The following is a 72,089-nucleotide window of genomic DNA, read 5'->3' on the forward strand; positions in this document are numbered from 1 at the left end:
CTTGGCCACGTGCACGTAAGTAACCTTTGATTTCTTACAGACCACTAAAATGAGTGAGACCGAATATAGTGACGCGAGTAAAAAGGCATTAGGCGACCTTAAGAGACAGCGGGGCTCCGTAAAGGGCCGCCTTACTTTATTTGAAAAATATGTCTTAGGTAGATTGCAAAATGTTCCTTTGTCTGAAACTCAGCTTAAAGAATTATGGTTACGAATAGAATCAAGTGCGGTTTTGCTTAATACATTTAATTGCATTCAAGACCGCATAGAACAAATGTTAGATGAAACCGAAATAACTAACGAAATCGACTATAGAGATACGTTTGAAAATCAATATTTTAACATTATGTCCATTGCGAAGTGTTTATTAGACAGTGCAAAAGGTGATCGTAATGATTCCCAGTGTTCGCGTACGCAAAACAAACCTATTTCGATTAAACTACCCGAAATAAAATTAACTACTTTCGAAGGTTCTTACGATAAGTGGCTCGAGTATAAGAACTCGTATGTATCAATGATCCATAAACGTTGTGATTTAGATGCGATTCAAAAGTTCCACTATTTAAAATCATTACTTAGCGGTCTAGCTCTTCAAGTTATAAGCGCGTAAGAATTTACAGCACCTAATTATGCCCACGCTTGGGATTTGCTACAGAATAGGTTTCATAACAACCGTCTATTGATTCATAATCACGTTAAATCTTTGTTTACTGCACAAAATCTTACGAAAGAATCGCCAGTGCAAATAAGAAATTTGATAGACGTTGTGTTACGTAATTTACGCGCGCTGAAGTAGATGAGCCTACAGACTCATGGGACACGCTTATCGTTTATATAGTTGTCTCAAAACTAGATTCAGCCACGGAACGTGAGTGGGAGAATCACAAAGGTTCGATACCGTCTGATACACAACAAAAAATTAAGTTAGAAGATTTGTTAACATTTCTACGTCACCGCGCTGACATGTTAGACATGATACAGAATAATAATAATTCCCGTGTAAGTCATACTAAACACGACGTTAAGATTCATAAGCCCACTTCACACTCAACTCCTAAGTCACATAGTTATGTATCAATGCGTAAGGGTGACAATTTTATTCGTAAATGTGTCATGTGTAATGATAATCACTTTATGTATATGTGTCCCCGTTTTTTAAATTTAAATGTATCGGACAGAATCAAACTACCTAAGCGACGATAATAAGTTATGTAGGAACTGTTTACGCGCAGGACATTCATTATCAGAGTGTAAGTTTGGTGTCTGCAATCAGTGCCATAAGAAACATAATACGTTATTACATAGCGATCATTATAATAATACGTCAAATCAGGGTTCAACGCCCCGCGTGCAGTCAGCTGATGCACCGGTGTCAGTTGTATCGCACTCATTAGATTCCGTAAGTAATGCGAATATTGTACCGATAGGGGTCGCGTCGGCGTCATCCACGGTGCAATCACAAGTGTTATTATCCACTGCGCTTGTCGACGTCATGGATAGCAATAACAAATATTATGCCGATAACGAGGCTGAACTGAGATATGTCGTAGCCGCAATTATCTCCATTTCTGTTTTCATAGTAGCAAAGTTTGAGTTGGTTTGGTTAACAAATTGATTGATCATGTTGAACTGACGTTGAATGTTAATCTCGCTTTGTTTCAATACTTGATTCTCAAGTTCCACAATTGTTGTTTGGTTTTTTATTAATTGTAATAGATAGTTGTCGTTATTTTGAAGCGATTGAATGTCATTTTGATACTTGTCTGCAAAGTCCTGATCCAAAATACCAAAAAGACTGTTTGCTATGGAACCAATCCCGTTCACTAATCCTCGCTTCTTTCGAGAACTGAGATGTTTATGTGGCTTTATCAATACTGAATTGTAATAACTGAGAATATCCATTTCATGTTCAAGTTGAGTCATTGTAGTTTTGCAGTGTTGCAGTTTCGTTTGTAGACAAATGTTATCTAGTTGTTTTATATATAAATCTAGACGATGAGTATTTTCCCAGTAATTAGTTAAATCATATTACATTAATAAAATCCATTCATCATGCATTGTTTGTATTTTGCCGATGGTGTCGTAGTATATGGGCCGCTCATGTTCCAGACATGTAATCTGAACGCCGGACAGAGTAATGTTATCTTTACTATAGCCACCCGATATACATGTAAACAATGTAAGTATCAGTAGTAAATATGACTTTAATATGAGTATATTGTATAGTTTCCTTTCTTTTTATGATGTTTAGTTTTAGTTTCCGTAACTTGTTCTTCACCATTCTCGATCTCAGATGATAATGGCAACGGAGATAGTTTTACTACCGGTCGCTTGATAATACCGCCTTGAGTTTTGATAGTAGTCACTCGCACGAGTCCGTCAGACCCGGGGTGTGTCTCCAGCACCCGTCCCATGGGCCATTTTCCGGGTGGTATGTTGTTGTCCTTCACCAACACAATGTCACCTTGCTTAATGTTATTTGTTTGTTTGTTCCACTTGCTACGAGTCTGTAGTGTCGTGAGATATTCGTTGGACCAGGTCTTCCAGTATCGGTGAAACATATGTCAGTCAATTGCCATCTGTTGCGTAAGTCAATGTTTCTTGCGTTTTCGTAGTCGGAGAACGGTAACGACAGTATGGGGCTACCCGTTAGAAAATGGCCAGGACTAAGACAGTTATAGAACTCTTCTGGATCCTCCGTGAGAGGACACAACGGTCTTGAGTTAAGGCAGGCCTCTTTCTTCACTAACAGTGTACTAAACTCCTCGTATGTCAGTTTTTGGTCACCCAATACTCGCTTCAAGTGGTGTTTCATTGACTTCACGGCGGCTTCCCAAAGGCCGCCCGCATTAGGCCAAGCTGGGGCGTTAAAATGCCACTCAACTTGCAGTTCTGCTAACTCTCGATGGAATGCCGGGGCCATCAATTGCTTGAACTCTTCAAATTCTTGTTTGAGTACTTTTGACGCGCCGACAAAGTTTGTTCCGCAGTCTGAGTACATATAAATATGTAACAGCCCGCGCGTTGTTAGATAGCGGTAGTCAAAATAGTTTCGTAACCGACAAACTATATATGCGTTTAAATATACCTATAATACAGTCCACTATACGAATATCGGGTGTGGGACAATCCGTTGCACATTCGAACAAATTATGCGATATCAAAATGCGTTCTAAATTTAATAATTTTAGCACACAGATAAAATGCTTCGTTTTGCCGTGTATTACGTCAATACTACCTTCGATGCGTTTCGATGCGAAATTACTTTCTGTACCTGAGCATGTACAACTAGCTGACCCTAATTTTAATTTGCCGTCAAAGATAGATCTTTTAATAGGCGCTGATTTATTTTGGGATTTGTTAGGAGAAGGCTCAATGCGATTACCTAACGGACCATACGGCATACCTACGAAAATCGAAGGTTGGTTGGTTAATTTCTGGTCCTCTACGCAGTAATAACAATAACTCACACGCGTATAATATTTTTCAGTGTAACGTGGCGCATGTTTCTCATTTAAACGTTGACAAACAGCTTCGTTCGTTCTGGGAGTTAGAGGAATTACCAGGTTTGGAGTGCGTTCTTACTAAGGAGGAACGTATTTGCGAGGAATCGTTCATTATCAGTTTATAAATAAATACAAGTTGAAAATAAATAAGCGTGTTTCATTATTTACCTGGGTATCAATAGTCGGGCGACAGTCGTATATATGCTGAAGAAAACTATTCATCGCCGAAAAGGCAAACCAATTTGTCTGGTATACGTCGTCGGCGCCAGCTCCTGACTTAATAGATTTCTTAATTTTATTGAGATGGGCTCTGTAGTATGCCATCAATGAATCTTTTTTCTTCTTCATTTCTTCTACTGTGGTAGGCCAACTGAGCATATTTTTAATTCGAATCCACGCATCATGTACCATGTGTTTCTTTTTATGGTCGGGGTTACTAGGATTCCATATAATACTCTCAGTTTCATAAAATTGAATGAATTCTAACACTTTTTCGTTACTCCACTCCATAGTGTAAAAAATTAAATGCACGTCCGTCTCGCTTCAAAGTCTGGACGACACTGAATTGACGTAGATGTAGCCACCTAAGCGAATATTAGCGCGACAAATCCCTTTGATTCGCGCCAGTTTACCGACAGCTCCTCGATACTACATCGTCTTCGCCCGAATACTACGCGATGACACGATGAACCCGGCCACATTCATCGCGTTAACACGAATATTCGCCATAGCCCGCTAATGTAGCCCCAGCAATAGACTGAAACTTGCATATGATATTTTCTCTGTGTTAAAACGTAAGTATTTAGTATAGTAATAACAAAAAAACATTTTATTCAGTGAAAAAATGTTGGGCAAACTGATCCCTGACCTGTGTTGGTAAAAGAGCGCCCCGTCTAGCTACCGCCGGAAGAGAGCGCAAAGCAGTATCTTCTTGTTGCTCATTTCTCCATGTACCTGCAACTACTTGTCCATCTATAATAGTGTCTGCAAAACCTTGTGGTATATATGTTACTGTAAAAGCCCGAACTGTGGTAAATCCTAAGATTTTCCGGTAAAACCTAAGATTTACCAACTCTCAATGGTAAAAGTCCGAACAAGCCAGAGTTTAAAAACTATGTTACGATGTATAAAAAAATCCTCCTTCATAATTATGTTTATAACTATTTCACAGTGTAATTATATACTGTGACATTGTTATAAAGAAGGAGTTTTGGGCATAGCGACATGGGTAGGTTAGGTTAGAAGGCTAAGGTGGGAGCGAGCGAAGCGAAGCTCCCACCTTAGCCTTCGTGGTTATTTTTTTTTAACCACCCAGAAGGAGGAGCCCCGCGAAGCGGGGCTCCGGCGACATCTCGATATCATCAAGTGAATATAGGTAAAAGTTCGAAATAAAATAATTATTCGGACTTTTACCATTGCCAGTTGGTAAATCTTAGGTTATACCGGAAAATCTTAGGATTTACCACCGTTCGGGCTTTTACAGTAACATATATATATTATTTGATGATGTGCTGTTTCTTAAGAAGTTGTGTAGTAATATACAAGACATTACAACATTAGAGGCGCGATCTGGTTGAAGTGCTATCGGCTTTCTGAGTACCCGAAATACGGAAGACATAATTCCAAATACATTTTCAACTACTATACGGGCTTTTGACAGTTGCGTGTTAAATTTTCTTTTAATACTTCCTTGTGGATGATCTCCTGGGTATGGTTTCATTATATTTGTATGTAATGGAAACGCGTTATCCGCCACAAATACATAAGGTACGATGATATCAGAACCAGGAAGAGCAGAAAGACCTGGTATATGAAGAGCACCTCTCTCTAGTTTCTCGAATAATGAGCTGTTTCTGAATACTCCACCGTCACTAATTCGTCCTTGGCAACCAACATCTACATACATGATGCGATAATTCTTATCCACTAAAACCATGAGGACAATGCTAAATGTATGTTTGTAATTGTAAAATTCAGTTCCACTATGATTTGGTGATAAAATAACAACATGTTTGCCATCAATGCTTCCAATACAATGTGGAAAGATATCATGAAAGTCAGCTTCTTTTTGCAGCCATTCTTGTTCATTAGCAGGCAGCTGAAACAATATTTTTGTTTTATTTCAGAATGTAAGTTTACGGGAAGAGCATGCTGAGTGTGACGATGAAGTAAATGCAGTTATTCGCAATAGTGAAATCTTGACTCCAACTCCTCCGCCTAGTTTAAAAACTACAAATAAGCGAGCAAGAATTGATGTGCCTTCAGAAATATTACATGCGAAAAGGCAGATGCAAGAGGCATTTGAGCACGTCAAAGGCACCGTAAATGACGAATATGAAATGTTTGGGAAATTGATTGCTAGCAAATAAGAAAAATAAAAAACCCAAATACAAGAGATATTCTTATGAATGATATGCATAATATGGTTTTCCGAGTGTGCATGATAGATCGGGTTACCCAACAAAACGTGCAGCTGCCTCAATCTCATGCACAAGCACATCAATCTCTGCTGAATTCATCGCCATCTCCGTCACCACAGCACCAAACATACCAATCTCCGATCCATGCATCACCATCTCCGTCACCACAGCACCAAACATACCAATCTCCAATCCATGCAGCACCATCTCCGTCACCACAGCACCAAACATACCAGTCTCCAATCCATGCAGCACCATCTCCGTCACCACAGCACCAAACATACCAGTCTCCGATCTATGCATCACCTTCTCCGTCACCACAGCACCAATCATACCAATCTCCGATCCATGCATCACCTTCTCCGTCATCACAGCACCAAACATACCAGTCTCCAATCCATGCAGCACCATCCCCGTCATCACAGCACCAAACATACCAGTCTCCAATCCATGCAGCACCATCTCCGTCACCACAGCACCAAACATACCAGTCTCCGATCTATGCATCACCTTCTCCGTCACCACAGCACCAATCATACCAATCTCCGATCCATGCATCACCATCTCCGTCACCACAGCACCAATCATACCAATCTCCGATCCATGCATCACCATCTCCGTCACTCACTCAGGGTACTCAGCGACGCACAGCCTCACAAATTATTATATCGGAGAATGGTGAAATATCATTTACATAAAGAAGTTTTTTAATTATTGAAGATTCTTTTTTTTTTATTCTATTCTTGATTCTTAACATTGTATTTTACCTATTGAAATAAAACTAAACTATGAGTACAATATTGGATTTTTCTTACCTTAACCTCGTCTTTCAAAACGATCAAGAGACTTGCACAAACTTCATGTACTATTTTGGAAATGAGTTGATGAGATATTTTGAAAAGATAATGAAGACTTCGAAAATTATCTCCTGTCGCCAGATAACGTAGTGTTATTGCCAATCGCACTTTAGCTGGAATGGCTTTTCTGAATTAATGTTTTTAAACTCTCGCGACTAGTACACATAATATTATAATGCAACGGGTCTTATACGCGATTGAAAATTTAAAGGTTTGGATACCTTATTTGCTGCCCGACGTTTCGATCGCATTACAACGACCGTGGTCACGAGCTGACTGATGTGGCTGCTAAGCGTCGTCTTCTTGCGGCGCGAGTTTCGACGCCTACCCTCACTTGGTTTTCACTGAGTGTACATTGTTCGGAATTGTCGGTACTTCGACACACAACACTAACGACGTCTTTACACTGGCGCGTTACGTCATGCCGGCGACGGCTGCACTTGCTGATGACAGGATTCCACGTAGATGATAAACGGTATCCCTCTTCACGGTTGAAATTGGGATGTTTTTTGATTTCAACCGCTTCTCGTACTATCCTGGAGTAATAGTGACGATCTGTGGAGAGGACCCGGGGTTGATGTAGCTCGATCCAGTGATTGGTTCCTGCTTCCAACAAGTGCTCAGCTATCGCGGATTTGTTGACTTGCCGGTTCTTGACAGCTGCGATATGTTCCTTGACCCTTTCAGCTATTGTTCTTTTGGTCTGTCCGATGTATGAACTACCGCAGCTACAATCCACCTTGTAAACGCCAGGTGTCTGAAGAGGAATTACATCCTTTGGCGTGCGCAAATGGTTAGCTACTTTGGAGAACGGACTATATACAGTCTTTATGGAGTATTTCTTCAGTACTGTTCCAACTTTATCCGTTACTCCTTTTATGTAGGGCATAAAAGCTGGTACTCTGCTAACACCAGTCTGACATTCTTGCCTCTTCAGACGTCGTTCGGTTCTCCTGTATCCGTTTCGCTTAAGTACCTCCTGAACGTGTGAGAGTTCACCGTCTAGGTGTTCAGGGTCACAAAGGTCGTATGCTCTAGTTGTCAGCGAAGCCACCACGGATTGCAGGTGTCGCGGCTGATGATGCGAATTCGCGTGGAGATACCTATCGGTGTGTGTCGGTTTTCGGTAAACAGTGTGGCCCAAGGTACCATCTGTTCTCACCTTTACTTCGACATCGAGAAAGGCCAACGATCTGTCTGTCTCCATTTCATATGTGAAGTTGATGTTAGTATGAATGGAGTTCAGGGTGTTCAACAGCCGTTCTACGTCCTGTTTATCTCCTCTCATGATACAATACACATCGTCGACATATCTTTTCCATAGCTTCACATTTGATGCCTGCATATCTATGGATTGCTCAAAATGTTCCATCCAGATGTTGGCCATAACCGGTGCCACTGGGCTACCCATGGCCACTTCGTCGATCTGGAGGTAGTATTGTCCACGATAGAGAAAGTAGTTACCTTCTAAACAGTTCTTCAGTAAAACGACGTACTCACTAGACAGACCGTTTTCCCTCAACTTCATCTCGACGACATCAAGACAGTCCTGTATGGGAACGTTGGTGAACAGTGACTCCACATCAAAACTCACCATAACCTCATCCGGTTCCACTCTCATGGTCTTGATGATATCGACAAAGTGACGAGAGTCCTTCACGAAGGATGCAGTCTTACCTGTTAACGGTTGCAGCACTGACGCGATGTGTTTCGCCAAATCATAGGTGGGAGAATCGATTTGACTCACTATAGGGCGCAGCGGTACACTCTCCTTATGTACTTTAGGCAAACCGTATAACTTAGGCGGCTGAACGCACTTGGGTCTTGCGAGACGTTGAAACACATCCTCCGCGAAAAGGTCTTCATGGTCCTTGATCAGTGAACGTATACGTTTCGTCACTCTGGCAGTAGGGTTATACGACACTGGTTTGTAAACCGAAGTGTCACTCAACAGATTCCGTATTCTTCTGTCATAGTCTTCTGAGTCCATTACTACGGTGGCGTTTCCTTTATCAGCCTTAAGCACTAAGATATTACTTAAGCGAAACGGATACAGGAGAACCGAACGACGTCTGAAGAGGCAAGAATGTCAGACTGGTGTTAGCAGAGTACCAGCTTTTATGCCCTACATAAAAGGAGTAACGGATAAAGTTGGAACAGTACTGAAGAAATACTCCATAAAGACTGTATATAGTCCGTTCTCCAAAGTAGCTAACCATTTGCGCACGCCAAAGGATGTAATTCCTCTTCAGACACCTGGCGTTTACAAGGTGGATTGTAGCTGCGGTAGTTCATACATCGGACAGACCAAAAGAACAATAGCTGAAAGGGTCAAGGAACATATCGCAGCTGTCAAGAACCGGCAAGTCAACAAATCCGCGATAGCTGAGCACTTGTTGGAAGCAGGAACCAATCACTGGATCGAGCTACATCAACCCCGGGTCCTCTCCACAGATCGTCACTATTACTCCAGGATAGTACGAGAAGCGGTTGAAATCAAAAAACATCCCAATTTCAACCGTGAAGAGGGATACCGTTTATCATCTACGTGGAATCCTGTCATCAGCAAGTGCAGCCGTCGCCGGCATGACGTAACACGCCAGTGTAAAGACGTCGTTAGTGTTGTGTGTCGAAGTACCGACAATTCCGAACAATGTACACTCAGTGAAAACCAAGTGAGGGTAGGCGTCGAAACTCGCGCCGCAAGAAGACGACGCTTAGCAGCCACATCAGTCAGCTCGTGACCACGGTCGTTGTAATGCGATCGAAACGTCGGGCTTTTCTGAATTTCGTATCTTTTTTTGTAATTATTGGTGCGAGCTTTTGTAGTAGTATTTCAAAGTCAGATGTTGACATACGTAAAAATCCAGGGAACTCCATGCCGGACTCTGCGGTTAAGTCAGATAACATACTTTCCATGCCTGTGCTGAAAAATAAAGTGAAATTATTATATGCACTCACGCCTATCTCCCTGCGGTAAGTAGAGATCACTTTCTAGCATACTTACATCGTTCGGTTTCTATGAATACTAGTCATCCACCATCTCCTCTTTCTTCTCTTTTTCATATTATTTCGTAAATGATACTCGTACAATTGTAATAAATAATAATTTACTGACATATAATGCAAAGCCACTATTTCCTCCATTTTTAATTTACCGCTCACGTCTCCGCACAACAAACTGAACAGCACAAGGCACGATGCATCGCGTCAACTCGACACGAATCTTCGCCCGCCTTAATGTAGACAAGAAAATCGCCCATACCCGAACACGATGTTTTTGTCGCGCCAACACCATACGAATCTTCGCTCGCTAATGTAATGTAGCCCCAGCATAAGCATGCGTTGTTTACGTCAGCTCGCGATCGAGACGGACGACAAAGATGTAGCTAGGGTTGTCAACAACGACTTCTTCGTCGATGATTTATTACTGGCTCAGATAGTTTAGACGATTTATTGAAATTATGCGAACGAACGTCAGACATTTTAAAGTCTGCCTGCTTTCATTTGCGAAAGTGGACATTTAGTTATGACGTCAATGAAGATATTTGTAAAGAATTTCCAATTGGTGAAAATGTTCAAAACAAAACACTCGGCTTGGGTTGGCAAGTTTCAAGTGATACATTACATTTTACAACTCAATTAAAACAAACTTCGTCAATTACTAAGCGTACTATAATGTCAGTTATATCTAAAATGACCTATTATGACCCTTTGGGCATCTTATCTCCTATTATTATAACAGCCAAAATTACACTCCAAAAATTATGGTTAGCCAAACTTGATTGGGATAGCCAAGTGGTATAAGTTGACACCTCCCACACAAGTGGTCGCAGGTTCGAACCCGAGGCAACACACCTATGACTTTTCGAAGTATGTGTGTATTAGAAATAATTATCACATGCTCCAACGGTGAAGGAAAACATCGTGAGGAAACCTTGCATGCCTAATATTTGTTTAATACATTTATTGAGGGCATGCAAAGTCCCCAACCCGCACTTGGCCAGCGTGGTGGACTCAAGGCCTAACCCTTCCCTCATTACGGGAGGAGACCCTTGCCCAGCAGTGGGACAGTAATGGGTTAAATTTATTATTTAACTTGATTGGGATGACGCGATTCCTTCTGAACTAGAATTAATTTGGAGTCGATTATTTCGAGATTTGTCATCGTTGAATAATATACGTGTACCTCGTTTTGTCAGGAGTGAATATAATGATAACCGCGAACTTCACATTTTCACTGACGCATCTCAAGACACGTACGGAGCTTGTGCCTACGTACGTACCTATAATTCAAATTCTTGTGTTGTTACTAATTTGTTATGTGCCAAAAGTAAGGTCGCACCCGTTAAAACTGTGTGTACCATCCCTAGACTCGAGTTATGCGGAGTTCTATTAGGCGCGCGATTATATGACAAAATTATAAAGTCACTTAGATTAACATTTACTAAGGTATATCTTTGGACCGACTCAACAATTGTTCTTGGATGGTTGAAAATGTCACCACATCGTCTTAAAACATTTGTACAAAATCGAGTGTCTCAGATAAATGAGTTGACTGGTGACAAATTATGGTTACACGTAAGTGGTTCGGACAACCCTGCAGATATTGTGTCAAGAGGTGTTACGACATCCGAACTTATAGACAGCGATAAATGGTGGCACGGGCCATCTTTTTTACAGTCTCCATCATTCACTCATTCTAGCGATACCGAATTAGTTATTGATCAAATACAATTACCAGAATTAAAATCAGAGAACGTAGTCATGATGGCTAATAATACAAATTATATAAATGATTTCATTAATTTCAACAAATTTTCTTCCTTTAATCGTATACGTCGTTCGATTGCTTACATATTGCGTTTTGTAAATAATACACGCCTAAGTAAACAACATCATCGCGCAACCGGTGCGTTATTGACAGACGAGTTAGACGCATCCCTAACATTGTTGGCCCGATGCGCGCAGCTAGAATCGTTTAGCAACGAATATAATCTTTTATCAAAAAAATTACCTGTTAAGTCAAAGCGTATACTTCACCTTAATGTTTTCCTTGATAATAATAAATGCCATCAAAAACATTCTGTAAAAACCTCAAGTCTCGCCGTAAAAAGTTGCGAGATCTATATAATACCAAGTCGATTAATCTATTTAGTCTCTACTTAAAGGACCTTCTGTCTTAAGTTATTACGTATGTTATTATCATGCCAATTTAAAAAAAATACCTCTTAAACAAATAGACCGACCTGGCCATCGCATGATTTGATTATTAGTATGTATCACACTACACAGCACGACGAGAAGTTAATGCTCCTGAAATGTTAATGGCGAATTTGTGTTTTCTTGTTGTTAGGTGCGAGTTTGATTCCCTCGGCGCCCCAATGCGTCGCCACTGGACTGGTCACTGGCGGCTAGCGCAAGGTCAGCGCATCCCCCCTTAGCGAACCTAAGGGGCCACACCCTCGATTGTGTGCAACTAACAAGCCATCGTCTAGGTAAGAGGTCCTCTAGACTGTTGCTGTTGGGTTATTATGTCCGACTCATCGGCATGTGGAACAATATTTTGTGCTTCGGGCACCATTTTTGATGAGGGCCCTTGTTATGACGACACATGTTGCGGTTTAGTGGGTATGCCCGCGCTTCTAACGGAATTTGCACATAGCCCCGCAATTCACCCTGGGTGCTGGTGTATGCTTAATGCTCATACGCACCACTCCCATCGTCGTGAGCCGGGGCGATCACATAACGATTCCGATAAGTGTGTTACGGTAGGGAATTACATACAAATAATACTGATGAGCTCGAGTTGATACGGTGACGACCCGTTTCCGAGATGATACGTGTGCTTACACCTTAAATCAACTTCAGAGTGGTCGCTTCACAATGAAAATTGCTTTAGATAGTTAATTCTAGCAAAATCAATCATTATTTTATGTTTCACAGCACTTTCAGAAATGAATAAATGTTTGAGTATTATCAATCTTCAAACCTATATAACTCGGTTCATAGCGATCCTACCGGTTTCGTGCCATACTAACTATTGCTTCAAATGGCTTGGCTTTTTGGCTCTATCGATACATGCCACTTTTTTTTGTTGGCCGGTTTCTTTGTTTTGTTCGAAATAAGGCCCAAAAATGTATGGAGCCTGGATGATCTCTTTTCAAATAATGTCCGCAATCAAAGAGAGCCGACAAACCGCACCGCGCAGGCGCACGCGCCGCCTCGTGTCCCCGTCGCCGCCGCCGCCACCCCGCGCAGGCGCCCGCGCTTCGATCGATCGAGCGATCTTTGTTACGTACGGCCTTGGTCAAAAGTATTAGGCACCCTATAAATTACTGCATATTTCAAGATTGCATAGAAATAAAACTAATTGTATATTACCATTAGAATACTATAAAAACATCAATATTTTGTTTGGCCACCCTTTGATTTTATCACAGCAGCAACTTTGTCGGCGTATTACGTACAAGTTCCTTAAATTACTCTGGAGAAAATGCATTCCTTTCTTGCATTAACGCGTTTTTTAAAGCAGTTTTTGATGTTATCGCGATATTTGATGTTATCACAAAACCACTAATGTTCTAGCTTTATGGTAAGACTTCCAAATGCAGAATGACAAAACATGAAAAACAAAGATTTAAGAAATTATAATATTTTGATATTGTTGCATCAGATGTAACGTATGCCACTAAAATGTACCGCTCATTGTTTTGAATAGTGATTTAAGACACCAGGATCACTTTTCAATAGACGATTAATTTATTCACTGTTGAAATAGCACAGGCAGGCCACCGTCACTCGGCCGTACCTACAGCGATAAGTGCCTACAAATTCGCGTGGCGTCGGCGCCACTCCGAGAGTCGAGTGTCGACGCTCACGCGTAGCGCTCGTGCGTGCATTTATTAGAAGTTTTGTGAGTGATATTAAAAAACGTAAAACGTTTAAAATAGAATGGCAGGTTTAAAGCATTGCTCATTTGATGGATGTTTGTCGAAAAAGAAGGATGAGGGATTGTCATTTTTTTCATTACCTACAGATTCATTAAAAAACTATAAAACTTTACATTACCTACCTACCACAAAATAATAGTACTAACTAGGTATAATCAGTTGCTTTGTTGATGCTAACAATATGGACTCATGTCTGAATTATTAAGGAATTTGATACTTTATAATTACGAGAGCAACTTGCAAATGTGACTTTTTGTTTATTGAGATATTTCAACGATTTTGGTATCAAATGAAAGGTCTAAGACTAAAACTATTTTATCCGTTTGAATGATATAAATCGGTTCACAGGTTTAGGACATATGAAGAATATAAAATAGTAAAAATGTAAACAAACCAAAACAGGTAGCAACGATGCGGCGAGCCGACGACCCTAGCGTCATAGGTAACGCGTCACTCTACGCCAGACAGTGACAGAGTTACGCGTTAAAAGAGAGCGGGAATACTTAGGTGAATATGTCGGTAGGTACGGAGCGCTTATACGAGCTGAATTGAACTTTATTGCTTAGTAGCAAGAGTCGTTATTTCTATAAATTGTTTCGGGGAGTGCGTGTTCTGTACTATAGTACTTATTATTCTGTGGCACAGGTGTGTAGTAACTTTATTGGGGCTGCCTAAGGTACGATTCAGACCAACCGGCTCGCGTCGGGCCGGGCCGGGCGGCATTTTACAATGCGGTAAAGAACATTGAAATGTATCAACAGTAATTACAGTTCATATTTGCAAGCAACTTACGCATAGCTATCTCCGTCGGCATCCCGCGACGCGTCGCGACCTGTCGCAGAATGCATTCGGCTGTCGCGACGGCCGACCGGCCCCGACCGGCTGAGAACGGCGCCCTCGGCATCCTATCGGCTGCCGTCGGGTCCGTTCGGAGCCGGTCAGCTGTGCGTCGTGAAATACGAACGGAGATTACGGTGCAGCAACTAGCGAATCATTGAAGTTGTGTTCTTCAAGCGACAGTTAACATATTAAAATCAAAAATGGATACGGAAGAAAAACTAATTTCTTTAGTCCAGACATATGATTGTCTTTATGACGTTAATTCTCGTAAATACAGTGACAAGTTGTGTAAACAAAACGCTGAACAGTGCGCTTGTTGGAGTGCGTACAGATTCCAGCGGACGCTGTCGGCTGCCGCGGCACGCGTGCGGCTACTGCGGTAGCCGTACGCATACCGCAGTAGCGGTACAGCTCCGACGGACGCGTTCGGCTGCCGCGGCACACGTCCGGCTGCCGCGGCACGCGTACGGCTCCGTTCCGAGGCGGCGCGACGCTAGCCGGTTGGTCTGAATCGTACCTAATACTTTTGGCCAAGGCTGTAGGTATGCGCGCGCGGGGCGCGGCGGCGTCAGTACTGCTGTGTTGTGCCATACTTTAGCATCATTGTTAAATTGTTTATTTGAGATTTTTTACTGCGCGAAAGTATGTTAATAGGATTTATTGTCGTTCTGTACGTATTTGTACGTGTTATAATTAGATATCACACATTTTAAATCTTATGAATGTACCTTATATCGGAGAGCGCGGAGCGGGATAATTATGTTATTTTCATTTTTAACAGAACAAATACTACTCTATTTTGAGTAAATACTTATTTGGCGAATTAAAGCCATAGTATGAAGTCAAGTATTTACTTCATTGAGTCCGAAGTACGCAAATTCGAAAGACTGCCTTGTTTTGAATAGTATCAATTAAAATGTAAGTATAACCTAATAAATAATGAAAGACAAAACCTAATATGTGCTTACGCAACGCCCACCACCACTGCGTGCTGACGCTGTGTGCGTAATCGTGTCTGTGTAGCGCGCGTCGGTACTTGCGGCGTGACGTCGACCGTGGCGGCCGGCTGCCGCCGCCGCACACTGTGAAATTTTCCTTCAATTGCGGTCACCTATATTTTATCCCTTCATCTTATAGATCCAGCGAAGAACTAAAACTTCTGGAAAGGAACCATGATTTTTTTATGTTTAGTTTAGAAGTTATTTTAAAACTCGAGAAAACTTCATATAAACCATAGAAATGCATTATTTCGTCTCAAATGTATGATTTTTCAATTGTTATAAATGAGGTCTTAAAAAGGACTGATATATCTACTAGTTAAGTAGAAAAAAAAATCAAATAGTCGCAATCGTAAATAGAAGGAAAAATCAAGTTTTTATGTAAAATTTAAATAATTTTTTATTTGATTAGTCTGTATCCGCATTTTTTTTCAGCATGAATAGTTTCATATTATAATATACTATATTGTAAAAAAAATCCAGGTGTGGATAGTGCGGGACTTCCGAGTTATTGAATTTTTATTTTTGAGGTTAGGGCTGTCACCTAACTATACTAAAAATATTCTTGGAAAACTTTGACTGCCAATTTACTATCTTTCTTGATGTAAAATGAAATGTAATCGTTTTTTTGGTGTAAAATTAAGCATTTTGAGTTAGACTCCTGTCACGTAACAGTTGAATAGTAGAAAAGGAAAAATCTATTACTCGACAATTTTTTTTTTAATTAACGTTACACACTATCATCGATGTTTTAATCATATTTTGTGTACTTTCTCGATGAAGGACATCATGTGATATTGGGAAGGGGTCCGCCCTCGTCAAGCGCATGCTAAAACCTAATGTCTTTACATGATGTCTGGAGAAACGGGGGTGAGGCGTCATGGAGCCGGTAAAGACCCATGGCGACACATTGTCACCGCAGGACCTGACCCATTCTGCGGGGGGATGTCCTTCCGGGCCTCGACCGGGGGACTTAATGCTAGGGGGGCATGAGGGCGCCAACCCTCATGTTGGTCAGCGAGTGGCAGGTTATCATTCTACCGAGAATGAAAATACTAGCACAGCAATGCGTCCCACATATACGACGAATATACCATTGACGTTGACTCGTCTTGAGGTCTTAAAAATATTGGAATCCAATGCTCGGTCGCAAGGCCCGAAAATTCGACCACTAGATTTGGATGTTACTCAACGAACTGAAATAGTCATGAACGCAATTTACCCGAAAGGCATTCCTGCTATTATCAAGAATAGCTTAAAAATGTTCAAAATACACTGACAAAATTCATAAGCAAATGTGAAAAGAAATACAAGGATTGTCACAGAAAGCAGTCAGTTTTTATAAAGAAAAACAATATTTGGCTATCGACTAACTTTGATCTCGGAGTGTTGGTAAAAGAAACTGTCGTTAGCTCTGATGATCAGATATCGCCAGACATAGAACAACGAGAAACAACTTCCGAATCCACACAAATCATCGCAGAAGTGGAAGAAACTAACATTGGACAAGTAGATGCTCCCTCTACATCCAGAGACACTTTCCGTGCCTCGGAGAGCACGTAAAGCCGTCGGTCCTGCGCCTGACCTCTCACTGGTCGTGTCGGTTATCCATCCCACCAAACTATGAGAGTGATGGAATAGAGAGTGTACCTGTGTATTGTGCACACACTTGGACACTATAAACAAAGTTCTGCACAGATGGCCAGTTTCAATGAAACTGACAGCCGTAGCCGTATATCGGCTAGGAGGACATTATTATTATTATTATTATCCAGAGAGATGGAATGCATCACAGAACCACCAAACCCTACTCCTGTTTCATTGGATCCTTCCACTTCTAAGCAATACGAAAGTCTGAGCAATCGTCAGCTGCGCCGCATATCGAAACGTCTTGCAGAAGAGTTAAAAGATCAGCCTGCAGCAAAATATTAAAAGTTTTCTCTAAAATTGTAACAGACGAAGACGGAAATAAACTTAGTAGCAAATCTGCCGTTGATTTTGAGTTTGTCATTAAAGAATGCCTAAAAGCCCCTACTGCAGCAACAACAATCGCAAAAATTATAAAATCAAAGCGAGAAAGTGCACATCAACAACAGTATAGCCCTGATGAAGCTCTTTATTTAATAGTAGACAGAAAACTTACTGTTGAGGTCTATATAACCCTCTATAAGGCCGGGACTCCACCAAAGCAGAGATGTGTGCGGTGTGCTGTGTGCTGTGCGAGAAGAGATGTTTTTCAGCTCGCGGGACTCCACCAAAGCGGAGATGTGTGATCTCTCGTCTCCACTGCGCGTCGTCCGCGCACAGCTCACATCTCCGCTTCCATCGCGACATACAAATATTACACATCTCCGCACAGCGATCTCCACTGAAGCTGAGCGGAGAGGAGACGTGTCAATAACTCAATTCTATTGGTTGTTTAAAAAACATCTTCTCTCCGCTCGTCTCGTCTCCGCTTTGGTGGAGTCCCGGCCTAATGGTGCAAAATCACGAGGACACAATATGGACCCAGTTTATTATAAAGTGCAATCAACGAAAAAAAAATGTTATCCCGACAGCGAAGTTCTAGTAACAGAAAGAGAAACAACAGTGTCTCTCTTCAGCCTGATTATGCACTCATTTCGTCGACTCGTTGAATCATTAGAAAAAAGTATTAACGAGTACTGCAACCAAAAACAAATCGATACAATTTATTGCGTTTTTCAGGGTTCTTGGGGGTTTGACGGCAGTAAGGGACAATCGACGTATAAGCAAAGTTTTGCCAGGCCAGATGGCGATAATGACGAACATAGTATATTTACAACAACTTACATACCTTTAAGAATAAAAACTAACGTCGGTTTCGTACTGTGGTCAAACCCAAACCCTCAATTTTACAGGTTTTGTCGCCCAATCAAGATTCAGTATCGATCTGAATCTAAAGAATTGACTTTGCAAGAAAAAAACCGGGTTGAGGAGGAACGAAAGATCTCGCATCTATTTATGCCGAAACTAGCGCCGGGATTAATGTCATTGGAGATCCCAAATTATATTTGACCTTAATTGACGGCAAAGTATTTAACGCGATTACAGATACTAAATCTCAATTACGATGCGCGTGTTGCGATGCCACATGTACAGAATTTAATAAACTGGATAAGATTTCTGAGAGGCCAGTTAATTCGGAAGCGCTAAAATATGGTCTAAGCCCGTTGCACGCATGGATTAGAATTTTTGAGTTTCTTCTTCATTTAGGATACAAAAATTACCCAGCAATGCGAAAATGGAGAGTCTCAAAAAAATCGATTAAAGCCAAGAAAATTTTCAACGGCGTAAGCATTGAAAATTTTCATCGGTTTTTCTCGATTTTTCCGATTTTTTATGCGTTTTTTTTTATTTTTCTGGTATTATTTCGTTAATACTACACGATGCAACATGAATATGAAAAAAAACCCTCATATTACTGTTTTTCACAATTTTTTTTTTGTATTATGCATTGCAATGGAATAAAACAACGTATAAATTCGCTATCAGCTGTTCGCGCGCGGCCAACGACACCGCACCGGCGGCGGCCGGCCGCGACGGTCGACGTCACGCCGCAAGTACAGACCTACGCGCGCTACACAGTCACGATTACGCACACAGCGACGCACTCACTAGTGTGCATCGTTGTGGTGGCGGGCGTGGCGTAGGCACATTTTAGGTTTTGTCTTTCATTATTTATTAGGTTATACTTACATTTTAATTGATACTATTCAAAACAAGGCAGTCTTTCGAATTTGCGTACTTCGGACTCAATGAAGTAAATACTTGACTTCATACTATGGCTTTAATTCGCCAAATAAGTATTTACTCAAAATAGATAGTAGTATTTGTTCTGTTAAAAATGAAAATGACATAATTATCCCGCTCCGCGCTCTCCGATAAAAGGTACATTCATAAGATTTAAAATGTGTGATATCTAATTATTACACGTACAAATACGTACAGAACGACAATCAATCCTATTAACATATACTTTAGCGCAGTAAAAAATCTCAAATAAACAATTTAACATGTATGCTGAAGTATGGCACAACACGGCCGTACTGACGCCGCCGTGCCGCGCGTGCGCATACCTACAGCCTTGGCCAAAAGTATTAGGCACCCCCAATAAAGTTACTACACACCTGTGCTATTTGAACAATGAATAAATTAATCGTCTGTTAAAAAGTGATCCTGGTGTCTTAAATCACTATTCAAAACAATGAGCGGTACATTTTTGTGGCATACGTTACATCTGATGCAACAATATCAAAATATTATAATTTCTTAAATCTTTGTTTTTAATGTTTTGTCATTCTGCTTTGGAAGTCTTACCGTAAAACTAGAACATTCGTGGTTTTGTGATAACATCAAATATCGCGATAACATCAAAAACTGCTTTAAAAAACGCGTTAATGCAAGAAAGGAATGCATTTTCTCCAGAGTAATTTAAGAAACTTGTACGTAATACGCCGACAAAGTTGCTGCTGTGATAAAATCAAAGGGTGGCCAAACAAAATATTGATGTTTTTATAGTATTCTAATGGAAATAAAGTACTTTAATTTTCATTACAAGTACAATTAGTTTTATTTCTCTGCAATCTTGAAATAGGCAGTAATGTATAGGGTGCCTAATACTTTTGGCCAAGGCTGTACGTAACAAAAATGGGATAGGGCAATATGGATGCTTCGTTCTTTTTTCCGTGGATTATGATAGTTATGACTTATGATGAGCTAGTTTATCTGATAAGAATATTGATGGATATTGATTGTTATCACTATGTACATTTTTTTTATGGATAAGGTATAAAAAATGTTTCGTGTTTATTTTATTAGCTTTAATTTGGTTTTATGTACTAAATATCAAATATGTATATGTGAAACAGTTACTGCAAAGTAATTCAAACATACATCAATATTTTTTGTAATGTTATTCGGTATTTGAATAAAACTACAATACAAAGAGTAACAACTGTCACAAGTAAAACTAGTAACTCGTCGCAGTCATAGGTCAAAGTTTGTCATATCATTTTATTGCATCTACGTAAATCGTAATGCACTCGCTTGGTAGGTACCTACCTAAAGGTCTGTCCCCACACATCAGTGTCGAGACAGGGACGGGGCAGGAACGTGTCTCGTCAGGAGTCTAAAAAAATATCAGTACATACATTGTCTATGAACTCGTTCACTCATGTCCGTGCCCGTGCCGGCAACGGAGTCTCAGTGTCAGGGCCGACGCCGTAACGTGTGCAAGTGTTCCGACTCCATTCCGTGGCGTGCACGTGTTGATATTTTTTCCTTTCAAATTGTTAACTTTTTGTTTGTCAATATGAATGATGAGTTATTAATCGAAACTGTACGAGTGTATAGCGTATTATACGACTTATCTAACCCGAAATATATGGATTGCAAGTACAAAAACCGAATATGGAATGAGATTGGACTAAAATTAAAATGCGAAGGTATGTCAATATATTTATATAACTTTTTAAATTCGATGTGTCTGCCATGGTACAACGCCTACAGTATTAAAATATGTTTTGTACAATTCTCTTACACGGAAAGCATCTGTTGTAGCATTTCCATTCTGACTGGGCAGGTCTTCGAGCACATTATTTGTCAATGGTATGGTAGGGTACACAGCAGGCGATTCATTATTATATTTTTTTATAAAATTATGAAGAATACAGGTGGCTAAAATAATGTTGTCAACATTTTTTGGGAGGGCGTGTATTCGTCGGTTGTAAATTCTAAACTTTTGCGTTAATTGTCCAAAAGTATTTTCTACTACTCTTCTAGCACGACTTAAGCGATAGTTAAAAATTCTCTGAGATGTATCTAAATTCTGACCAGGAAATGGCCGCATCAAGTAACTTTTGAGTGGAAAAGCTTCATCACCAACAATGACAGGAGCTTTGTTTGTTGTGCGTGGTAATTCTGTATCTTCAGGGATACGTAAACGATTCGTTTGTAACTGTCTTCCAAGGTTAGAATTAGCGAAAATTCCGCCGTCACTATTTTTTCCATACGCACCAACGTCAACAACTAAGAAGTTATAATTAGCATCTACTAAAGCTAGTAAAACTATGGAAAATGTTTTTTTATAGTTATAGTATAAAGATCCACTACTTGGCGGTGCTTGGATTACAAAGTGTTTCCCATCAAGGGCACCCAAACAATTTGGGAAGTTCCAAAGTGTGTTGTATTCTTCAGCTATAGACTGCCATTTTTCTTCAGTTGGGACTGGCAACATTTCTGTCATTAAATTTTCAGTTATTACTTTACATGTTTCCATCACAATATCTTGAATTGTACTAACCCCCATGCGGTAGTTAAAAGCCAGAGTTTTGAATGAATCGCCAGTAGTCAAATATCTGTAAGAATTGAAAAAACTGTACGAAGCCCAAATATGAATTCAAAAATCAAAATATCCTAAATAATATTATCCTAATAAATTTAAATATTATTTTATTTGTTTCACAGCATCAACGTGCAAATCCCGCTGGTGTAATATTCGAGACCAATATCGAAAAAGTCTTAGTAAAATGAAAACGAAGAGTGGACAAAGTTCAAAAAAAGTCAAGTTATACAAATATCACGACTTAATGTCTTTTTTGAATCCCTATTTTAATGAACGTGAAACGAAAACCAACTTATCTACCACAAATTACAGTATAGACTCCAATACTCAAGGTTCCGTGTCAGCCGAATCAACGGCAGAGCCAGAATTAAACATAGATATATCTTCCGCTGCCGTTACTTCCTCCGAATCTTCCTTAAATATCTCAAACGCTGAATCTCCCTCACCATTGCTGTCATCGCCGTGCTCATCTCCAATTTCCACAAGAGCAGCGTCAATCACTTCAGCTCAAGGAAGAAATGATAACATTCGGGCTACAAGTTCCGCAGCATCACTAATGGAATTTGTTTTAAAAAAAAACCAAGCGAAGACTGAACACCCAATTGATAAATTTTTAGAAGGCATTAATGTATAATAGAATACGGGAATTAACGCGAACACGCATTTTACCTTAAAATGCCTAACGTTTCGGCGCAGGTTGCACTCGCCGTGGTCCCAGGCAGACTGGAGCAGCGATGACAGGACTTCGTGTATATGAGGCGGACGAATGTCCATCCACCCTCATATTTTGATTTTTCCAACCGCCAACACACACTACACTAACCGTGTCCCTATTCTGTGAGCTAACCGATTGCGAAACATAGCGAGGTTTTGTAACAGTAATCACTGGATTCCACGTCGCGGATAATTTGAAGCCGTCTTCCCGATTGAAATTTGGATGTTTCTTGATTTCGATCGCTTCACGAACAATCCTCGAGTAGAAATGTCGTTCAGTGGAGAGGACTTGAGGGCGATGGAATTCAATCCAGTGATTAGTTCCTGCTTCGAGTAGATGTTCCGCAATGGCTGACTTGCTGATTTGACGGTTCTTAACAGCGGCGATATGTTCCTTGACCCTTTCAGCTATCGACCGCTTAGTCTGGCCTATGTAGGAACTACCGCAGCTGCAGTTGATCTTGTAGACACCTGGTGTTTGAAACGGTAGTACATCCTTCGGTGTGCCCACCATGCTGCTGACTTTTGCCCCCGGCGTGAACACTGTGCTGATGCTGTATTGTTTCAATACATTCCCGATCTTATCAGTCACTCCTCTGACGTAGGGCAAGTAGGCGGGCTGTCTGTTGACCTCCGGATGTTTACTCCGTTTCGTGATCCTGTTCCTTCGTCGACTTACGTGGTATCCGTTCATTCGTAGTACCTCCTGAACATGTTCCAGCTCCTTCCCAACATGTTCAGGGTCACAGAGGTCATGAGCTCTGTTCTTCAGTGACGTCATAACGGACTGCAAGTGACGGGGATGGTGATGTGATGTAGCGTGCAGGTATCTATCTGTGTGTGTCGGTTTCCGGTAAACACAGTGTGATAAGGATCCATCGGGTTTCGCGGCAACCCTCACATCTAGGAATGACAACGACCTGTCCGTCTCCATTTCGTAGGTGAACCTCATCTTAGGGTGAATGGAGTTTAGGTGTTCTAGATATTGATCTACTTCCTGTTGACCTCCTTGGATAATGCAGAAGATGTCGTCCACATATCTTTTCCAAAGCCGTATGGTTTTTGGTCCGAGTGCCAATGCTTTCTCCTCAAAGTGCTCCATCCAGAGATTAGCCAGTGCAGGGGCAACGGGGCTGCCCATTGCGACGCCATCAATCTGAAGGTAATGTTGGCCTTGGAAAAGGAAGTAGTTGCCGTCCAAACAGTTTTTAAGAAGATCAATATAGTTAAACGGCATCTCGTTGTCCTCTAGCTTGGTCTTTACCACGTCCAAACACTCCTTAATTGGAACATTGGTGAAGAGCGACTCGACGTCAAAACTCACCATGACATCGCCCGGTTCCAATCTAAGGTCCTTAATAATTTGGACGAAGTGCCGCGAATCTTTCACAAAAGACGGTGTATTTCCCACAAGTGGCTGCAATACTGACGCAACGTACTTTGCAAGGTCGTAAGTAGGAGAGGCGATTTGACTCACGATAGGCCGCAGTGGTACGTTGGACTTGTGTATTTTGGGCAGGCCATATAATTTCGGTGGTTGGTGCGACTTCGGTTTATACAGTCTTTCGTACTCGTCTTCCGTGAAAAGGTCCTTGTTGTCCTGTATCAGCGTCCGTATTCGTCGTGTTACTCTAGCCGTAGGGTTATATGATACCGGTTTATATACCTTGTTATCACATAACAAATCCCGAACTTTCTGTTGGTAATCAGTTGTATTCATCACTACAGTGGCGTTTCCCTTGTCGGCCTTAAGCACTAATATATCCCGGTTATCCCGAATAAGTTTCAGTGCTTGACGCTCTTCTGCAGTGGTATTACTCGCTGGAACCTTCGATTTTCGTAAAATAACCGCAACGTCCTGTCGCAGGGTATCGGCGTCGCCGGGCGGTATTTTATTACGAGCAATCGTTTCCTCGACGCTACTGATTACACTTTCGAACGGAATTCGCTTAGGCGTTAGTGCGAAGTTCATGCCTTTGGCCAAGATGTTAATCGTAGGTTGGTCTAAACTCACATTTGAAAGGTTCACGACGGTTTTAGTCAGTGGATCGGGTACAGCCGGTGACGTATTTTTCTCGACATACCTTCGGTTGTACTCCTTCGAGAACTTACGCTCATGGGTTTCACTACACAACTCGAAGGTCCGAGAAGCCTGAAGATACGTTACCCGATCACACAAGTCGTAATCTTCGCGTGATAAACTAACACTACACTTCACATGTAACACGTATAACTCGCAATGAATACGGTTAAGCTCACTGTGTTTGTTCCGTATTAATTGTCTCAGAAGCCGTTCACTCGCGTTATTTAGAATATTACGGGAATGCGCAATGCACTGGCTAATCTCTGGATGGAGCACTTTGAGGAGAAAGCATTGGCACTCGGACCAAAAACCATACGGCTTTGGAAAAGATATGTGGACGACATCTTCTGCATTATCCAAGGAGGTCAACAGGAAGTAGATCAATATCTAGAACACCTAAACTCCATTCACCCTAAGATGAGGTTCACCTACGAAATGGAGACGGACAGGTCGTTGTCATTCCTAGATGTGAGGGTTGCCGCGAAACCCGATGGATCCTTATCACACTGTGTTTACCGGAAACCGACACACACAGATAGATACCTGCACGCTACATCACATCACCATCCCCGTCACTTGCAGTCCGTTATGACGTCACTGAAGAACAGAGCTCATGACCTCTGTGACCCTGAACATGTTGGGAAGGAGCTGGAACATGTTCAGGAGGTACTACGAATGAACGGATACCACGTAAGTCGACGAAGGAACAGGATCACGAAACGGAGTAAACATCCGGAGGTCAACAGACAGCCCGCCTACTTGCCCTACGTCAGAGGAGTGACTGATAAGATCGGGAATGTATTGAAACAATACAGCATCAGCACAGTGTTCACGCCGGGGGCAAAAGTCAGCAGCATGGTGGGCACACCGAAGGATGTACTACCGTTTCAAACACCAGGTGTCTACAAGATCAACTGCAGCTGCGGTAGTTCCTACATAGGCCAGACTAAGCGGTCGATAGCTGAAAGGGTCAAGGAACATATCGCCGCTGTTAAGAACCGTCAAATCAGCAAGTCAGCCATTGCGGAACATCTACTCGAAGCAGGAACTAATCACTGGATTGAATTCCATCGCCCTCAAGTCCTCTCCACTGAACGACATTTCTACTCGAGGATTGTTCGTGAAGCGATCGAAATCAAGAAACATCCAAATTTCAATCGGGAAGACGGCTTCAAATTATCCGCGACGTGGAATCCAGTGATTACTGTTACAAAACCTCGCTATGTTTCGCAATCGGTTAGCTCACAGAATAGGGACACGGTTAGTGTAGTGTGTGTTGGCGGTTGGAAAAATCAAAATATGAGGGTGGATGGACATTCGTCCGCCTCATATACACGAAGTCCTGTCATCGCTGCTCCAGTCTGCCTGGGACCACGGCGAGTGCAACCTGCGCCGAAACGTTAGGCATTTTAAGGTAAAATGCGTGTTCGCGTTAATTCCCGTATTCTATTATACATTAAACATGCAACGCGAGAGTTTAAAAGTTATGATTTAGAAGGCATTGCTCCTACATTGAAATCTTTGACGCCATATTATCAGAATCTAGCGAAAACCGATATATTCAGAATTGTGCAGAACTATGAAATGACAATGTTCACAGAAAATCAACAATTATTATCCGAACCCATAATGGATGAGGTTAATACTGCACATTGCGAATCTGTTGACACAGCAAACTCTCTACCGACAGTTGTGCTGCCCAATGATAATGCGACTTCTAATGGTGTGCCACTTATTGGTCAAAATACTATTAGCGAACTTCTTAGCGTTCCAGACGAAGAAGGGGCACAAGATGAAGAGTTGTCTGGGCTAAATAATCTAAGGAACTATGTCACAAATTATAACTTTTAAACTCTATTTTAAGGTAAAATGCGTGTTCGCGTTAATTCCCGTATTCTATTATACATATGTCACAAATTTTTCAGAAACGTAAATAGAAATAAAATTGGTACTTATTAGTGAAGTAAATGATTGATTACATATCTATGTGTATTATTTACTATAGCTTACCTCAAACAGACTACTAGTCTTTCCATTGGTGAAATGGCCTTTCTCCAATTCGTGTCTTTTTTTTGCAAGTCACTCTGTAATTTTTGTAGTAGTAAATGAAAACAGGATTCAGACATTTTAAAATAATCATAGTAAGCTTTAGCATTATTCACAAGTTTTCTGTAAATTGTATGATATTCGCCCTCTGATTCTCTATCTTGCCACAATTCAGACACCCAAAATCTTCTTGTGTTCCTAACAGTTACATCTTGACTGCCTTGTTCTTCTTCCATGACCTCTTCATCTAGAGCTATTGCAATAGCAATTAACTCCTCTGTACTAAATAAAGCCATAATGTGTACCACTTTTCAGTTATCTCTTTTACCATACTACACTAACGGTAGACTCGGACAATGAAATAAAATGAAGTAAAAGGCCGATATAGGTGGAAAGGAAGGCCTCGTCTATTCACGACTCTGTCACTGATGTGTGACACGGATGCTCGGTCATGCCACGGCTACGTTCCTGCCCCGTCACTGACACGGCACTGATGTGTGGGGACAGACCTTTACTCGTTACCGAGTCGGTAGCACAGGCGCCTGCGCGAGGTGGCGGCGCGGCGGCGGCGGCGGCGGCGGCGGCGGCGGCGGCGGCGGCGAGGACACGAGGTGGCGCGTGCGCCTGCGCGTCGCGGTTTGTCGGCTCTCTTTGATTCGGGACATTATTTGAAATTTGTATGATTGATGCAATGAGTCACACCAATGATTTTTGTTATGAGCATATTTAAAAACTAGGTACTTCAAGGACAAAAAATCTGTTTTTATTTTTTTCGTATCTTCAAAAATGACCGAGATATTAAACGTCAAAGAATGGCCTTCACACCAAACTCCGGCGAAGCGGCCGCACGGACGTGTGACCTCATCTCGCGACACTGCTTATTTCAGTATTTGCCGATACCTACATAGGCTCGTCGCGCTCTCGCGGTTTCGCTTTAAATAATTTGTTTTGCTTATAGTGGACAAACAAAATGGTTAGAAAATATTGTATTGTTCCTGTGTGTACTAACTCCAGTGAAAAAACACCCCAAAAATTGTTTTTTTCTGCACCATGTAAACTGTTTTATATTTTTGCAAATGACACCTAATCTAAAACTTAAAGCCCGGTTCAGATACTGTCAAGCGCAAATTTTAAATAGAAGTTTATTGCCTTTTGAACACTTCCTCAAGATCAAGATGCTATATCATGTTCATACCTACCTAGCAATGAACTTCTACTAAACAGTTGATACTATTTAATGAGCAGTTCAATGACCTCACAGGTGGCGGCGAGCCGAGCGCGGCGGTTCAGTTAGCGTTGGTTTTTTGTTTTGAAAAAAGAACCCATGTTTATTAAATCTAATAATATCAAAATTAAAATGTTGGTTTAATTAAAAGTTCTCATTACACACCCAATCATATTATAAGACTACTTACAGAGTAGAGTCATGCGTTCATATGATAGCCATCAACCTGACTAAAGTCAGAGGCAGGGGTGACATTTTTTTTAATAATATTATTTTAAAACTATGTTTTCCAAATTTACACTTGGTAGGTACCTACGTAACACTCATTATTTGTAATGCCAGTTGTAACAAACTTTCAATTTTATTGTTAACTACACAAAAATATTATTAGTAGTATACGAGTTCAACTTTCTTTACCTGGGTCTAGTTGATGATTGTGTGCGTGGCGATCGAGATCGAGGATATATTAGTGGAGGCTTATTTTACAAAAAACACGATGATTAAATTTATAACACATACACATACACAGACTCTTTAAATATTAAATGCAAATCACTTTTCAAATCAAAACTCCGCATCACCCGCAGTCGAACAAGCGTGTCTGTCGCGACGTGACGTCAGTGCATAGCGCGCGAAGCAACGCAAATTTAAAAAAGCAGTGAAACTTTATAACGCTGTAACTTCGGTAATTTTGACCCGATTTTGATAAAACAAAAACTATTATTATCAGCATAAGTACACAAATTAAATGCAGTATATTTAATAGGCATATTTTGATGTGCTGGTGTGACTCATTCCTCGCTCGCGGAAGACGGATGTTATCCAAATCTCGGTTTCGTGTTAGTCGTGTCGTGTGTGAACTGTTGTCAGTTGTTAATTGTTATTGTTTAAGTTTTGTGTTGTTAGTGTTTTTATTGTTATTTTTTTGTTGTTATTATTATTATTGTTGTTGTTATTATTGTTATTTTGTGGCAAAATGCAGTTCAGTGCGCGTGAGTACGTAGAAATGCTGATGTGCTACGGCGAAACACGTGGTACGGTAATGCACAGCGTGCTCTGAACCTGTACGTTCAGACTTTCAGAGACACCCAAACGCTCGCCATCCCACGGACAGTCGCGTGATTAACCGGGCGTACCAACGCGTGTTGGATAGTCAGCCAATGGAGAATGTTAACAAATTTAGATTTTTAGCACTCCTTGTTCTTAGTTAAAAATAAAAAATATTAGTGAAAGAATTACTTCGTTTTGTCAATTAGTTTCCGATTTATAAGTAAAACAAGTTGTAACCGCACGCTCTCGGGGACGGTGTGACGTCACTATACACTACGCTCAGTCTGGTTCACACAGTCCGCTTGCGGTCGCGCGAGTTAGGCCGGGACTCCACCAAAGCGGAGACGAGACGAGCGGAGAGGAGATGTTTTTTAAACAACCAATAGAATTGAGTTATTGACACGTCTCCTCTCCGCTCAGCTTCAGTGGAGATCGCTGTGCGGAGATGTGTAATATTTGTATGTCGCGATGGAAGCGGAGATGTGAGCTGTGCGCGGACGACGCGCAGTGGAGACGAGAGATCACACATCTCCGCTTTGGTGGAGTCCCGCGAGCTGAAAAACATCTCTTCTCGCACAGCACACAGCACACCGCACACATCTCTGCTTTGGTGGAGTCCCGGCCTTAAGGATGCTACTCCCATAGACATATGCATACTCAGCCCTAAATAACCTATTTACCATATAAAGGTGCTGACATACAATTTAACATTAACACGTGTAAGGCCGGGACTCCACCAAAGCGGAGACGAGACGAGCGGAGAGGAGATGTTTTTTAAACAACCAATAGAATTGAGTTATTGACACGTCTCCTCTCCGCTCAGCTTCAGTGGAGATCGCTGTGCGGAGATGTGTAATATTTGTATGTCGCGATGGAAGCGGAGATGTGAGCTGTGCGCGGACGACGCGCAGTGGAGACGAGAGATGTGAGCGGCGTGCAGTGAGCGATGTCAGGCCGGGACTCCACCAAAGCGGAGACGAGACGAGCGGAGAGGAGATGTTTTTTAAACAACCAATAGAATTGAGTTATTGACACGTCTCCTCTCCGCTCAGCTTCAGTGGAGATCGCTGTGCGGAGATGTGTAATATTTGTATGTCGCGATGGGAGCGGAGATGTGAGTTGTGCGCGGACGACGCGCAGTGGAGACGAGAGATGTGAGCGGCGTGCAGTGAGCGATGTCACCCTCCCCCCTCTCGCCCGCTAGCAACCCGCAGAACCCCGCGCGCGCGCCGGCCGGCCATCTTGCTAGTACCGTGCGCGCGAGCACACGCTTTTATCGCACAGCACACAGCACACCGCACACATCTCCGCTTTGGTGGAGTCCCGCGAGCTGAAAAACATCTCTTCTCGCACAGCACACAGCACACCGCACACATCTCTGCTTTGGTGGAGTCCCGGCCTCACCCTCCCCCCTCTCGCCCGCTAGCAACCTGCAGAACCCCGCGCGCGCGCCGGCCGGCCATCTTGCTAGTACCGTGCGCGCGAGCACACGCTTTTATCGCACAGCACACAGCACACCGCACACATCTCCGCTTTGGTGGAGTCCCGCGAGCTGAAAAACATCTCTTCTCGCACAGCACACAGCACACCGCACACATCTCTGCTTTGGTGGAGTCCCGGCCTAAGGCAGCGTGAGAAACTTAATGGAAAGTTCTAGAACAAATTATGCTGACTCCCAACTTTATAATACTTGTTACTGGAAACTCACATGTAAGCATCGAACGTTCTAGAACAAATAATGCTGATGCTACTTTGCTTCCCAGATATATGAAACCTGTGGAACCCAAATTTTATGTACCTAGTTTAAGTTAGCTTATAACTTTAGAATTATAATTAATTCATTTTGTTCTCGCCATCGACTCTGTAAACACCTTGCTTTCCAAATAAATATACCTATTTTTTGGAAATTCGGTTTCATTAAACCTTGACTGGCGCAGCCGGTAAGCGACCTTGTCGTTGGGTCCTCTGTGCCTTCGCAAATTGATATTTTCGGGAGCTAAGAAGAAGCCAACGTTCGTTTCTACGATTCAACGGGTCGACGAACCAAATAAATTCGTCAAGGACAGCCACGACGCAGGGCCAGCAGCGGTGCAGAATCAACGATCACAGAAGGCGAGCGGGAAAGCTGCGGGTTATGTGAGTAAATCTTTTCACTATCCTGTCAATTTCCCTGTGTATTCATTCTCCTGGTGATTATTATATTATGTGATTCGTGTTTTATAAGGGATTAGAAAACGCCAGTTAGCACGTAGCATATTTCAGTATAGTGATAAAATTTTCACGTTAGTTTATAGCTATTATTCTATTGTGTGTTAAATAACTAAACTTTTTATTATAAAATGGAAGGACAAGTAGGTATTGTCGCCGTACCACCCGGTGTATTAAAGATTATACCTTTATTTAGTGGTGAGTCAAGGCTCCTATCGTTATTCATTCGTAATACAGAATATATTATTAATTTATACCGTGGAAATGAAATACAAAATGAATATTTGTTCCACGCGATATCGAGCAGATTAAGCGGGGAAGCTGCCAACTTAATTGGGGAACGAGACTCTATACAGAGCTGGGCAGCATTAAAAAGTGTTTTACAGGAGCATTTTGGGGACCCAAGGACAGAAGATTGTCTGGTCCTAGAATTAGAAAGCGCGAAAATAAATAGAGGCGAAAGTTATCTAGATTTTTGCCACCGAATTCAACAATTAGGAAGTATTTTAATTGCGAAGGTCAACGAGTCTGTTTTGGCTATTGAAGACAGGATAGCCAAGCAAAGTATTTATACAAACCTTTCTTTAAAAGTATTTCTTTTTAATTTACCACAATATTTAGTTAGGTTGGTACGATTAAAAGAGTGCAGAAGAGAGAACACTGGAAGATGCACTTAAAACTGTCTTGGAAGAACAAAATTTTCAAGATGTTTACGAGCAGAAAAATCTAAGGTCAAATAAATTTAATCAAAACTTCCAGGGTCGTAATACCTTTAATAACTTTAATTCACAAGCGAGCACTAGCACACCAAATACGCAACGCTACAATAACAATCCAGTTCCGAATCGTAATTTAAATAAGGGGAATTATAAAACGATCGAATAAAAAAAAACTTAACGACTGATGATGACATACTGTTTTAATAACTTGAGCAGTATGAATTTGAGTAAGCAAAAAATTAACCAAAGTAACTACAAATATTGATTAATAATAAATTCTAGAAAGAGATTACAAAAAGTGGGTTGTGATTAATATAATATAATAATAATATAATAATATAAACTCTTTATTGTCCACAATAAAAATACATTAAATAAAAATAGAGAAACCTTAAATATAAATAAGATACTGATGAACAATCGGCGGCCTTATCGCACAAGGCAATCTCTTCCAGGCAACCATGGGATGGAGAGAGAAGTGTAGATGTAGAAAAGGGTAGAATTGTGTACAAGTAACATAAACTAAATACATGAATAACATAAATAAAGGCAGGTCATAATAACATACACTGATTATTACATAAATAGAGAATTTATAGAAATTGTATAAATAAAATAGACATAATATATAAATAAATACATATATATATATATAAATATATATTTATATTCATACAGAGATAGCAAGAGGAGTTTAGACAGACATTGGAAAAGAAAAAAGTTAGAAGGAGATATTCAAGGCAAGGTGTTTTGCAGTGATAGATAGTGCTCCTTAACCCGATTTTTGAAAATTGGCAAGCTTTGCACTTGCCTAATGGATAGCGGCAGCGCATTCCATAACCGCACAGCTTGCACAGTAAACGAGTGGTCTAAAAACTTACTGGAGTGCACAGGCATCTTAAGTCTCAAGTTTTCTGATGATCGTAAAAACCTTGAATGCGTGTCATGTAGAAAAACAAAACGTTGTTTGAGATAGAAGGGAGTCGAGGGATTAAACAAGATATTGTACAGAAGATAGAGAATGTGAGCATTCCGGCGTGAACGTATAGGTAACCACTTGAGCTTGTTTCGATACTCGGAGACATGGTCATATTTGCGTAATCCAAATATGAACCTGATAAAGAAGTTTTGAAGGCGCTCAAGCTTATTAAGTTGGTTCTCGGTTAAATCGGGATAGCTGACATCGGCATAATCAAGAATGGGGAAGAGAAGGGATTGTACAAGCGCAATTTTAGTGTTGATGGGGAGAAAATTGCGTAGCCTGCGCAAGGACCCCGCCGAAGAAAATGTTTTACGGCTGAGTTCCTGGAGTTGAGGACTCCAGGACAAAGTCTTATCAAACCATAGCCCCAGGTTTTTGATTTTGTCACCAAAAGGGATGGCAGTGCCATCAAAGATCACATTGGGTACTAGTGACCAATCCACTCTCGAGATCATCCTGGGGCTACCGATGGTAATGGCTTGAGTTTTGTTAGGATTGACGTCAAGTCCATACATTCTACTCCATTCACAAATGCGAACCAGATCGCTATTAATTGTTTCCACAGCTTCCGTCAACCTGTCCGGGGGAGCACAATAATAAATTTGTAAGTCATCTGCATAGAGGTGGTAGGAAGAAGTTATGTTATTGGAAATTGTATTGATAAAAACAGCGAAAAGTAAAGGAGATAAAACGCCGCCCTGCGGTACGCCAGCGGATAATGCACTCCATTCAGAGACATTGTTTTCAATGTTAATACGTTGCCGGCGCCCATACAGGTAACTACGAAACCAGTCAACCACCGATGGAGATATGTTAAGAGAACACAATATACCCAGTAGAACATCGAAATCTACACAATTAAAAGCATTGCTGAAGTCTAGCAATACTAGGGTCGTAAGCTGGCCATCTTCCATACCTGATCTGATGTCCTCCGTAATATGAACCAGGCTCGTAGTAGTACTATGACCAGGACGGAAACCCGATTGGAAAGGATTTAGGAGTAGGTTAGAGGAAAGATAGGTGCTAAGTTGCATATGGACCAGGCGTTCAAGTACTTTCGATAGGAACGGGAGAATGGATATGGGACGATATTCTGAAAAGGAAGATGGGTTACGCTTTTTTGGTATAGGGACAATCTGGGCATCCTTCCATGTGGACGGAAAGATGCCGCTAGTGATGGAAAAATTAAGGATATGACATAGGATAGGGAGTATTACATCCAGGACAGGGAGGATCATATTACGGCTGACACAATCAGTACCCTGCGCATTCGATGTGATCGACAATATGCTCCTCTTAACATCACAAGCAGTGAATTGACTAAAGACAAATGGGGAACAGTCAGGAGTCGAACAAGATGAGAGATAACTAAGTGTATTACATTTCGTGGTATTATCTAACTTTGATGATGCAGAGAAGTGTTGGTTTAGGAGGTTAATATTAATACTATTGGGGACAGGGTTGTGTTGTGGTTTGCCGACCCCCAGCGACTTGAGAAATGTCCAGACCTTGGCTGGATCTCCATTTTCAACGGATTCATGAATGTGTCGGCGTTGTGCATTCCTACACACCTTGCTGCAGTGATTACGTATGGCTACATATTTTTCTCTATTAGCCTCTGAGGGACGACATCTGTACTTCGATTTGGCTGTAGCTTTTTTGTGGAGCAGAGATTTGATGTCGTCAGTAAGCCAAGGCGACGGAAGCTGTTTCACTTTAATTTGACGGAAGGGTGCGTGAGTGTGATTAATCCATTTCAGAAATTAAAATTCTGTTCTTGCGACTACATTACTAAGTGAGCGACTAGAAATACAGAGAAGGCAACTTCAATATTAAGATAGATTCGATTTTTCCAATTAAAAGGAGTTTTTGGCAAACCGACATGGGTAGGTTAGGTCAGCCTTCGTGGTTATTTTTTTTTAAACCACCCAGAAGGAGGAGCCCCGCGAAGCGGGGCTCCGGCGACCTGATGTAATATCAAAAGAGGCGAATTTATAAATAGCTTATCATACTCTGCTCATTATAGTATTTTTCAAAGTGGTTTTTGTATTCGAAACACTTCATTTAAGATGAAATACCGCTCAGTATAAAAAAACAATTGCCAAATATTGAAAAAAAATTAGGACGTAACGTTGACACTCAAAAAAATATTAGGTCGCTCAAATATTATGAAGCTTCTCATTTTGAATTTTAAGTACCTAACTCAAATTTATGTTTGTAAGTTGCTGTTCTGCTAATATCTCGTCGCTCGCAGTTAGTCGCTCACTTAGTAATACTATACCGTAATTTAATTATTTTTAACATTTAAAACTTTAATTTACAGTCACTCGTTTAAATACTACCCTTTAAATAATAACTCTTTTAACAATGCGTTACCAGTGCGTAATAGAAATAATTCATATAATAATAATTTCTCGAATAGTTCGTTCCAATTTAGAAACACTAATAGGCATCAGAACTATAGTTCTTACAATAATAATCCATTCCATAACAATTATAACAACTCATTCGAGCAATCAAGGCCGCAGTTGCATCATCGGGAATTCACTGATAACGCGCCGCGCAGGTTGCAACAGGCACAGCTGCTACCAAATGGATCAGGTTGCAATACTGACGGTAGAAAATGTTTGTATAAGGGCCTCCACACATCAGAGCGAATGAACTTAAATTATAATATTGTGTTAAATGCTCTGCCGCACATACGTATTCCGGAATTTAATGCAATTTTTATGCTGGAGACAGGCAGTCAACGTTCATTTTTAAGTCCGAAGCTAGCAAATCAATATTTTTGCAACTTTTAGAAGTTTCAAGTATTTGAAGTCGTAAGCACCCATGCTAGCAGCAGACACAACGAGGTTGCGTATATACCTTTACCTAGAATATTTAAAAGTCAGAAATGGCATAAGTTTTATATTTATAGCGTAGATAATAGGTACGATGGTTTAATAGATAGTGATTTATTAACACAACTCCATGCGAACATCGATATGAAAAACCAAAAGTTAATTACGAAGGACACATGTATACCTATCATTTATAGCCCACCCATACATGAACTTTATGTAATACCACCGCGAAGCGAATTAAGGGTCCAACTCCCAGTTAATTTGCTGAACGGTAAAGGAATTTTAAATTTTGTAGAATTTTGTGATGGAGTTAGGATGCCAACGGCCTTAGTTACATGAATAAATGGATTTGCTACAACTGTTATTCAAAATTATACAGATGTACAAATGGAATTAACAGTAACCAGTCCGTTCAAGGTTGAACAGTATATCGAAGATAGTTCATTAAATAATAAATTAAGTTTGAATTTTAACTATAACGATAGCACTAGACTGGATCAGCTTTTAACGGATAACCTTGCCAAGTTAAAAGTAGATCACATGAATGAGGAGGAAAGACAATCGCTTTTCAATATTTGTAATGAGTATAAGGATATATTTTATTGTGAAGACGTGCCATTGTCATTTACAAATGAGGTTAAACATAAAATCAGAACTAGAAATGAAGACCCTATTCACATTAAAGCACATAGGTTACCTCCAATACAAATAGAAGAAATCAGGAACCAAGTGAAAAAAATGTTAAGAGATAACGTTATAGAAAAATCCTTTTCACCTTGGAGTGCACCGGTACACTTAGTACCTAAAAAAATTGATAGTTCAGGCAAACAAAAATGGAGAATGGTAATTGACTAAAGACGCCTCAATGACATTACCATTGACGATAAATACCCTTTACCTAATATCAATGACCTTTTTGATATGTTAGGAAAGAGTATATATTTCACCACATTAGATTTAGCTAGCGAAGCAGAGGATAGAGCAAAAACAGCTTTTAGTACACCGTTCGGACATTATCAGTTTAATAGGATGCCATTTGGGCTAAAAACCGCACCCGCAACGTTTCAACGTGCTATTGATAATGTACTGAGAGGCCTGCAGGGTATACACTGCTTAGTATACATCGATGACGTCATAATTTTCGCAAAAAGTATCCAAGAGCACAACGAAAAACTTAAGGCAGTATTTGATAGATTTCGGCAAACTAACTTAAAAATACAACTAGATAAGTCTCATTTCTTTCGTAAGGAAGTACTTTACTTAGGCCATACGATAACGCGAAGGGCTAAAGCCCAACAATGACAAGATAGACGCGGTACTAAAATATCCAATCCCCAAAACTACTACCGAAATCAAAAGTTTTCTTGGTCTTATAGGATATTATAGGAAATTTATGAAAGATTACGCAAAGATCACTAGACCACTTACAGTATATTTGAAAAAAGGTAGCAAAATAGAATTAAATGAGGCATATATAGAAAGCTTTGAAACATGTAAAAAACTTTTAACCAATGCTCCATTACTACAATTTCCAGACTTTAGTAAACCCTTCACTCTGACCACGGATGCATCAAACTTTGCAATCGAGGCAGTACTTTCTCAGGGTTCTATAGGTTCAGATAGACCAGTCGCGTATGCTAGCAGAACTCTAAGTGATACAGAGTCTAGATACAGCACGATAGAGAAGGAGTTTTTAGCAGTTATATGGGCGGTCAAACATTTTAGACCATACTTATGGGGTAAGAAGTTTTACATATACACAGACCATAGACCTCTGGCCTGGTTGTATTCACTAAAGGAATCAAATAGTAAACTTACGCGTTGGCGCCTAAGACAAAAGGAATACGATTTTGAAATCAACTATAAGAAAGGGTCACAAAACTCCAATGCCGATGCATTATCACGTATCAAAATTAATAGCATTAACACTGAAAATAATAGTATTATAGTGAACATGAATGGCCTGAAAGCTAGAGAAATTAAAGTTAACGCGTTAGATAACAATAACGAATCAATGCAAGTTAATATTGATAAGAGTAGTAACCACAACGACGAAATAATCACCTTGTCAGATTCAGATTCAGAAGCTGTAAAACTAATAGTCCGTAAGCCAGGCGCTAATTTTCGTCAGTCATTTCCTCTCAGTCGATAATTCGTAAAATGCCTCAGAGAGTCGCATTATGACGCGTTGTAAACGTCAGCTGCGGCTCCGAGGGTGGGTTGAGCAGTGGCAGCCGCCCAAACACGTAAAAAAAAAAAAATTTTAGTCATTTCCTCCCGATTAAAAACTTGATCAAATTAAAGTTAAACCAATATTTCGAAGAAATAAAATCGTCAGCTGGTTATACAGTGGTGGATTATACGTCAGCTGGTCACGCAAAGATGTAAAAAAAAAAAAAAAGTTTGGTGATTTCCTCTCAAACGAAAATTTATCAGATGATAGTTTATGTATTGTTTTTAATAAATAAATTAGTCAGCTGGCTGTATGTAGGTGGAATGTTTGTCAGCTGATGACCTTAAGGTGTAACGTAGGAGCAAAGTAAATGTATCAGCTGACGTGTTTTCCCCCAACATACTGCCAGCTGATTGTTTTAATTACTTACAGGATCATGTCAACAATTAGTACAACTATTTTTTTTCGGGAGGAAATGACGTACTTAAAGTTATTCAACATTATAGTCGGTAAGCCAGGCGCTAATTTTCGTCAGTTCTTTCCTCTCAGTCGATCATTCGTAAAATGCCAGAGAGTCGCATTATGACGCGTTGTAAACGTCAGCTGCGGCTCCGAGTGTAGATTGAGCAGTGGCAGCCGCCCACGCACGTAATAAAAAAAAATATTTTTAGTCATTTCTTCCCGATTAAAAACTTGACCAAATTAAAGTTAAACCAATATTTCGAAGAAATAAAATCGTCAGCTGGTTATACAGTGGTGGATTATACGTCAGCTGGTCACGCAAAGGTGAAAAAAAAAAGTTTTGTGATTTCCTCTCAAAATAAAATTTATCAGATGATAGTTTTTGTATTGTTTTTAATAAATAAATAAGTCAGCTGGCTGTATGTAGGTGGAATGTTTGTCAGCTGATGACCTTAAGGTGTAACGTAGGAGCAAAGTAAATGTATCAGCTGACGTGTTTTCCCCCAACATACTGCCAGCTGATTGTTTTAATTACTTACAGGATCATGTCAACAATTAGTACAACTATTTTTTTTGGGGAGAAAATGACGCACATAAAGTTATTCAACATTATATTTAATGTGCAAACTAAAATGTAAGATTTTCTGGCAATGTTTCGATTAAATATTTTTTACTACTGTACTAGCACGTATAATACTTCAAAACCCAGAACTATACCTAGCCTTGGGTGAGGATAGATATGCCCGAACTGGTACAACTAGAATAATATACGAGTTACCACCGTAAGGGGCGATGGAGGGATATTTGGGGACAGACAATAAATCTAAAAGACACGAGAGAAGTGTGGCCACATTGTGGGATATTTTTACCTCACTTTTTGACACACTCTCATCTAAGTACACTAAAAACGGCAAAGTGGAGGGAATAATATCCCACGATCTGGCCACACTGCATGCAAGTAACATGGGCTAAAGCGAGAACGAAAAATATGAATTACCGAAATAAAATTTGAGGATTTATCCATAACTTCACATATAACATACAGTTCAACACATTTGTTTCTTTTTTAAAGTCCTTCGTGAGTGGCTGTATTATTTTATGATCTGACGATCAGAAAATATTTTATCATAGATTTTTTTTGTTAATGCTTATTTGTTTGATTGTGTTATTTTCTTAAAGTTTCCGTTTACGCCATGAGTAAGACTAAGATAAGTGTCACTTACTTACGTGAGAGAGAAAATAAAAACAATATCAGATACAATATACCATACACGTCTAAACGCAGCTTAATAACTTAATATCCAATCGAAACATTGCCAGAAAATCTTACATTTTAGTTTGCACATTAAATATAATGTTGAATGACTTTATGTACGTCATTTCCTCCCCAAAAAAAATAGTTGTACTAATTGTTGACATGATCCTGTAAGTAATTAAAACAATCAGCTGGCAGTATGTTGGGGGAAAACACGTCAGCTGATACATTTACTTTGCTCCTACGTTACACCTTAAGGTCATCAGCTGACAAACATTCCACCTACATACAGCCAGCTGACTAATTTATTTATTAAAAACAATACATAAACTATCATCTGATAAATTTTCGTTTGAGAGGAAATCACTAAACTTTTTTTTTTACATCTTTGCGTGACCAGCTGACGTATAATCCACCACTGTAACCAGCTGACGATTTTATTTCTTCGAAATATTGGTTTAACTTTAATTTGATCAAGTTTTTAATAGGGAGGAAATGACTAAAATTTTTTTTTTTTACGTGTTTGGGCGGCTGCCACTGCTCAACCCACCCTCGGAGCCGCAGCTGACGTCTACAACGCGTCATAATGCGACTCTCTGGCATTTTACGAATGATCGACTGAGAGGAAATAACTGACGAAAATTAGCGCCTGGCTTACCGACTATAATGTTGAATAACTTTAAGTACGTCATTTCCTCCCGAAAAAAAATAGTAGTACTAATTGTTGACATGATCCTGTAAGTAATTAAAACAATCAGCTGGCAGTATGTTGGGGGAAAACACGTCAGCTGATACATTTACTTTGCTCCTACGTTACACCTTAAGGTCATCAGCTGACAAACATTCCACCTACATACAGCCAGCTGACTTATTTATTTATTAAAAACAATACAAAAACTATCATCTGATAAATTTTATTTTGAGAGGAAATCACAAAACTTTTTTTTTCACCTTTGCGTGACCAGCTGACGTATAATCCACCACTGTATAACCAGCTGACGATTTTATTTCTTCGAAATATTGGTTTAACTTTAATTTGATCAAGTTTTTAATCGGGAAGAAATGACTAAAAATATTTTTTTTTATTACGTGCGTGGGCGGCTGCCACTGCTCAATCTACACTCGGAGCCGCAGCTGACGTTTACAACGCGTCATAATGCGACTCTCTGAGGCATTTTACGAATTATCGACTGAGAGGAAATTGGTCGTGAAAATCTGTCACTGGCTTACGGACTATAAGCGTAAAGCGCAAAGAGGAACCAGTTTATGATATATCAGATTCAAATGATGGAGCTACGGCCCATTCAATAACAAATAGAGAACATGAGGGAATACCTATACTAAACGAAGCAGTAGATTCTAAGCCTAGACAAATACACGTACGTACTTGGTATAAAGACGATATTTGTGTGAAGGATTTATCAAATAACAATCAACGAATAATAGAAATACATATACCAGTTGCTAATAATGAACATTTAGTTAAGAACTTTCTTAAAAAATACGTAGATTTTAAGCATAAATATTATATTTATTTCGAAACGGAAGATTTTAGAAAAACATTTTGTAAAGTAGTAATAGAATTATACAAGAAAGGTACCCAAAATTTGATTGAGTGTACAGATAGAGTAGTTAATGTTATAGATGAGAATGAACAAAGGGATATTACATTAAAGTATCATGAAGGTAAAACTATCCACAGAGGAATTAAAGAAACACTAACCAAACTTAAAAGACATTACTGGTGGAATAATATGAAACAAACAATATCAGCTATCATTAACGCTTGTGAACAATGTCGGAAAATGAAATACGACAGAAAACCTATCAAACCAACCATACAACTTACCCAAACACAATGCATGCCGTTTGAGGAAGTTTTTATGGATTTGTTATACATAGAAAATAATTACTACCTAACTATTATAGATGCTTTCAGTAAGTTAGCCCAAGCTTTTAACATACCAAATAGAAGTACACCTGAAATAGTGAAGGCATTAATTTAATATTTTAGCATGTACGGGGTGCCGAAAAAAATAAGTAGCGACCCAGGTACAGAATTCAACAATAAACTGGTACAAGAAATGTTAAATTTATATAAAATCGAAATGCATGTAGGGACTCCAAACAATCCCAGTTCAATGGCTATTGTAGAGCGATTCCACTCGACAATCATATAAATTTACCGACTAGCAAAGTATGAAAAAACAGATCAAGATGCAGCATCGGTAATGACGTACGCTATCATGGCCTATAATAACACTATTCACAGTACAACCAATTTTACACCTTTTGAAATGGTATTTGGCCATACTGATTCAGGCAATGCGTTTGATGTAGATAGGGAGAAAAATCTGTTACAGAAACTTGTGCTAGACCACAGAAAACGGTTAAAAGTCCTATACGAATATATTACTGATAAAATAAAAGATAATAAAGTTAAAGTCCTAGAAAAGAAAGGCGGTGATGAACCACCTAACCTGAAAGAAGGCGAAACTGTATTTATGAAAACGACGAGGACACGAAAAGCTAAGGAAGAACCACGTTACGAAAAAGCAAAAGTAATAGGAAAAGTAGATAGGAACATTGTGCCTGTAAAACTTAAAAACAGAAATACTAAAGTAGCAGTAAAGAATATAAAACGTCCTCCGCAGGTGGCGCCAAGCAGTCCTGGTGACCCTGGCCCTAGTGGGATTAGCAAACAGCGTAAACATAGAGGATATGAATCAGAATCCTGGAATAGCGCCGATACGGATAAGTGCAGCAGTGATTCAGAATAATCATTGGACTACTTTTAAGACGTTAGACTTAGAAAAGTTAGATAAGTATTTAGATATTAATATTCGTCAATATTTTAGGCTAAAAGATATAATTCACGCACAAAAGGAGTCACGGAATGAGCTTATAGGCTTTATTTTGCAGACAGAATCATTTATGGAAATTACAAAAGATAGACTAAAACAAATAATTCCTAGTAAAAGGTTTAAAAGAGGATTATTAAATCCCTTAGGTTCTATAATCAAATTAATTTCAGGCAACCTCGATAACGAAGATGCTATTAAATATAACTTAGAAATTAATCAACTAAAGAATAAAGAACATTCAGTAGAAAGAAAGGTATCACTGATGCAAAAACCATTTGATAAATTAGTTAATATATCAGATGATATGAAGTTTAATTTACTGCAGTTATACTTAAAAACTCCGCAATTACAAACACTTCAGTACAATCAAACAAAAATACATAATATCGTTAGTCAAATGAATACTTTATATCAGATTTTAAATAACTTTCGTTCTATTTATAACGTTATACAAGAAATTGAAACAGCAATAGCGTTTAGTAGATTGCATATTTTACACCAATCAATTATTAACTCTACAGAACTTTTTAGTATTCTAGTAGAAATAGAGAAATACCATAGGTTAGTTTATAAAGTTGATAAAGATAAGCTTACTAAGTTAGAAGAAACTATTATTTTAAAAGCATATTCAGATAGTAATAAGTTAGTTTTTGTATTAGAAGTACCCATATTAGACACGATCACATATAATTATTACAAAATAATCCCTATACCCATATACAATCCCAGAACACTTAAAACCTCTATCAAAATTCCAAGATACCCTTACCTCTTAGTGAATGGATTGAAATATAAACCTGTAGTAAGCCCGTGTGAGCAGATAGATGATGAACGAGTCCTATGTAAAGAAGAAAACATCATACAGTACGCTGCATTGAACAAATTATACTGCTGACAAACTATTCTGCATATCATCGCCACTATATACAGATTGAAGATAGACGGAGCCACATGGTAGCTGACGGAATATGGTTACTCTTCGCTAAAGAAAACGTAATACTCACCGAAAACTGCAACAATGAAATCAGGAGATACAATCGGCAAGGAACATTTTTGGTAATCACCACTCAAAACTGTGAGACACAAATAGGAGAGAAAACTATCAACCAAATGTACGAAACAAGGACACCAGATGTCAGCCTGCGATTAAGACCAGTCAACATGCCGGAGCTACAAGACGAAATCAAAGTGGAAGATAACCAAGTCGACCTTCGAGAAGTGGACCTCAACGATATCAAGGACATTTTAAATAGTGCAAAATACAGTAGTGAAAGTGCTAACGAAAGTGATATCATAGTGACCAAGGACATCAGTGTATGGACTATAAGTGTCATAGTTATAATATTAGTATTCTTAATCGTATTTTCTGTCAAATTTAAAGTTTTTAATAAAATTTGTGTTTTGAAACGAAATCATCTGGCGCCTACTAACCCAACTCCAGCTGATTTCTCTCTTGGGGGGGAGGAGTTAAGGATGCTACTCCGATAGACATATGCATACTCAGCCCTAAATAACCTATTTACCATATAAAGGTGCTGACATACAATTTAACATTAACACGTGTAAGGCAGCGAGCGTGAGAAACTTAATGGAAAGTTCTAGAACAAATTATGCTGAATCCCAACTTTATAATACTTGTTACTGGAAACTCACATGTAAGCATCGAACGTTCTAGAACAAATAATGCTGATGCTACTTTGCTTCCCAGATATATGAAACCTGTGGAACCCAAATTGTATGTACCTAGTTTAAGTTAGCTTATAACTTTAGAATTATAATTGATTCATTTTGTTCTCGCCATCGACTCTGTAAACACCTTGCTTTCCAAATAAATATATTTTTTGGAAATTCGGTTTCATTAAACCTTTACTCGCGCTCGGTGCGTTGAAATTATACCTAAATACTTTTAAAAATGTTCAATTCAAATACTAGGAAATCATATGTTGTGCCTAAATGTAATTAAATTTTATGTAGATAAGTATATAAGTAATAACTGTGGTGCGGTCGGTAGTATATGCGACTGCGGTGCGAGAGGTCTCGGGTTCGAATCCTGGGTCGGGCCAAAAAGACTTTTCTGAGATTTTCTGTTAAGAATTTCTTAGAGATTGCCCGGAGTTAGGAAGTTGAGGTCGAAGACCTCCGTGCCTCGGAGAGCACGTAAAGCCGTCGGTCCTGCGCCTGACCTCTCACTGGTCGTGTCGGTTATCCGTCCCACCAAACTATGAGGGTGATGGAATAGAGAGTGTACCTGTGTATTGTGCACACACTTGGACACTATAAACAAAGTCCTGCACAGATGGCCAGTTTCAATGAAACTGACCGCCGTAGCCGTATATCGGCTAGGAGGACATTAATAATAATTAACTTTATCTTATAATGAAACAATTTCTAACTGGATTGATCGCGAGTTTATTAATTTTACAGTGGCAGGAAGAACGTAAAATCAATAAGTACGCGATTATTTCGATCAAAAATTGTTTCTTTATAATATGCGTGATCGTGAATATCTAACACTAGTTGACTCGCGCAACTTTGCTTGCGTCACATAAGAATGGGTCAAAATTCTCCCCGTTTTTATAACATTTTTTATTGGTACTCTGCTCCTATTGGTTGTAGCATGATGATATATAGCCTATAGCCTCCTCGATAAATGGACTATCTAACTGTGAAAGTTTTTTTTTTATTGGACCAATAGTTCCTGAGATTAGCGCGTTCATACAAACAAACTCTTCAGCTTTCTAATATTATAGTATAGATACTACAAATACCTATGAATAATATACCCAGGATAGAGGCCGCCCGCGACTTCGTCTCCATGGAAACCCTTCCCGTGGAAATCCCGATCCCTCGGGAACTCTGGGATAAAAAGTAGCCTATGTGTTATTCTGGGCCTTCAGCTACCTATATACCAAATGGCATTGCAATCGGTTCAGTCACATTTGCGTGAAAGAGTAACAAACATCCAGACATACATACAAACATCCATACATACGTACATACATACATATATACATACATACCTATATACATACATTAAATATTTAATTAAATATTAAATATTGGTGGACAACTCACACACGGTCATTTGATTCCAAACTAAGCTGAGCTTGTACAATGGTAACCAAATAACTGATAAACATACTCATATACTTCTCAATATATAGATAAATTGACAACCAGAACAAATACTCGTGCTAATCACACAAAGATTTGTCCCGGATGAGATTCAAACCCACCATACGCGGCGCTACGGTTATTACGGCGAGGTGACCGCTTAAACCACTGCGCCAAACGTACGGAGTAAATAGTACAAATAAATAAATAGTACATACATATGTAGCGGCTCGCTACATACAGCGACATCTACTAGGACCAGCGCGCAACCAACCACCACGCGCAGTGTGACTGACGTCACAAGTCCTAGATCGCGCTATCGAAGTTTGCACGGCAACTGACTATATATACAAGTTCCCGACTACAACAGTCGGGCAGCCTAGGCCCACCAGGCATGATCACCTCGCCTGGTCGGAGGATCCTCCCTTTGTGTTGGAGGAACACGATCACCTCGTTCCTCCACAGTGGTGACCCCGACGTGATTGGAAGCAGCCTTCACGGAGATCAGACCAGCAGCAGCAAACCTTCGCACCCTCATCACTCCTCACTCCTACAGCAGCAGTCGTACAACTCCAGCCAGCATCTTCGGCCACACCAGGGCACTCCACGAACATGTCGCTCACGCACATGACTGGCATACCCTACGGCCTCAGCGGCATTCAACCTGGGCATCATCGTCACGCTACTCTGACGCACCCAGGGCACCGCAACGCTTCGTCTCGACTCACCGCAGACAACAAGCACCTCGCCCCGACTCACTGGGGACACTTCACCGCACACCGCACACCGCAAACCGCACCTCTCCGACTCACTGGAGTTAGCGGCATACAGTTCCGACTCACTGGGACTTGCGGCATACAGTTCCGACTCACTGGGACTAGCGGCATACAGTTCCGACTCACTGGGACTAGCGGAATTCGAGTTCCGACTCACTGGAACTCATCAATGCATGGCACTGGAGAGACTGACTGACATGAAGAGAAGATCGACCTACGGTCTGAGGGGGAGTGATGTAGCGGCTCGCTACATACAGCGACATCTACTAGTACCAGCGCGCAACCAACCACCACGCGCAGTGTGACTGACGTCACAAGTCCTAGATCGCGCTATCGAAGTTTGCACGGCAACTGACTATATATACAAGTCCCCGACTACAACAGTCGGGCAGCCTAGGCCCACCAGGCATGATCACCTCGCCTGGTCGGAGGATCCTCCCTTTGTGTTGGAGGAACACGATCACCTCGTTCCTCCACACATACATGCATACATTCTCACAAACTTTCGCATTTATAATAATAAATAGGATTTCGGAGTTCGGAAAATCTCTATTTGTTGATAAATAATGCGCAACCATTAATTTCATCTATTTTAGGTAGATTATCCGATTGCCCTTTTTCAAATCCTTCATCCATTTTATTAATTGAATTATATTTACTATTACTACACTATAAATGTAATAAGCGGACGCAAACACAACAAAATACTGAGCAAGTTATTACACCTACAACAATAGCTGGCAACTTAATACTAAGCGGGACGCGGCCCGCGCGGCGCAAGTGTAATATGACGTCACTACCACTTACGCGGCCGTTAGCGGGTCTAGATTTTTTTTTCGAAACTTTGAATGCTTATAAAATCAAAACTATTCGGTACTTTTGACTGAAACAACTAGTTTATATGTATACACACATGCTATACTGTGTCAAAATTTAAAGCGATTTGGCATACCTAGAAACAACATTCTCCATTGTCCCGCAGCAGGAAGGTGCCCGAAGAATGTTGTGTCCACGTGCGGTGGAAAATGTTTTGGAAGCCGGTCAAAATTTTCCCCGTTTTTGTAACATTTTTCACTGTTACGTACTCTGTTCCTATTGGTAGTAGCGTGATGATATATATCCTATAACCTTCCTCGATAAATGGACTATCTAACACTGAAAGAATTTTTCAAATCGGACCAGTAGTTCCTGAGATTAGCGCGTTCAAACAAACAAACAAACTCTTCAGCTTTATAATATTAGTATAGACTAGCTGACCCGCGCAACTTCGCTTGCGTCACTTAAGAGAATGAGTCAAAATTTTCCACGTTTTTGTAACATTTTTCGTTGCTACTCCGCTGCTAATGACTGTAGCGTGATGTTATAAAGCCTATAGCCTTCCTTAATAACTGGGCTATCTAACACTGAAAGAATTTTTCAAATCGGACCAGTAGTTCCTGAGATTAGCGCGTTCAAACAAACAAACAAACAAACAAACTCTTCAGCTTTATAATATTAGTATAGATAAGAGAGAATGGGTCAACATTTTCCCCGTTTTTGTAACATTTTTCACCCGTACTCTGCTCCTACTGGTAGTAGCGTGATGATATATAGCCTATAACCTTCCTCGATAAATGGACTATCTAATACTGAAAGAATTTTTCAAATCAGACCAGTAGTTCCTGAGATTAGCGCGTTCAAACAAACAAACAAACAAACAAACTCTTCAGCTTTATAATATTACTACCTACTGTAACACACTTATCGGAATCGTTATGTGATCGCCCCGGCTCACGACGATGGGAGTGGTGCGTATGCGCATTATGCATACACAAGCACCCAGGGTGGAGTGCGGGGCTATGTGCAAATTCCGATAGAAGGGCGGGCATACCCTCTAAACCGCAACATGTGTCCTCATAACAAGGTCCCTCATCACAAATCTTGCCCGAAGCACAAAATATTGTTCCACATGCCGATGAGTCGGACATAACAACCCAACGGCAACACTCTAGATGACCTCTTACCTAGACGATGGTTTGTTAGTTGCACACAACCGAGGGTGTGGATTTATTATATGTATTGCCACACCTTTGAGCGTTGAAAAAATAAAAAAATATTTATTTATATATGCTTACATAGACGAAATATACATATTTTTTAAATTTGGTTGACATTCGTTAGTGTGGCCCTTAATTATTTTCAAACTTATGTTGTTATAAATCTTCAATACGTCATTTGTGAAGTTAAGTTTTATTATGTCTATGTCGTTGCAGTGATAAAATGAATAATTAAATAGGCAATATATCAATAATCTTTATTTACTTCTGAAAAAGTACAATTTAAATAATAATAAAACCTGTAATCAGCATATCAGTGTTTAGAAAAATTGTTGGGGCTATCACGTCGTTGACGGGATGCCGGTAGTTGTTGAGTTGTTGTAGGTGTATGTAAATAACTCACACTGAAGCACTTCAAATTAAAATAGTTTATTGTATAAAAGTTGTGTATATAACACTATAAAGTATGAAAAGTTGCACTATAATTAACTGTTCTGTCTACGGCTATGTCTAGTTGACTGAGTCGCACTTTACGTAATCGTTAATAACAAATAAACATTAGCGCCTGACGGAGGTTTAGTTACGACTAATTATTGGCGTATGAATCACTTCACTCGACAATATAAAATATGCTGTATGAGCGTTATTGGCTCGTACATGCTCCCGAGGGAAAGGTAGACCGACTCAGACAACTAGAACTAGTCTTACCAGTTAAGTTGTTCTAAAGTAAATAAGTAGTTAATTATGTTTAATGTTTATAGATAGTTACAAAGTGATTTCATATAAATGATTATTATAAAAGTAATAACTAAACATCAAAATAGTATTTAAAATAAAAGTAAAATTAATCTGCAAACGTGCATAATTATTTGAAAAGAGGTTAAAGTTCAAATTTGTTCGTATTCTTTGGCGGCGTCTGGCCTTTATTTCTGGGACGTCCCTCATTAACTTCCGCATACACTGGTATCTCCTTCATTTCTATGTCTTCGATTGTGTCTCGAGGTTTTGTTGAGCTATTATTTTGTTGGCGTTTGTTGTTGCCTCCCAAACGAGATTTCCTTATTCGCCACACAATTCCAGCAACAACGAGTCCTCCCACCAGGAAGATGCTAATAGCGTATTGGCCGATGTCATGGATACTCAGTTTATTAGGCAACTGCTTGCGTTCTTTTTGCTCAATTATCCGTTGGTCCAGTAGTCGGTGCTCTTCCGATAAGTTTAACTTAGACAGTATTGTTCTCGTGTTCTTTGCAGTATTCCACATGCCATTCGGCGAGTCAATGATCGGCACTTCTAACGTCAGCCCAATATTTGTCCGACTAGTAAAAATGTTGTGCGAGTATATCGACGCGTCTTTGTGTTGTATTACACAGTCCTGACCTAGGACAAGGAGCCCAGCTCGTGTTACCGTCGCAGATGTAATTTGATTATTGCATATAATGCGAGTCGCACACTCACTCAGACAATTATACATCCATATGTTAGGTTTATTTAATTTTACCCATTGGTCCGAGCATTGTTGCAGTACCCAATCACATGTGATGTTGTTTACATACTGACTCAACATTTTTGCTTCGCAAGTAGCAGAAGGGCCGTGTAAGTTACTTATCGGCGTATAGGCGTGACATATCGCTCCTTCAATGCAAAAGGGCCACAACTCAAAAAAAATGAAAATCGTTTTATTGCAAAAATGACACCTGAACCGGCTATATTTTATAGTAAAAAAAAACACCCATCATTTTAGCTTATATTATGGCTGCACTGACTTACTGCCCTTTTTGCATTAGCTCACTTTGACAGGTAATGTCAGTGCAAAACAGCCACTTTGTGAGTTGCGCCCGGAGATTCAACGCAAATGCTCGTCAGTTGCGTGAAAAAAAGCCACAATCCAAAATACGTCTGTGTTGGGTGCCAAATTTCAAGTTAATGTGATTATATTTTACAATACAAAACTGCCATATTTTGGAGAACGTCCTTTTTGCATTCTAACTTATAGTATTTGTTACCATATGTTGTAATACAAAAGTGCCATTTTTCTGAAAACTACCGTTTTGCATTCAAACACTAGTATTTGTTATTATATTTTGTAATATAACAGTAGCATATTTTGAAATACGCCCCTTTTGCACTAAATTATTGTGGAATAAATAATTATTTTTAGCATGCTAGAATGGGAAGGCCATAAATTATGGCCGTTTGGCATGATAATAATTTTAGTTTTCGTTAAAATTTTCAAAACAAAATTTAACATTTTAATGCAGGGAAAGGCAAGGAGGGACCCTGCCCTTTCAAATCGCCCTTTTAGCGGCAAGATCCGACTAGTCCTTTTCAAATGCGTCTAGGTCATCCCGCCATCTCCGTTTAGGTCTCCCGCGTCTACGATGACCATCCTCTGGCATTCAGTTGGTAAATATGCGGGCCCACCTTTCCGGATGCATGCGGATAATGTGGCCGGCCCAGTTCCATTTCAACCTGGCGGTCTTCTTCCCTAAATCGGCTATGCGAGTTTGGGAGCGCAGTATAGAATTTTGGACGTGATCTGTTCTTCTTACATCTGATATACTACGCTCCATCGCTCTCTGGCAAACCTTCGGTTTCTACTTTTGGTTTTCCTTAAGGGACCATGCTTGGCCACCGTAGGTTAGGACGGGTAGTATAAACATTTCGACAAGCTTCCGCTTTAGTGACAGTGGAAGGTTACCTTTCATTAGCTCTTTCATGGACAAGGAGCTCTTCCAGGCACTTGTGACACGTTTGTCCAACTCTTTGTCCCGTCGGTTGTTAAAAGAGGTTATCTGGCTCAAGTAAGTGTACTCGTCGACATAGTGTATGACTTGACCGCCTACCTCGACCCTACGTTTTGTGTTGTTGGTCATAACCTGGGTTTTTGTACGGTTCTTACTTAGTCCAATCTGAAGGCTTGCCGTGCTCAGATCTTTGAGCATTGATTCGAGTTCCAATGCAAAGGAAGAGAAGAGGACAATGTCGTCTGCAAAACGAAGGTTTGTTAACTGTTTGCCACTAACAACAATGCCTTTTGATTGCCGCCAGGCTCCTGAAATTTTTTTCGAGGGTGCTGGTAAGTAATTTGGGAGATAGCGGGTCTTCCTGTTTCACGCTTCTGAGGATTTAGAGAGATTGTTGTATATTGCTTTGATGAGTTTGATGTATGTAGCTTCGATTCTACATAGTATCTTCTTAAGGTCTTGGTTATGGAGTGATGATTCTGTGGCGGAATGACTGATGCTGCCAAAAGCTTTGGAATAATCCACGAATGCTAAATATAAAGGTTTACTCATAAAACTTTTCTATTATCTTATTTATTTAATACTCCAGCTGCACTCAGTCTACCCGTCACGTTACCCATTGATTGATGATGATGATTGACGTTTAATTTTACTGAATAATGAAAGTTACGCACAAAGTTGATCTCTATTATATTACTTATTTAATAATAAGTAAAGATTTTTTAATTTAGATTGTTTAATACAATGTTTTCCTGGTGTCTATTCACTTATGGTTTTATCTATACTAATGTTTGTTTTTGTTTGTTTGTTTGTTTGTTTGAACGCGCTAATCTCCGGAACTACTGGTCCGATTTGAAAAATTCTTTCAGTGTTGAATAGTCCATTTATCGAGGAAGGTTTTAGGCTATATATGATCACGCTGCGACCAATAGGAGCAGAGTACCAGTGAAAAATGTTACAAAAACGGGGAAAAAATTTATGTGACGCAAGCGAAGTTGCGCGGGTCAGCTAGTCTATACTAATATTATAAAGCTGAAGAGTTTGTTTGTTTGTTTGTTTGTTTGAACGCGCTAATCTCAGGAACTACTGGTCCGATTTGCAAAATTCTTTCAGTGTTAGATGGCCCATTTATCGAGGAAGGCTATAGGCTATATAACATCAAGCTACGGTCATTAGGAGCGGAGTAGCAATGAAAAATGTTACAAAAACGGGGAAAATTTTGACTCATTCTCTTAGGTGACGCAAGCGAAGTTGCGCGGGTCAGCTAGTTTACTAATAAGATTTTACTTTTTGATACGGTTTTTTACCAAAAAATGTACAATAAACCATTTTTATTTGCAAAACTGTGTTTAATTTTTGACATATTTTTCAGGATATTGGTTCAAATTTTGAATGCAAAACGGACTTATATGCTTTTTTTTCTTAATAGGTAACAGCTATTACAAAGTTTATATATAAAGCTAAAAAATACGCATCTAATGATATATTAACATCTTATATTTAATTAACAAATATATAAAATATTATAAAAAAACAGTTTCAAAAATTTGTTTTGGCTCTCCTGTAAAATTTATAGTTTTCGATTTGTGACCCTTTTGTATTCAAGGAGCGATATGTAGTTATTTGTTGTTATAGACATACATTGTTGTAAGTCAAACTCGTCCAATTGCATATAGGTGTTCTTTACATAATTTGCTCCAATGTATTTCGTTGTAATCGCTATGCTCTTGCATTGGTTACCTATAACCTGCCTCGGTATGGGTATTGCGCGATACAATGTATAGTCGTCATCACTCAGTAACGGAATATGTAGCTCGAATAATAGGTACTATTCGGTAAGGCGGGCCTTCACGTAAATAAGTTTATAAATGATGTGTATTTCCGCTTGACCTTTTATCGGTAATGTTAGTCTTTTTGATACAACGCCTGCGATGTAGTTCAGCTGTTCAGATAATTGTGCCGGTGTAAATAGATTCATGTCAAGATGTCCTCTATAAACATCTGTCAATGCATCTAGCAGCATTTGCTGGGTTCTACGCTTTATAGAGAGTAGTAGGCTGGCCGTTAAAGCTCCCGCGTTCACGTCGGTCATTGTTTTCATAATTTGAAATCGATTTTCTAAAGTTCCAGTCTTATTTTCCGTCTCCGTAATGAAATTCTGAATAACGTCTAGTTGTGACTTGACAAACTCCTAATTTTTCTTTATAATATTGTTTATAGACTCGACGATGAGCGTTTGATTTTTTATTAGTTGTAGTAAATATTGTTCGTTACTGTCGATGTTTTTGATGTCTTGAACGTACTTTTCGGCAAACTTACTGTCCAGCACGCCAAATAGAGTTCCTGCGAGGTTTCCTACGCCGTTGAAGTAGCCACGACGCCGCGACGTCTCCTCTGTTGATGTTGGGATAATAACAGTGTATTATATTCGTTTACTTGATGCATTTCGAACTTCAGCTGTTCTATGGTAGAATGACACGGCTCGTTTGGCATTGTTTTACATAGTTGTTGTAAATGGTTCACGAAATGCTCAACCTTTTTTGTACTTTGCCAAAATGTTGTCAGGTTATAATACACCAAAAGCTTCCACTCATCGTGTATAAGTTGTATGTTGCCGACGGGATCAAAATAAACTGGTTGGTTTTCTGACAAGCGAGTTATCTTAAAATGTTCCAGTGGTGTGGCCGATCCGCAGGAGAGTGTTGTGAATGCTACTAGTAATACCATTAGTAAGCTGTTTACACTAAAACCCTTTCTAGCAGCGTTTTTCGTTGTTTGTTGAGAAGGTTCCTCTCTTGGTTCATGATCAATTAGCGGCGCGAGTTTTATTATAGGCCTTTTTAGTAGTCCCTTTTGAGTCTTGAGCGTAACGACTCGAACCAAGTGGTAGTTTCCGGGATGTAATTCTACCACGCGGCCCATAGCCCATTTGCCCGGGGGACGATTATCTTCCTTGACGAGAACAAGCTGCCCTTTCTGTATGTTTTCTCGTGTTTGCTGCCATTTACTCCGTTGTTGTAATAAGTGCAGATATTCTTTTGACCAGCGGTCCCAATAGTGTCGACGCATGAGTTCTATAAGCTTCCAGTTATTTCGAATGTCTATGGACTTCATCGTATCGGGTTCATTCAGTGGCAATGAAAGCGTTGGACTCCCGGTTATAAAGTGACTGGGAGTAAGATAATCCAAGTCATCCACATTCTCAGATAGTGGAATCAGTGGCCTGCTGTTCATACACGCTTCAATTTGCGAAAGAAGTGTGGTAAATTGCTCGTATATCAACTTTTGCTCTCCGACGACTCGTTTTAAGTGCGCTTTCATTGAGCGTACGGCAGCTTCCCATAGTCCGCCTGCCGATGGCCAGGATGGCGCGTTGAAATGCCATTCGATTTCAAGGCAGTTGATTTCATGAAAGAATTCTGACGATAACATAGTTTTGTATAGCTGGAACTCTTCGTGTAACACTCTTGCAGCACCAACGAAGTTGGTACCGTTGTCAGAGTAAATATGTTTCGGTGTCCCTCTTCGTGCGCACATTCGTTTCAAAGCAGCGATGAACGTTTGAGTTGATAAATCCGAGACCAATTCTATATGTACCGCTTTGGTGCACATACACACAAATATCGCGATATAACCTTTGTAGGTTTTGATGCCACGTCCCTTGTTAATTTTATATTTACGTGGCCCGTGAAATCAATCCCACAGTGTGAAAAGGGTCTAGATGGCGTGATCCTCTCTTTCGGTAGATTTCCCATCAACTGCTCGCTCCGTATAGTTGTGTAACGACGACACCGTATACAGCGTCTCAGTATTTTCTTGACAGTTCGATTCCCGCTAGTTATCCAGTATTTGTTTCAATTTGCAAGCGTTAATCTTGCTCCACCACCGTGAAGCGTTCGCCGGTGCGCTTGTTCAACGATGAGAAGAGTCAGTCTCCCCTCGCTTGGAAGCAGTAGAGGATACTTTGTTTCTTCCGGTAAGTTAGAACGTGTCAAACGTCCACCAACGCGTAGAAGCGCACGTGAATCCAAGAATGGATTTAGTTTTAAAATGGCGCTCTTGTTCGGCAGAGCCCCGTTTTTATTAAGATAATTGATTTCACTATCAAAATAACTTCTTGTATTGACTTCACAATTATACATAATGCGTTGTTTATTTCGCTCAACTTCAGTTCACCGCACTCAGATGGCCTCCTCTTGTTTTTCCATGCGTCAGCAAATCGTATCACTAAGGCGAGTATTTTTGCAATGCTATCTACGAGTATGTTGCTTAGTCGTTCGAGTAGCGAAATAATTATTTCATTTTTATTTGATGTTGGTTCCGTATTGTTTGTTTCAAAACATTTTGTTCGAAGACCTTCTGTAGTGGTATATGTTTGGCTCGCCATAGGTGTTTGCACTTCCATTTCTGAAGCCATTCCGGGCTTTGCCACCACAGAGAAAAGTTAATAAGATTTGTTGGTGACAAACCTCTCGTTGCACAGTCGGACGGGTTTTCGTTAGTTTTTACGTAACCCCAGTTTATAGCTGGTACAATGTTTATAATTTGTGTTGTGCGATTTGTTACAAACTTTTCGTACTTCGCTTGACTACCTTGAAGCCATGCTAGAACTACCTTAGAGTCACTCCAGCAGTAAATACGCAGGGTATACTCAGTCAGTATGTTAGCTATCTTTTCTAGAAGCTTCGCTAATAACACAGCCGCACATAACTCTTATTTAGGTATGGTTAGTTTGTTTTTGATCGGTGCAACCTTTGTTTTTGCGGCCAGTAACCAGTTGTTGTGTACTTGCCGCTCGGCGATAATGTTCGACTATAGATAACGCATGCGTAGGCTTTCTCACTTGCGTCACAAAAACCTTGCAATTCTATAGTTGTATTGTTGTTATTTTGGATCCATCTTGGCAATCTAATGTTGTTTACGTGTGGCAATTCTGATTTAAATTTGATCCATTTCATTTTTATGGAATTCGGCACATTGTTATCCCAACCAATCGATTGGTATTTATCACTCCATAAATAAATAAATAAATAAATAAATATGATTGGACAACTCACACACGGTCATTTGATTCCAAACTAAGCAGAGCTTGTACTATGGTAACCAAATAACTGATAAACATACTTATATACTTCTAAATACATACTTATATAGATACATTAACATCCAGGCTCAGAACAAATACTCGTGCTCATCACACAAAGATTTGTCCCGGGTGGGATTCGAACCCACCACACGCGGCGCTCCGGTTGTTGCGGCGAGGTGACCGCTTAAACCACTGCGCCAAACGTGCAGTTAAATAGGCTATAGGCCATAGTTCCTGGAATATCAGCTTCGCTAGAATGGTTAAAGGAGCTAGCCAACCCAGTGGATCATAGATCTTGCTTATCTCCGACAATACCTTACGTTTTGTGTATGGTGTGCTCATACTAATGTCCGGCGTTTCAAACGTGAAATGAAACATGTCACTTGTGTTATTCCAAACGATTCCTAGTGTCTTGCTAATTTCTTGTTGCTTAAAATTAAAATCGTTTGAGCACCTTTTGTTTTCCGGTTGCATGTCTGCCAAGATAGATGGCTCATTTGTGGACCATTTTCATAAGACGAAACCTCCCTTTTTAAGCAGCTCGTGAAGCTCCTTTTGTAACAACTTCGTAGACTCAATTGTACTATGCCCGGTTGTGATGTCATCCATATATGATTCCTTAGTGAGTGCCTTTTTCGCTAGTGGGAAAGCGTTGCCTTCATCCTCTGCTAGTTGTTGGAGCGTTCGCATCGCAATGTATGGCGCAACCTTCGTGCCATAGGTAAGTGTACATAGTTGCATCTCTCTAAGCGGTTCTCGATCGCATTCCCTCCAGATAATTTTGTGAAGATTTTGTTGATCTTGATGTATAAGGATTTGACGGTACATTTTCTCAATGTCTGCCGTTAGGACATATTTGTAACTCCGCCATTTAATGATGATAGAAAGTATGTCCTTTTGTAGATTAGGCCCTTTATACATCAAGTCGTTTAGACTAGACCCGGAATCTGTTTTTGAGAATGCGTTAAAGACTGCTCGCAGCTTAGTTGTTGTTGACAGGGAACGGACGGTTAGGGTTAATAACTGAAATGTATCTGTTATTAACCTTTTCATTTATCGGTTAACAGAAACTATCTGTTACGTAATAATTTCGGTTAACAGAATCGACCAATATTTGAGTTTATGAACACAGCCGTATATCGGATAATAGGAATATATCTGCTAACCGAATCATTTCTGTTACTACTAATCAGAAAAATAAATGTATATGTGCATAAAGTTCAAAATAATACATCGACTGCGGTGGCGGTCGCGGCGTCGCGATCACTCGCACGTACCTACACACAAACATGCCGCTCGCCGCACGCGCCGAGCAACTGTCTCTTTCAAGAATTACCGCACTTCTATGATAGAAAGAAATAGATATAGGATGTCGCCACCGCCCGCTCAACGACGCTTCGCAAAGTTCGCATTGCTTGTTTACCTACTTCATGCACAAATATCATTTCGCCGGTAATTGTCATTCGGGTCGGTACGGATTTATTTGTATTTAATTGGAGTGACGTGAATTTTTGAAGATGCCTCGAAGAATATCTAACGCTGTCCATAGATATTTTGATTTTGACGAAAGTGCTAAATTCAGCTCGTGCAAGGAATGCGGAAATAAATTAAAAGTAAGTAACTCCTGCTTATTTACCGTCATTTAATTAATTTGTTATTTATTTCTCGACTTATGAGATAATACTTAGTTTTCGTCTAAAACAAGTATGATAAATTCTCTACTACCTACTGTTTTCGATTTAATGTAGGTAAGTATTATATAGACTTATCTACTTATTTAGCTCGAAGAATCAGCTCGCGTCATGTACCAGTGGGGTAGGCGGGCTGTGTTTACTTACCTATTGCTCGCACCTATTGTGTTCTGCCACGAAATAAATTATTCTTATTACTTATTTCCAGGGTAACCATGCGAGTAATTTACAGAACCATCTACGATTAAAACATGAAGACAAATATCAAGAGGTGTTGACTATTAACAAAAATATGACCACTAAAGCGAACGAGCCTACAAGTAAAAACCGAAAAGACGAGGAAAAGGAGAAAAAGCGCGTTAAGTTATTAGACTGTTGCGTTAAACTTGTAGCAATTCATGGACGACCGTTCTCATTACTTGAAGATAAAGCATTTAGGGAGATGAAAGCTTTGATATCTGCTGATTTTGTAGAGGAAGCGAACAGCAAAAAGGTTAGAATGTTAATAAAAGAAAAAGCATACACGATTCATGAAAAAATAGCAGCAGAAGTGGCACAAAAGCTTGTATCTGTGAAGATGGACTCAGCTACATGTATGGACCGGCAGTTCATCGGTATAAATATACAATATATAAAAAATACTAAAATTGTGGTACGAAATCTGGCCCTTAAAGAAATATTTTGCAGTCAAACCGCAGAAAATTTGAAGTCTACACTTTTAGAAGTACTGGCGAGTTTTAGAATTGACTTACACAATATTTATTCGTTGACGACAGATAATGGTGCAAATTACATAAAAATTTCAAAGCTTTTAAATCAAGAATTAGATAACAGTGAGACTGTAACAGAAAACTATGAAAGTGAAGATGAAGACGAACTACAATATCACAATCTTAACTTCGAATCAGGTCTAGGATCTTTTAATGCATCAATTCTTAATGAAAACGTTGAAATAGAAAATTTGTTCGAGGTCCGACAGATTGCGTGTGCAGCACATACTTTGCAATTGTGCATTAAAGACGTTCTAAAACATGATCATGAAGTTGTGATTGAAAAATGTCGTAGTGTTGTAAGAATACTACGTCGGCCACTTATGAAATTGAAGATAAGATTGGAAAAATTAAAAAAGCCAATTCTTGATTGCAGCACTAGATGGTCCTCTACGTATTACATGTTAGAAAGATTAAAAGAACTTAAAACTTTTTGCGACAACTGTGACGAAATTTGCGAAATACTAAATGAAAATGTGTGGATTGAAATAAATAATATTCTTAATACCTTAAAGCCCTCTGAGGAAGCCACTGTAAGACTTCAAAAAGAACAGCTTACTGTAGGTGATTTTCACTCTATTTGGATGATTTGCAAGACAAAAACTCAAAAAATTTATTTATCCTTAGCACACGATCTAGTGGCCGCTATGACAAGGCGAGAAAAAACTCTGTTAGATAACAAAGCTTTTTTAATGGGAATATTTTTAGATCCTAGATTTAAATTGATCTTATCTGAAGACGAGAGACAGAAATCGAAGCGCTGGATTAAAGATCTTCACCAACAGATGCTTGCGGTAGAGACACGTGCGCATGAAATAAGTCAGGAGGAAGAACAAGGTGATACATCATATTCACTTTCATCTCCAGGTTGCTCACGTGACCCTACAACTTTGAATTATATGTCAGGTGACAGTTTCCAGTCCGATCTGCAAAGTCTTGAAGATATTTTAAACCTCAGTCAAAGGATTCGAGCACCAGGAGGTACTGTTGCGTTGGACTTAGATTTTTATATCGCTGAATATTTAGCCACCCCACGACTTGCTCTTTCTGAAAATACAATAGAGTACTGGTCATCAAAATCGCATAGACTTGCACACTTAGCACAAGTTGCAGTGGCTGCTCCAACAACTCAGGTTACAGTGGAAAGACTGTTTTCAGTACTTAAATTTATATTGTCACCGTCAAGAAATAGATTACTGGATGAAACATTAAACAATATAATTTTAATAAAATCAAACGAAGATTTGCTTTATGATTAACAATGTTTATACTTGTAATGTTTGAAATTAAACTCACTATCATGTAAGTATATTGTTCGTTTTATTTGACCATATGAAATAAAAAATCAGTAGGTAGATACATTTGTTATAAATTATTATAAAATTATTCAGATGAATACTTTTGCATTACATTCAATACTTCGTCCCAAAACGCTTCTAATTTCTTATCCGGAATTCTGTTTATGAGAAAACGAAAAGTAAGTGCCTTTTCATTTCGGGAACAGGTACAATCAGGTAGGCCAGTATTTACTCCGTCCATGTACACAACGTTCAACTTCTTCTTCGCTGTGTCTAAAATTAAAACAATAAATTTATTTACAATGTACCATGGATAAAGTACCGACTTTGGATTAAATTCTCAACAGTGTTGAAACCTATGCCATATGAAAGCCTTTAAGGTATTATTTAATTCATACTATGGCTGCCAAGTCAAAATCGAACGTTAATATCAAGTTTTAAGACTTTTTCTATACTAAAAACTTACTTAGTAGGTACTGAAAATTTCCTAAAACACTATGTTCGCACTTAATTTCGAATTGGCTGCCTTAGTACAGGTACCTAAATAACACTCAATAATATTAGTGGAGGAAGACAGATACTGTGCCATCGGTACTATCAGATGTTTTATTCTTTCGTCTCAACAGGTTCTGCGGTTGCAAAATTGACGGTGATACTGGACGATCATTATCATTACTTTTGTCAGTCTGAAAAAAAAATAGGTTCATTATTTTCTTTTTCACACAACGCCATCTAGTCCCAAACTGAGCAGAGCTTGTAGTCCAGTCATTTAAGCTTAAATTAGGCAAGAATCTCGGAATTTGAGATACCCAGCTGTAAGTCTGTAAATACTTGTATATTGACATCCTAAAAGTTGTCCCCAAACCTACATATGGTAGGGTGTACGCAACTATAAAATTTCAAGATCAAAGGTCACAAAAACCGGTTTTTTGCACTTTTTTTGTAAATATCCTAATTTCCTACGGAATTTTTGCTATTTGTATTCATTATCAATATTGTACAGTATAAAATTCTATACAAATTTTGTTTGAAAACATTTTTTTTACGGTGAACCGTTTTCGAAATAGAGGGCGGAGAGCGCGCGGTCACAGGATCATTTCAGGTCAACCGGTGCCTCCGGTTGAAAATACGCCATATATAGTTGATGAACTATCGATAAATCAATGATTATAAATATTATTCCGCCCTCTATTTCGAAAACGGTTCACCGTAAAAAAAATGTTTTCAAACAAAAGAAGATCATCCACGCTCCATACATTTTTGGGCCTTTTTTCAAAGTGCCGGCCAACAAAAAAAAGTGGCATGTATGGATAGAACTAGCCATTTGAAGCAATAGTTAGTATGGCACGAAACCGGTAGGATCGTTTTGAACCGAGTTATACAGGTTTGAAGATTCATAATATTCAAACATTAATTCATTTCTGAAAGTGCTGTGAAACATAAAATAATGATTGATTTTGCTAGAATTAACTATCTAAAGCAAACGACCACTCTGAAGTTGATTTAAGGTCGTAAGCACACGTATCAACTCGGAAACGGGTCGTCACCGTATCAACTCGAGCTCATCAGTATTATTTGTATGTAATTCCCTACTGTAACACACTTATCGGAATCGTTATGTGATCGCCCCGGCTCACGACCATAGGAGTTGTTCGTATGCGCATTACGCATACACCAGCACCCACGGTGGAGTGCAGGACTATGTGCAAATTCCGATAGAAGGGCGGGCATACCTTCTAAACCGCAACATGTGTCCTCATAACAAGGGCCCTCATCAAAAATGGTGCCCGAAGCACAAAATATTGTTCCACATGCCGATGAGTCGGACATAACAACCCAACGGCAACACTCTAGGTGACCTCTTACCTAGACGATGGTTTGTTAGTTGCACACAATCGAGGGTGCGGCCCCTTGGGTTCGCTAAGGGAGGATGCGCTGACCTTGGGCTAGTCGCCAGTGACCAGTCCAGTTGCGACGCATTGAGGCGCCGGGGGAATCAAACTCGCACCTAAGGGGCCGCACCCTCGGTTGTGTGCAACTAACAAACCATCGTCTAGGTAAGAGGTCATCTAGAGCGTTGCCGTTGGGTTGTTATGTATGACTCATTGGTATGTGGAACAATATTTTGTGCTTCGGGCACCATTTGTGATGTGGGCCCTTGTTATAGGGAACCATGTTGCGGTTTAGAAGGTATGCCCACAAATCTATCGGAATTTGCACAAAGCCCCGCAATCCACCGTGGGTGCTGGTGTATGCATAATGCGCATACGAACCACTCCTATGGTCGTGAGCCGGGGCGATCACATAACGATTCCGATAAGTGTGTTACAGTAGGGAATTACATACAAATAATACTGATGAGCTCGAGTTGATACGGTGACGACCCGTTTCCGAGTTGATACGTGTGCTTACGACCTTAAATCAACTTCAGAGTGGTCGTTTGCTTTAGATAGTTAATTCTAGCAAAATCAATCATTATTTTATGTTTCACAGCACTTTCAGAAATGAATTAATGTTTGAATATTATGAATCTTCAAACCTGTATAACTCGGCTCAAAGCGATCCTACCGGTTTCGTGCCATACTAACTATTGCTTCAAATGGCTAGCTCTATCGATACATGCCACTTTTTTTTGTTGGCCGGCACTTTGAAAAAAGGCCCAAAATGGATGATCTCCTTTGTAGAGAATTTTATACTGTACAATATTAATAATGAATACAAATAGCAAAAATTCCATAGGAAATGAGATATTTACAAAAAAAGCGCAAAACGCCGGTTTTTGTGACCTTTGACCTTGAAATTTTATAGTTGCGTACACCCTACCATATGTAGGTTTTGAGACAACTTTTAGGGTGTCAATATACAAGTATTTACAGATTTACAGCTGGGTATCTCGAATTCCGAGGTGAACTTACTATAATGACTGGACTATTGTGCTATGGGTACTAGACAACTGATAAACATACTTGTATATTTTTTTTGTAAATACATACATATCATACATAGAAACACCCAGACCAAGTCAAATATCCATGTTCATGCATACAAATATTTGACATGACATGTGCGGGAATCGAACCCGCGACCTCCGGATCCCACGCGCACTTTTATGCCGCGGGACCACAGAGGCAGCACTCCAACATCCCATCTATGTACTTAGTTCTGTTGTCCATCTATGAACTTAGCCCCTCTTTAAATACAAAATCGTCACACCTAGGTAAGTACACCTAGGGAATGCAAATCTCGCGAGATTGGGGCTCCAGCGAGATCTCGCGAGATCATGAATACAATACCGCGAGATCTCGTCAATTTCGAGATCCCGCGAGATTGGTAGTTTTGTGTGTGTTTTTTTTTCAAATAATTAATATATTATAGCAATTACAGAAATGAAAAAAAGGCATTGTAAGATAAACATTTATTTTTATTTTTTCATCGAACATTGTTTGACCTATGTCTGTAATTTTAATTTTTTAATAAACTTTTAAGAAATAAACTTTGACGTACGTATCTATGAAATAATAAATACAAAATGGAACCAGTCTTCTCTAATCTCAGCTAATAACAAACAAGAATATTTTAGTATTAAAACTGTTCTCTTATAATAAACGAAACAACTTATTATCTAAGTTCAGTTGAAGCTGACTACTAAACTAAGATATTATCATCAATTAAATAAAATTATATATACTCATGAGATCCATTACATATTACAGATTAATTAACAAAATATACCGATTAGTCAGTTCTAATAATCGTGATATGGGCGTTTTTATGTTCGATTTCAATCTCGTTAATCTCGCGAGATCTCGTCTTTTTTCCCCCCCGAGATTAATCTCGCTCAGAAAGGCCGAGATCTCGCGAGATCGAGATCTCGCGAGAACGAGATTGCATTCCCTAAGTACACCAGTCCGATTTGCTGCAGGTCTTAATTATCAACCTGCTTTCCGACACGCGGCTTCACCCGCAATGTTTTAGTTAGTTAGTTTATTAGTTTTATTTATAAGTCTAGATTATCACTATTCTTAATTCTTCTAATTCCCTAAATGAGTAGACCGATATACATAATTCAAACGGAAGAATAGTTTTAGACCTAGACCTTTCGTTTGATACCAAAATCGTTAAAATATCTCAACAAACAAAAAGCCACATTTTCAAGTTGCTCTCGTAATGATAAAAGCTTTAAGCGTGAACGGCGACACCCGGCCGTCGGAGAGGCGACGGCGCCACGCGAATTTGTAGGCACTTGTCGCTGTAGGTGAGGTACGGCCGATTGGCGGTGGCCTGCCTATGTACTATTCCAGACTATAAATCTATCTCTGTGCCAAATTTCGTCAGCAGTTAATCTAAGTAATCTAATTATAACAATATTACATAATTAAAAATATTAGGTTATTAAAATACATTTTAAAATAATGTTAATTATAAACTTGGTATATAGGTTAAATCGGAAACCTAATAGGTACACCTAATTCATTGCAATATCTACCCAAATTATTTGAAAGAAATAAAACCTTACCATTTCGAAATAGCAGCAGGGCAGGCACCTGTAGGTAACAGCAGGACACTGGCTCAACTCAAGCCCACACACGCAAGTCGCAACACGATCTTAGGCACTACGCGCTAGCAACGGAGCGGCGAGGCGCGGCCGTTTCCCTGTTTACTTAGCGCTTTCGTTGTCTCTTTCTATTGTCAGCCAAATACTTACACATTGTTTTATTTCGGTTAACTTTTTCGTTTCGGTTAACCCATAAATTTGAGTTGTACTAAAATGATTTCTGTTAACCTTAAGATTACAGATAAAGCCGGTTAAATTAAATACCGATACGAATGGGTTTACCAAGATTTCTGTTAACCGTTTTAATGAGTAACCGATAAAGAGGTTAACTGTTTGAAACGGTACACATTTATGAATGGGTAATCCGTTCTCTGGTTGTTGAACTCTCTCTTAGCACACCATGATGTGGTAAGAAAGCTTGTACGTACTCCTTAGACATGGTAGCCGGTTTCATGTTGTACGAGCAGTTTACCCGTACACTGAGTTGTAATTGTGTGGAGTGTGTTGTGGTAGGTTGTCGCAGAAGACGGGATGTTCACAGGAAATAAAATCACTGTATTGTGTCCGTACTTGCTGGTTGAGTTTATTGTACACACTAAATTACAAAGTATTAACCTAGATTTATATTGACCGCGCGTGTATGACGATATTGCATACTAAGTTAATATGTGTTTATGCTTATCTATACTAATATAATAAAGCTGAAGAGTTTGTTTGTTTGTTTGATTGTTTGATTGTTTGTTTGTTTGTTTGTTTGTTTGTTTGAACGCGCTAATCTCAGGAACTACTGATCCGATTTGAAAAATTCTTTCAGTGTTAGATAGCCCATTTATCGAGGAAGGCTATAGGCTATATAACATCACGCTACGGTCATTAGGAGCGGAGTAGCAACGAAAAATGTTACAAAAACGGGGAAAATTTTGTCCCATTCTCTTAGGTGACGCAAGCGAAGTTGTGCGGGTCAGCTAGTTTCATATAAAAGTAAAACAATATAAATCATGTGGCGATGCTCGTACATCCTGCCAACTACAAAAAACTAAATAAAACAGAGTAAAACAAAGAATAATACAATGATAAAGTAAATTGTAAATAATTAGGATTAATTAATTAATGTAAAAATGATCAAAGAGTTTTTCGGTCGACGCTGAGCGGGATAGGAGATGTTCCACAGTCCACCTTGTTGGCGCTCGGGTACGATCGAAGTTGTGCTCGGTGATCTCTTTTCTTATCTGTTCTGCATTTGGTTTCTTGTCCTTGTTGATTTCTTCCATTTCAATCTCTTCTTGGAGCTCTGGCGTTGTTACGGGGGTTATTTGGTGTAGACAGATGCGTCGTCCCTTCACCTTGAAAAGTATCCATATGCCTAATATAATTCCACAGGTTATCATGAAACCATATAGAACGTAATGATGTTGTTCAGCATCAACAGACTTGATAGTTTGTATGTCCTGTTGTTCCTTAATTGCTTCTATTTTTCTCTTCAAACTATTTAGTTGTTCTTCATGTGTTTCGATTTTCATGTCTGTCCAGTTAGTAGTCTTGTTATTACTCGATACTAAATAGTTTATATTTGTGTCTGGAACATAGACTTCATCATCATTTCCCAGTTCCAGTTTACTTTGCAGATTGTAGTGCGAGTGAATAAGGTGATTGTCACCGCGCATCATGCATCCTGCCGCTAAGGTGATTATACCCGTATTACGTAGTGATTGTGACGTAATACCAGCTGGACAGAAAATGCGCATAGTGCATTCCTCGCAACACGTAAACAGCCAAGCGTCCTTGCTGTGTAGTTTGACCCAGTCATTCTTGCAATTTGATATCTCAGTGCGGCAACTCGACGCTCCTCGATTGTTTATAATGTCGGCTTCGCAAATATTTGTAGCACCTTTTATGTCATATATAGGTAGGTCAAAGTTACATAACAGCTGATTTATATTGACTTGTATGCACGATAAAAGTTGTTCACTGTTCAAAGGTATTATCAAGTCCTTTCTCAAGTTCACGGCCATGTATTTAGCAGTAGGCATGATGTTGATCATAGAATCTCCCTTGATGTTGCGAATCGGTATAATTTCCGTTAATTCATACAGTTCGTCTGTCACTAAGGGGATTTTTACTTCAAAAATAAGGAAATCTTCGATAAGTTTGCCGTGGACCCTTGATAACTTGTACATTTTTCGGATGCATTTGAGACTGTTAGTGCAGGGTAAAGATAATCCTTTCGGCACTTGTCCGGATATAATATTCAGCTGTTTTTCGAATGCATCGGGTTTCAACAAATGTGTGTCGACCTTTCCGTTGCGAATATCCGTAATGAGATCGATCAATGTGTCTTGTATTCTGCGTAAATTAGCAATCATCATATTCGCCGAAAGTGCAGTAGCAGTGATGAAAATTGCCCTTTCTTGGTCGGATTTCAATTGTTTCACAGAATCTCTAAGATGTTTATTGATGATTATGAATTGCCGGTTCATCACTTGCTCGTTTCGTTTCAGTAAATTGTATTCGCCTTCAATAATCGACGTTTGGTTCTTGTACAGATTCATCAAATGATTTTCGTTGTTCTGAATGAGCTTGATGTCTTCGTTGTATTTTTCGGCAAATTTGTCATCGAGTATCCCAAACAGAGAGTTAGCAATGTTACCAATCCCGTTTATGAGACCTCGCTTGTTGCGTCTTCCGTGTTCACATTGTAAGACTTCATGGTAGTGCCGCAGCTCGTTTAATTCGTGTTCAAATTGTGTCGACATAGCAAAGTAAGCCGTGTTTCGCTGATCGAGTTCTCTAAGTTGTTTTATGTATTCTTCAACAGCGGAAACACTTCTCCAGTACGTGGACATATTGTAATAAACTACTAGTCTCCATTCATCTTGTATTATTTGTAAGTCTGCGGTTTTGTCAAAATATACAAGTCGGGATGGGTCAAGAGAGGTGACGTTGACGAGTTGCTGTATCGATGGTGTCACACACATAAGCATGAATAATAACAGCGTACTGAAGATAGTTGAGAATACACCACCCTTTGCTGTCTGACCGTTCAATCGACGTTGTCGCGGTGGCGTGGTTGTTATAGTCTCTGGTAGTTCAGTGTCAGGTTGTTGTACTGGTTTGTCTTCAAGTCGACTCTCTGTTTCGATGGGCAGCCGGGACAATTTCGTTATAGGCCTCTTCATAATATTTGACTTAGTTTTCAATGTCACGACTCGCACTAAGTTATCTGCTCCAGGATGTGTTTCTATGACTCGTCCGAGTAACCATCTCGCAGGCGGCACGTGATCTTCCTTTATAAGGACGATATCACCCACCGCGATGTTTTGTGAAGGAGTTTGCCATTTTCCTCGCAACTGTAAAGTTTGTAGGTAATCTTTGGACCATTTCTTCCAAAATTCCTTGTACATGGTTTCTGTCAGACGCCATCGCACTGTTAAGCTCGCATGGTCGACCTCGGAAGTCATGGGAGGCGCTAGAACAGGACCACCGACTAGAAAATGTCCTGGTGTTAAATAGTTTAAGTCCTCGGGGTCATTTGTAAGAGCGACCAGTGGCCGAGAGTTGAGGCAGGCTTCAATTTGTACCAGTAACGTCGCAAATTCCTCGTACGTTAATTTTTGTTCGCCCAACACTCGTTTCAGATGATACTTCATACTCTTGACAGCAGCTTCCCACAACCCTCCAGCTGTTGGCCAAGATGGGGCATTGAAGTGCCACTCAATACCACATTCGGATATGTTGTTCAAGAGGTTGTCGTTGACTAGAAGCTGCAGTGCCTCCTGGCGTTCTTTTGCTAGTGCTCTTGCTGCGCCGACAAAGTTGGTTCCATTGTCACTGTAGACATGTTTTGGTGTTCCTCGTCGTGCACAGAGCCGTTTCAGGGCGGCCATAAATGTCGCAGTGCTGAGATCGGACACTAACTCGAGATGTATCGCCTTAGTGCATAAACATACAAAAATCGCAATGTATGCTTTTACTGTTTTAATGCCTCGACCTTTGTTGGCTTTTATTTCAACATGCCCAGTAAAATCGACGCCCGTGTGGGTGAACGGCCGAGACGGCGTAACTCGAGGCGGCGGTAAGTCAGCCATCAGCTGACTGCTACGTTGCGTTTTGTAGCGATGACATATGACACATTTAATTAATTGTTTCTTTACTGTTTTCATTCCACCAAGAATCCGATATTTATTTCGAAGGTATCCCAAAGTGAGTCTGGCACCACCGTGAAAAGTATGCTGATGGGCTTGCTCAATCAAGAGATATGATAACGGATGATTGTTGGGTAAAATAATTGGATGTTTTTAAGAGTTGTTCAAGTTAGCACGTTCCAGTCGTCCACCCACTCAAAGAATACCTTGAGTGTCTAATATGGGATTCAAACTCAAAAGTTTGTTTGTGGGGCGTACCTTCTTGTGTTTTTGTAAGTAAACAATATCATCGCCAAAGCTATTGTTCTGTACGATTTTGACGATTAAGTTTTGCGCTGATTCCAAATCGTGTGTCGTTAAGTGAGACATTCGCCTGGCATTTGGAGAGTGACGTGTATTGTTTATGAATCGTAGTATCCAACTAACGACTCGTGTTACAGACGTCATCGAACTGTGTGATTGTAATAACTCCTCAATGAGTGACGTACTCGTTGTTTGTGTTACACAAATTTGTTCCCGCTTTCTTTGTTTCTCGTTGGTGATGAAACTATCTTGTTTAGGAATGTCATTCGTTTTCAGCCAGGACGGCGCATTCCACCATAGTGTGTGACTCATGAAGTCGGACGGAGATAGCCCTCTACTTGCGCAATCCGCAGGATTTTCTTGTGATTTGACATATCTCCATGCGTTGGGTGGAATACTCGATGTTATCTGGGATACTCTGTTGGCCACAAAACTCTTCCAACGCTTCACATCTCCTTGTAGCCACCCAAGTACCACCATTGAGTCCGTCCAGCAATAAGTGGTGACTGTAGGTGTGTTTATTGCTTCTTTGACCTTTTTCATAAGCTGAGCTAATAAACTCGCGCCGCATAACTCTAATCGAGGCAGAGATATAGGTTTTTTCAGCGGAGCTAGTTTCGTTTTAGCTGCTATCAGTCTAATCAGCTGTTGACCTTCCTTATCAGAGGACTTGCAATATACAACGCACCCGTAGGCTCTTTCTGATGCGTCACAGAAGCCATGAAGTTCAAAGTATTGTTGTGTGTTGCCGATCCAGCGTGGAACTGTTATGTCGTGAATGTAGATCATCTGGTGGCGGAATTGTTCCCATTCATGTTGTATGTTCGCTGGAAGAATATCATCCCAGCCTGCTGACGTTGTCCAAGCTTGTTGAAAAATCAATTTTGCTTTCAGTGTGATTGGCGACAGCCAGCCAAGTGGGTCATACAATTTCGAAATATCCGACAGTAGCGTGCGCTTAGTGTTGACGTCATTCTTGTTACTAAGTGGCATTTGTTTGTATGAAAACTGATCGGTGCGCGGATTCCACGTTATGCCTAATGTTTTGTTTGTCTCAGCGTCTTTAAAGTCAAACATTCCTTGACTTAATAATTCATTAGGCAACTTTTCAAGTAGGCACGTATTGTTACTGGCCCACTTACGAAGGTTGAATCCAGCGCCCCTCAACATGGTTATAAGTTCATTTTGAGCTGCCCTTTTTCAATGGAGTGACAGCCTCCTAATAAATCGTCCATGTAAAGTTGATTGGAGAGAATGGTGGCCGCCAGAGGATATGTCCCGCCGTCATCTTTGACCAATTGTTGTATCGTTCGCATAGCCAAAAATGGAGCGGATTTTGTGCCGTATGTTACTGTCGTTAATTGAAATTCTTGTAATGGTTCTGAGACTGAATTTCGCCAAATAATTTTCTGGAAATGTTGATCTGTTTCCCGAATTCGAATCTGCCGGTAAAATTTCTCAATATCTGCAGTGTATACGTATTCGAAAGATCTCCACCGTAAAATCATGGCTTGTATGTCCTTTTGCAAGTTAGGTCCGCATGCCATTAGGTGGTTTAGACTACGTCCTGTGCTCGTGGTAGCAGATGCATTGAACACGACACGTAGTTTTGTTGTAGTGGAGTCGGGTTTTATTACCCCATGATGAGGTAAAAAGCAGTTAGGTGTAATCGACACTGTGCATGGTTTCATGTGATGAAGAGAGATGTATTCATCTATGAAGGCCTTGTAACTTGAAGCGAGGATTTCATCTCGAGTCAATCGTTTTTCTAGTTGTTTGAATTGTGCGATTGCTTGAGATTTGGAGTGTCCCAAATGCTGTTGAAAGTCCGTTTTCATGGGAATCTGAACTTCATAGCGTCCATCTTCAAGTCTTTTTGTTGTTTGTGAATACAAGGTCTCACAGTACTCTTCTTCGATTGTCAAGGACTCATTGTGAGTTGTTATCTCTTCCATTTCCCAAAAACGAGAGAAATCATCGGTGTTTACCACTACATGACAGTTGAAGGTCTTTGTATTGCCTAATAACACCCATCCGAGTTTTGTTTGTTGTGCAATCGGTGCCTGTATGTCTTCTCGGAGGATGTTACTCATGATTATCTCGGCGTATACTCCAGCATCAAGTAAAAGGTCAACTTGTCGAGATACGTTAAACTGCGGGTCGGCTAAGTTGATATTTCGTAGGTGAGGCCATTCTTGTCTCTCGAAGGAATAATTAGGCAAATTGTTAAGTAATTTAGCCATTACCAGCGCCTCTGTTGTAAATGGATAGTCGCCGTAAAGTGACTCACAGTCCAACTGAACTGTCCCATTGCTGTGGCTGGCCCCCATTCCAATTCCGGATACTGTTGAATTTTTGTTATACCGCTGAAGGCCAAGTCGTTGGGCAGCCGATTCGGTTATCAAGTTCAGTTGAGAGCCTTGATCTAAAAGACATCGTAAAGTGATGTAAGTCCCATCTGCGGCTCTCACCTTAAGCATAACTGTAGCTAGTAAAACTTCGTTAAAATTTCCTGACACGTGATTAGTTTTGCCTTGCGAAATAGACGACTTGTTCACCGGCTTGTTAGGTTGTTGACCGTTCGCAAATGTCATCGGCGAGGTGTTACGTATCATGTCATGTAGCGTAGTGTGATGTGCATTGTTGCACACTCTGCATCTTTTTGGCGAAGTGCATTTGTTGCTATTGTGTGAATACATGCAATTCTTGCAAATGTCCAATTGCTCAAGTGTCCTCAATTTTACGTCAGGTGTCATCTCTTGGAACGTGTTACAATGAAGTAAAATGTGATTCGTTTTGCAAATTGGACAATTTCTGTCGGAGATTGTATGATTCACCTTGGGAGCTCGTTTGTATTTGTTGTAAGCATCCCGTTGGAATGTTGTAATCTCCTTGTTTTGTGAAGTCGAAGACGCAAACGCTTGTTTGTTGTTATTAGAGTTAGTGGGATTCTTTTTCTTTGTTACTAATTCCAGCGCTGTAAACTTGCTTTCGATGAACTGAATA

The 72,089-nt window shown here is 39.9% G+C and overlaps 2 protein-coding genes across 2 annotated transcripts; both read right to left on the bottom strand.

Annotated features, from left to right (window-relative positions):
- Positions 1-6,847: 6,847 nt before the first annotated feature.
- Positions 6,848-27,067, bottom strand: LOC142985895 (uncharacterized). The gene is made up of 5 exons (XM_076134137.1): positions 26,746-27,067; positions 21,124-21,951; positions 9,642-9,709; positions 7,974-8,706; positions 6,848-6,854 (listed from the first exon to the last, which is right to left on the bottom strand). Exons 1-5 carry the CDS (start codon positions 27,015-27,017, stop codon positions 6,848-6,850), a joined length of 1,908 nt encoding a protein of 635 aa, XP_075990252.1. The 5' UTR covers positions 27,018-27,067.
- A 43,188-nt stretch (positions 27,068-70,255) lies between these two features.
- LOC142985896 (uncharacterized) lies at positions 70,256-71,413 on the bottom strand. Its single transcript, XM_076134138.1, has one exon. The coding sequence runs from the start codon at positions 71,411-71,413 to the stop codon at positions 70,256-70,258; it is 1,158 nt and encodes a 385-aa protein (XP_075990253.1).
- Between the last annotated feature and the right edge of the window lie 676 nt (positions 71,414-72,089).

Source organism: Anticarsia gemmatalis, chromosome W, assembly GCF_050436995.1.
Source record: "Anticarsia gemmatalis isolate Benzon Research Colony breed Stoneville strain chromosome W, ilAntGemm2 primary, whole genome shotgun sequence".
Taxonomy (NCBI): domain Eukaryota; kingdom Metazoa; phylum Arthropoda; class Insecta; order Lepidoptera; family Erebidae; genus Anticarsia; species Anticarsia gemmatalis.

What these genes read in the sequence shown, in the direction of transcription:
- LOC142985896 (XM_076134138.1), bottom strand. Translation starts at nt 71,413, where the DNA reads ATGGGGGCCAGCCACAGCAATGGGACAGTTCAGTTGGACTGTGAGTCA.
- LOC142985895 (XM_076134137.1), bottom strand. Translation starts at nt 27,017, where the DNA reads ATGGAAGAAGAACAAGGCAGTCAAGATGTAACTGTTAGGAACACAAGA. An exon ending in AGACTAGTAGTCTGTTTGAG is followed by an intron (nt 21,952 to 26,745) that starts GTAAGCTATAGT and finishes CAATTCTTACAG; the next exon opens with ATATTTGACTACTGGCGATT. An exon ending in GCTTTCCGTGTAAGAGAATT is followed by an intron (nt 9,710 to 21,123) that starts GTACAAAACATA and finishes TTTATTTTTCAG; the next exon opens with CACAGGCATGGAAAGTATGT.